This window comes from Schistocerca cancellata, chromosome 10 (assembly GCF_023864275.1).
Source record: "Schistocerca cancellata isolate TAMUIC-IGC-003103 chromosome 10, iqSchCanc2.1, whole genome shotgun sequence".
Classification (NCBI taxonomy): Eukaryota; Metazoa; Arthropoda; class Insecta; order Orthoptera; family Acrididae; genus Schistocerca; species Schistocerca cancellata.
Window position 1 is genome coordinate 219,654,064 of NC_064635.1, and position 72,089 is coordinate 219,726,152.

Genomic DNA, 72,089 nt, shown 5'->3' on the forward strand with positions numbered 1-72,089 from the left:
CGACAACGATAGTTCAGGTATACATGCCGACGTCGCAAGCTGAAGATGAACAGATAGAGAAAGTGTATGAGGATATTGAAAGGCTAATGCAGTATGTAAAGGGGGACGAAAATCTAATAGTCGTGGGCGACTGGAATGCAGTTGTAGGGGAAGGAGTAGAAGAAAAGGTTACAAGAGAATATGGGCTTGGGACAAGGAATGAAAGAAGAGAAAGACTAATTGAGTTCTGTAACAAGTTTCAGCTAGTAATAGCGAATACGCTGTTCAAGACTCAAAAGAGGAGGAGGTATACTTGGAAAAGGCCGGGAGATGCGGGAAGATTTCAATTAGATTACATCATGGTCAGACAGAGATTCCGAAATCAGATACTGGATTGTAAGGCGTACCCAGGAGCAGATATAGACTCAGATCACAATATAGTAGTGATGAAGAGTAGGCTGAAGTTCAAGACATTAGTCAGGAAGAATCAATACGCAAAGAAGTTGGATACGGAAGTACTAAGGAATGACGAGATACGTTTGAAGTTCTCTAACGCTATAGATACAGCAATAAGGAATAGCTCAGTAGGCAGTACAGGTGAAGAGGAATGGATATCTCTAAAAAGCGCCATCACAGAAGTTAGGAAGGAAAACATAGGTACAAAGAAGGTAGCTGCGAAGAAACCATGGGTAACAGAAGAAATACTTCAGTTGATTGTTGAAAGGAGGAAGTACAAACATGTTCCGGGAAAATCAGGAATACAGAAATACAAGTCGCTGAGGAATGAAATAAATAGGAAGTGCAGGGAAGCTAAGACGAAATGGCTGCAGGAAAAATGTGAAGACATCGAAAAAGATATGATTGTCGGAAGGACAGACTCAGCATACGGAGAGTCAAAACAACATTTGGTGACATTAAAAGCTACAGTGGTAACATTAAGAGTGCAACGGGAATTCCACTGTTAAATGCGGAGGAGAGAGCAGATAGGTGGAAAGAATACATTGAAAGCCTCTATGAGGGTGAAGATTTGTCTGATGTGATAGAAGAAGAAACATGAGTCGATTTAGAAGTGGTAGGGGATCCAGTATTAGAATTGGAATTTAAAAGTGCTTTGGAGGACTTACGGTCAAATAAGGCACAAGGGATAGATAACATTCCATCAGAATTTCTAAAATAATTGGGAGAAGTGGCAACAAAACGACTATTCACGTTGCTGTGTAGAATATATGAGTCGGGCGATATACCATCTGACTTTCGGAAAAGCATCATCCACACAATACCGAAGACGGCAAGAGCTGACAAGTGCGAGAATTATCGCACAATCAGCTTAACAGCTCATGCATCGAAGCTGCTTACAAGAATAATATACAGAAGAATGGAAAAGAAAATTGAGAATGCGCTAGGTGAAGATCAGTTTGGCTTTAGGAAAAGTAAAGGGACGAGAGAGGCAATTCTGACGTTACGGCTAATAATGGAAGCAAGGCTAAAGAAAAATCAAGACAATATAAAATGGTGCAAGCTGTTCGAGATTCTGAAAAGAGTAGGGGTAATCTATAGGGAGAGACGGGTCATATACAATATGTACAACAACCAAGAGGGAATAATAAGAGTGGACGATTAAGAACGAAGTGCTCGTATTAAGAAGGGTGTAAGACAAGGTTGTAGCCTTTCGCCCCTACTCTTCAATCTGTACATCGAGGAAGCAATGATGGAAATAAAAGAAAGGTTCAGGAGTGGAATTAAAATACAAGGTGAAAGGATATCAATGATACGATTCGCTGATGACATTGCTATCCTGAGTGAAAGTGAAGAAGAATTAAATGATCTGCTGAACGGAATGAACAGTCTAATGAGAACACAGTATGGTTTGAGAGTAAATCGGAGAAAGACGAAGGTAATGAGAAGTAGTAGAAATGAGAACAGCGAGAAACTTAACATCAGCATTGATGGTCACGAAGTCAATGAAGTTAAGGAATTCTGCTACCTAGGCAGTAAAATAACAAATGACGGACGGAGCAAAGAGGACATCAAAAGCAGACTCGCTATGGCAAAAAAGGAATTTCTGGCCAAGAGAAGTCTACTAATATCAAACACCGGCCTTAATTTGAGGAAGAAATTTCTGAGGATGTACGTCTGGAGTACAGCATTGTATGGTAGTGAAACATGGACTGTGGGAAAACCGGAACAGAAGAGAATCGAAGCATTTGAGATGTGGTGCTATAGACGAATGTTGAAAATTAGGTGGACTGATAAGGTAAGGAATGAGGAGGTTCTACGCAGAATCGGAGAGGAAAGGAACATGTGGAAAACACTGATAAGGAGAAGGGACAGGATGATAGGACATCTGCTAAGACATGTGGGAATGACTTCCATGGAACTAGAGGGAGCTGTAGAGGGCAACAACTGTAGAGGAAGACAGAGATTGGAATACGTCAAGCAAATAATTGAGGACGTAGGTTGCAAGTGCTACTCTGAGATGAAGAGGTTAGCACAGGAAAGGAATTCGTGGCGGGCCGCATCAAACCAGTCAGTAGACTGATGACAAAAAAAAAAAAAAAAAAAAAAAAAAAGAATTGAAATGTAGTAAATGTTGAAACTGTTGTGAGATGTTTAAAATTGTAACTGTGCGTCTGGTCCATACATAGGCAATGTATTAGGATATGTAGAATGCAAATCCTCGGGTGAATACCTGGTCTGTCAGGGAGCGGTAAAAGGTGGACGGCAGGCGAGCGCCGGAAAATGCGCGCGGGCAGTGCACGGCACAACGGGCACAGTTGTTGGAGTTTGGCATTGGTTTGAGCAACACCTTCTAGAGCGAGGAGGCTCTCCTGGAATACATAGGTTCACTGAGCCTCGGGTATGCCGTTCCAACGCCCACACAACATGGAAAAATTCCATAGGCACTAAATGGAAAAGTATTGCGACGCTTAGAAGAATTAAAGTGCCGATAAGTCAAGAGCCATAGCTGTGGTTGTATGTGTGCTCTGTGCCTCGCCATCTCATACCCGCCAACCGCCGCATCGACACTAGCAGGTTGAAAAATGGTTCAAATGGCTCTGAGCACTATGGGACTCAACATCTTAGGTCATAAGTCCCCTAGAACTTAGTACTACTTAAACCTAAATAACCTAAGGACATCACACACACCCATGCCCGAGGCAGGATTCGAACCTGCGACCGTAGCAGTCCCGCGGTTCCGGACTGCAGCGCCAGAACCTAGCAGGTTGAAACTTTTAGTACTGTATTCGTGTGGATCAGAGGGTGAACTGTGTTTGTTTCGTGCAATAATAACCTAAATTTTACAAGAACTTTTCCATCATTTAATTATCCTCACAACTAACCTAGACAGGGTCCTTTCCAAACGTTGTGCAATGCGAGTGTCCCGAAATGAAAATTAAAAATTGTGTTAATAATAATTATGTGTGGACCTAGCTATATTAGAATGGTGTTTAAAGAAATGTTTTGTTAATGAACCAGTAAATCAATAGCGAAGGTCTAGCGAAGTCGAAAGATAACTTTAGTATTGATATAGTAATGAAGTTTATTATTTCGAGACAGATTTAAAGGCATTTAAATGTGCAGATGAAAAGAGTAGTAACTTATATACTGGAAATCTTGAACGAATAATAAATTCCGTAATCATTTTTTAAATACAGCGATCATAACAGTTTCAGGGTCCCCCCCTAATTCACTTGAATTTTGAAGTGGTTTAAATTGGTTTGACCAGCAAAAGTAAAAGGGAATATAAAAGTCAAAATTTATCAGTGTTTATCAAAACTGACATTTTGTGTGTGGCATGAAAGTACAATTTCTAGGGTAACCTATGTCCGATTTTAATCGGATTGATAGACAGTATAAAGTTTTATAGTAAACATTACAGTGTAGTGTTATGTATTCATGGTTTTCCATATCAGTACAGATCGTGAAACTATCAGTTACATAGATTTTCTGGTTCTAAAATTCTACTATATTCTGCAGTGTCACAAAAATGGCTCTGAGCACTATGCGACTCAACTTCTGAGGTCATTAGTCGCCTAGAACTTAGAACTAATTAAACCTGACTAACCTAAGGACATCACACACATCCATGCCCGACGCAGGATTCGAACCTGCGACCGTAGCGGCCACGCGGTTCCAGACTGAAGCGCCTTTAACCGCACGGCCACACCGGCCGGCTATGCAGTGTTACAACTTGTTGTTTCGCATGAATATATACCAACTTGTACAGGGAAGAAACTCAGTTAATGCCTAATTAGGCTGGCGACAGTATTATTGTCACACCGGTAGCATCTTCTGGGTTGCTTTTGATCCAATCTGACGTGTAATTGCATTTCGAACTTATTTGACGGATCATTGTTATTACAGAGTGGATGCAAGTCTGATTTGCCACCATTCAGGCACACGCGGTCGATATCTATGAGAAAATCCTTTCTCATAAGGTGAATCCCGCTCGCTCACGATAGCAGAGGCTTTAACGAGTACTACAATGTTTCAGCCATGTTTAAAATCTTGAGATAAGAATATTAATAAATTAAAATGAAGCTAGTGTACTATAATTGATGAATGTCTCTGATAGGCTCGACAATGCGGATCGCTGACTGTGAGCGAGCACACAGCCAAAGATGCTGTACTGCTAGTGTGGGAGTGAGACAGCGCTTGGTGCGCAGTTGTGAGGGAGAGACGATGGAGCAGGCAGCTTCTGTGTGGAGCCACCAACACTTAGGTTAATGTAGGTATGTCAATATTGTCGAACATGGAAGCACACGTCTTCATGGAAATAAGGTAAAAAATATTAAATACTTATGATTTCTGTTTTTCCCAGCACGTTAGTATAGATGCATTAGCTGATAATTTGTGGTTTTTGCTGTTTAAATCTCAGTTGTGAGTAATGTAACTTGAACTGTCAGTTGTTTATGGAGAGACAAACTTAAGTTGTAATATAAATTTGCCAAGAAAACTCGTGTTAGTAATTCACAATAATCAGTACTGCCTGCTAGTCCAGGTCATATGTTTTTTTAAAGAAGTTGAATTTTCTTAAATGTTCTCATTTATGAGCCAAACGAATTTCATGTCCATTTCAAGTATTATGGCCAGCCTGTAGCTAGCATTCATATTTTTGTGAGAGACCAGAATATATTGCCTTCCACCCTTTAAGCTTTAGAGGTAAGACAATTTAATTTATTTGTTATGTGAACAGGACCTTAGGATTCAGTGCTTAAGAGGCTGAATGTATTTTGCAGCGACTGTATTGCTTTAGTGGTATTGGCATTGCCCAATCCATTCGTGTAAAGTTTTGCTAACAATAACACAGAGTAGGCACACCACCTGCAGTTACAACGCGCCACACGGCAGTTCGAGTTCTGTAGCCATTCCACAGGTCAGAGTCCGCTCCTGTCAGCTGAGTGGTCAGCGCGGCGGAGTGCGACGGCAAGGCGCCCGGGTTCGATCCCCGGCTGGGACAGGAGATTTTCCCCGCTCAGGGACTGGGTGTTGTGTTGTCCTCGATGGTGAGTATTCATCGGAGGTGAGGGTAGGTCCGCTGTTGTTTTCTATCTGGATATATGATCTTTTGGGTAGGGTGGATAGCAATGTGCGGCTGTTTGCTGATGATGCTGTGGTGTTCGGGAAGGTGTCATCATTGAGTGACTGTAGGAGGATACAAGATCACTTGGACAGGATTTGTCATTGGTGTAAAGAATGGCAGCTAGCTCTAAACATAGATAAATGTAAATTAATGCAGAAGAATAGGAAAAAGAATCCTGTAATGTTTGAATAGTCAATTAGTAGTGTAGCGCTTGACACAGTCACGTCGATTAAATATTTGGGCGTAACATTGGAGACCGATATGAAGTGGGACGAGCATGTAATGGCAGTTGTAGGGGAGGCGGATAGTCGTCTTCGGTTCAATGGTAGAATTTTGGGAAGATGTGGTTCATCTGTAAAGAAAACCGCTTATAAAACGATAATACGACCTATTCTCGAGTACTGCTCGAGCGTTTGGGATCCCTATCAGATCGGATTGAGGGAGGACATAGAAGCAATTCAGAGGCGGGCTGCTAGATTTCTTACTGGTAGGTTTGATCATCACGCGAGTGTTACGGAAATGTTTCAGGAACTCGGGTGGGAGTCTCTAGAGGAAAGGAGGCGTTCTTTTCGTGAATCGCCACTGAGGAAATTTAGAGAACCAGCATTTGAGGCTGACTGCAGTACAGTTTTAATGCCGCCAACTTACATTTCGCGGAAAGACCACGAAGATAAGATAAGAGAGATTAGGGTTCGTACAGAGGCATATAGGCAGTCCTTTTCCCCTCGTTGTGTTTGGGAGTGGAAGAGGGAGAGAAGCTGCTAGTTATGGTACGAGGTACCCTCCGCCACGCACCGTACGTTGGATTGCGGAGTATGTATGTAGATGTAGATGTAGATCCTTTCATCCCCATTTGCGAAGCGCGTGTCGCCCAGTGTGGCGTCGAGTGCAGCGAGTACTCGTCCTCGGCGGTCGAGTTTCGCCGAATGGGGAACTTCTGGCCCACAGTGCTGTATGCTCTATTTCCCCTTTTCACAGATCAGACTTCATTTAACGCAATCGTAAAGTTTATTATTTCATTTATTCAAAAGAAGTCCGCCCGTGGTGGCTGAGTGGTCAGCGCGACGCAATGTCACACCTAACGGCCCCGGTTCGATTCCCGGCTGGGTCTGGGTCGGAGATTTTCTCCGCTCAGGGACTGGGTGTTGTCTTGTCCTAATCAGCATCACTTCATCCCCGTCAACACGGAAGTCGAAGTGGCGTCTTCTCGAAATACTTGCACCACGCGAACGGTGTACCCGTCGGGAGGCCCCAGCCACACGGCATTTGCGTTTAGTATTTAAAAGAACGTTACGAGTGGACGCCCAGTTGCGGCACCGCCGTGGTAATCCTAGCCTTCGTTGCCGATGAACAGTCGTTAGCGTATGTGCCCGAACTGTGCGGCTGCGGCGGAGGCCCCTGTGCAGGAACGTTCGCTGAGCGACCGCTGAGGATGCGCTGTCGGCAGCTCTGTGGTTCATCTGGGCGGTCACTGCTCAACAGGTGCACGCGTGTTCGCAGCAAAGACCTTGTAAAAAATAACTACACTCAGCGATGGCGCTGCAGTCGCGGCATAGTTTGAACCTTCGGCTGGACGCCATTATAGTGGTTGTAGTCTGATGTGTTGTGTAGTATTGTTGTGTATGAAGACCCTGATTCAACGTTGTATGTTTGTTGGGCCGTACATACAGTATTTGTTACTCGTAATTCTACTGTCTGTATGTTCCAATCAAAAGAAGTACAATGGTGAAGAGTTGTGCAGCGATTAATTGTACAAATATATTCGAGAAAGGAACGAATATTACGTTTCACAGGTATGTCGATATTTTAAGTTGTTTTCTATGTCAGTGCACTTGCTTAATAAATATTTTTGTAACACGATATTAGCATAATGTCTTTGCATCTATTTGCAGGTTTCCTTTCTCAAAACCACAGCTGTTACAAAAATGGTTACACGTTGTGAGAAGGCAAGATTTCCGACCGACAGAATACAATTTTATATGTTCTGATCATTTTGAAGAAAGTTGGCTGATCGGTGGTGTTTTCATGGTCTAGGTTAGGTTGAAACTTGATAATTTGGTCGTGAGTTGCCAAAGCACTATGCCATATATAACGCACTTCTCGTCATAAAATCTAAAGCGAGGCAGAGTCAGAAAATATCTATTGATATAGTGGGCAAATCTTCGAGTATTTTGATGCATTTTGCTTACATCTATTGTAAATGAACTACGAAAAATGCTAGGGGTCCAGTACATAACTTTTTGCTACGGCAGATTCCATGTAGTACGTAAGATAAATTCATAAACAGTAACTAGTTGCTGTTTGTTCATAAATTAAAAAAGTGTATTGTAGTAACGTATTTAAATGAGGCATTATGTTTGTGACCTAACTCGAGGGCAGGCATTTTATAATCAAAAGCGATGTATAAACATTCGAACTCCGCGCGCCACTTTACCACTCTAATGGCCGTCACTTTGTCCGCTTTTCATAGTCGACCACTCGTGCGGTTGTGGGGGCCTGGTTCGCAGCCGTCCTTCAGCCCTGTCTCTTGTGGCCCGTGCTGCACCACAGTCGCCTCTGCGCTGGTTTTGGGAACTGCCGTTTCACCATGCGTGGCGTTCTTTAACCACAGCGGCAAGTAAAGAGTTTACAAATTTAACCCTTTCGGGAATGCGATGGTCCGAAAGGCTGCAGTCTGGAACCGCACGACCAATACGGTCGCAGCTTCGAATCCTGCCTTGGGCATGGGTTTGTGTGATGTCCTTAGTTAGGTTTAAGTAGTTGTAAGTTCTAGGGGACTGATGACCTGAGATGTCAAGTCCCATAGTGCTCAGAGCCATTTGAACAATTTTTGATGGACCGAAAGTCATTCATCATGCCCTTCTGGAGGGCATGTAAATCGCCCATTCATCATTGTTTTCTTCGTTCCCCGACATGTTTTGTATACTCTCCACTGGTAGTGCCGCCAGCTGCCGGATCTGACTTGTTGCTGCGTGCTGACGTCGGACATGGGCTGTGGCCACGTGACTGGACAGTGTAGATGCTACAAGTACGAAATGAGTGTAGAAATGATACTGTGACAACTCTACTTTCGTCAGGTGAGGGATAGACTTCTTCCCGTTGGCAAAAATAGGAAATTGAAGGCGTGGCAGAACTCATGTACCTCTGGCGGTTAGTACTTCACCGCCTCACCCGTTCCTGCGGCCACGCGGCAGGGCCGTGTACACAAGATTAGTATAGTTTGCGTCAGGGGAGTGTCTGACCCCAGCTGTTACAGTGTGCGCGGAATGATGCAATCGCGTCCTCAAACTCTGGCGAGTGCTCAGAGAGACTCTGCTCGCCAGCTATCTCGGCGACAGCGCAACACGTGATGTTCTGCTGATAAACGAGATAGCGTTTTCGCAACGACCGTCTCGGTAATTATGAGGCAGATATGCACCATCTGATAGCAGACACACTAATCAAAATCTTTATCGGCCATAAAGAGCGATACGACCGCGACTTATGTAAAAAGAATCAAGGTTAGCTCTCTACTTTAACATCAGTGCTTTCCACAATGAGTGGTAGCCGCAACAACACGTGGGTAGAAATTTCTGCTATTGTTTTCTTGATCAGTGCCTAACGACAGGAAAGTCTACGGCCCATCCTGTTGTCATTGATTCCATCACTTAGCACACATAACTGGTGGTATATACACACATGAAGAAAGTTTTGCATCACCTCGGTTCCGAGAGTTCCGGAAACTGTACAGAAAATTGGAATAGAGGTCAACATAAACATCATTAACCCCCTTTTTATTGCCCGTGAAAACCACACGTTGCATGTTCTACCACCACACAGCGAGACCTTCAGAGGTGGTGGTCCAGATTTCTGTACACACCGGTACCTCTAATACCCACTAGCACGTCCTCTTGCATTGATGCATGCCTGTATTCGTCGTGGCATACTACCCACAAGTTCATCAAGGCACTGTTGGCACAGATTGTCCCCCTCCTCAACGGCGATTCGGCGTAGATTCCTCAGAGTGGTTGGTAGGACACGTCGCTCATAAACAGCCCTTTTCAATGCATCCCAGGCATGTTTCATAGGGTTCAAGTCTGGAGAACATGCTGCCCACTCTAGTCGAGCCAGTTCGTTATCCTGCAGGAAGTCATTCACAAGATGTGTACGATGCGGGCGCAAATTGTCGTCCATGAAGACGAATGCCTCGCTAATATGCTGCCGATATGGTTGCACTATCGGTCGGAGGATGGCATTCACGTATGGTACAGTCGTTACGGCGCCTCCCATGACAACCAGCGGCGTACGTCGGCCCCACATAATGCCAACCCAAAACAGCAGCGGAACTCCACCTTGCTGCACTCGCTGGTCAGTGTGTCTAAGGCGTTCAGCCTGACGGGGTTGCCTCCAAACATGTCTCCCACAATTGTGTGGTTGAAGGCATATGCGACACTCACCGGTGAAGAGAACGTGATGCCAGTCTTGAGCGGTCCATTCGGAATGTTGTTGGGCCCATCTATACCGCGCTGAATGCTGTCGTGATTCCAATGATGGACTTCGCCATGGACGTCAGTGAAGTTGCGCATCATGCAGCCTATTTCGCACAGTTTGAGTCGTAACACGACGTCCTGTGGCTGCACGAAAACGATTATTCAGCATGGTGGCGTTGCTGTCAGGGTTCCTCCTAGCCATAATTCGTAGGTAGCGGTCATCCACTGCAGTAGTAGCCCTTGGGCGGCCTGAGCGAGGCATGTCATCGATAGTTCCTGTCTCTCTGTATCTCCTCCATGTCCGAACAACATCGCTTTGGTTCACTCCGAGACTCCTGGACACTTCCCTTGTTGAGAGCCCTTCCTGGCACAAAGTAACAATGCGGACGCGATCGAACCGCGGTATTCACCATCTAGGCATGGTTGGACTACAGACAGCACGAGCCGTGTACCTCCTTCCTGGTGGAATGACTGGAACTGATCAGCTGTCGGAACCCCTCCGTCTAACAGGCGCTGCTCATGCAAGGTTGTTTACATCTTTGAGCGGGTTCAGTGACATCTCTGAACGGTCAAAAAGGCTGTGTCTGTGATACAATATCCACAGCCAACGTCTGCCTTTAGGACTTCTGGGAACCGATGTGACGCAATTTTTTTTAAATATGTGTACAAAGAGTGCTAGCAGCAACCGCACGTGGATAGAAATGTCTGTCATTGTTTTCTTGATCAGTGCCTAACGACAGGAGAGTCTACGCACCATCCACAATGGACATATTTCGTGTTACTGTTGTCACTGCTCCTATCACTTAGAAGGGAACCTCCCACAATTGTCTGGTTGAAGGCATATGCGACACTCATCGGTGAAGAGAACGTGATGCCAGTCCTGAGCGGTCCATTATCCATTTAGTTATAAGTTGGCACAGTGGATAGGCCTTGAAAAACTGATCAATCCAGAAAACAGGAAGAAGTTGTGTGGAACTATGAAAAAATAAGCAAAATATACAAACTGAATAGTCCATGCGCAACATAGGCAACATAAGGGACTATCTGAGTCAAGGAGCGCCGTGGTCCCGTGGTTAGCGTGAGCAGCTGCGGAGCGAGAGTTTCATGGTTCAAATCTTCCTCGAGTGAAAAGTTCATTTTCGCAAAGTTATGATCTGTCCGTTCGTTCATAGACGTCTCTGTTCACTGTAATAAGTTTAGTGTCTGTGTTTTGCGATGGGAACCTTGTTATTGAAGTCGCGAGCTATATTTGCTGGATTCATATTGCCCACGGAATACATCTCACGTATTTAATGCAGTCTCGTCCAAACTGCCAGCCAGCCAGCCAGGGAGCCTCGTTAGCAGGAATACTCTCTCTTCCGTGCGCTGTAGTCGACTGACGTGTGTTTCGATGTTTGTTTAGGTGTAGCGTCCCCATACTACGGCGCAGTTACCTCGCATTGGACGGACGGACGGACAGGTCTGAAAATAAAAAACTAAAATTTTCACTCGAGGGAAGAGTTGAACCAAAAACCTCTCGTTCCGCAGCGGCACACGCTAACCACGGGACCACGGCGCTCCCTAGCTCACCTCCTCCTTGATACTGCCTATGTTGCGCATAGTTTGTATATTTTGCTTATTTTTTTATAGTTCCACACAACTTCTTCCTGTTTTCTCGATTGATCTGTGTTCAGTTTTTCAAGGCCTATCCACTGTGCCAACTTATAACTAAATCTGAGGGGGGGGGGGGTGCGATGGAGAGGTTTCCTTGTTAGTACAGATATATGGTGGTATATATGTGATGTTAGTTCTTTTGCACATGTCCGAAGGGATACACACCATACATATACAAGGTGTTAGGATATAAGTGCAGGTATTTCTATTGGTGATTCAGGACAATATACCGAACAACATTACCTAAGTGTTCAGTTCATTTGCAGACTAATAATTATAACTATTAAGAGTAGCATGATTTTATACGCTGATGAGCCAAAGAAACTGGTACGCCTGCCTAATATCGTGTAGAAGCCCCGCAAGTACGCAGGAGTGCCGCAACACGACGTGGCACGGACTCGACAAATGTCTGAAATAGTGGGGGGGGGGGGGGGGGGGGGATGATACCATGAATCCTGCAGCGCTGCCCATAAATCCGCAAATACGAGGGGGTGGAGATCTCTCGTGAACAGCTCGTTGCAAGGCATCCCGGATATGCTCAATAACGTTCATGTCTGGAGAGTTTGATGGCCATCGGAAGTGTTTATACTCAAGAGAGTGTTTCTGGAGCCCACTCTGTAGCATTTCTGGACGTGCAGGGTGTCGCATTGTCGTGCTGGGAGTACCCACGTCCGTCGGAATGCGCAGTGGACACGAATGGATGCAGGTGATGAGACAGGATGCTTACGTACGTGTCATCTGTACGTATCAGGTGTCCCATATCACTCCAACTGGACACGCCCCACACCATTACAGAGCCTCCACCAGCTTGAACAGTCCCCTGCTGATGTGCAGGGACGGAGCATTCATGAGGTTTTCTCGATACCCGTGCACGTCCATCCGCTCGATACAATTTGAAGCGAGACTCGTCCGACCAGGCGACATGCTTCCAGTCATCAACAGTCCAATGTCGGTGTTGGCGGACCCAGGCGAGGCGTACAGCCTTGTGTCGTGCAGTCAGCCAAGGGCAGGCGAGTGGACCTTCGGGCCTGAAAGCCCGCGTCGATCATGTTTCGTTGAATGATTGGCACGCTGACACTTGTCGTTGGCCCAGCATTAAAATCTGCAGCAATTTTCGGAAGCGTTGCAGTTGTTCAAAATGGTTCAAATGGCTCTGAGCACTAGGCGACTTAACTTCTGAGGTCATCAGTCGCCTAGAACTTTGAACGAATTAAACCTAACTAACCTAAGGACATCACACACATCCATGCCCGCGGCAGGATTCGAACCTGCGACCGTAGCGGTCGCTCGGTTCCAGACTGTAGCGCCTAGAACCGCACGGCCACTCCAGCCGGCGGTTGCAGTTGTGTCACGTTGAATGATTGTCTTCACTCGTCGTTTGTCCTGTTCTTGCAGGATCTTTCTCCGGCCGCAGCGATGTCGGAGATTTGATGTTTTACGGGATTTCTGATGTTCGCGGTACATTCGTGAAATGTTCTTACGAGGAAATCACCACCTCAGCGCTGCCTCGGAGACGCTGTATCGCGTCGCCATGCACCGACTTAACACCACATTCAAACTCATTTAAAAGCTGAGAGTCCGTCTTTGTAGCAGCAGTAACCGATCCAACAACTGCGCCAGACACTTGTCTTATATGGCACTGCCGACGGCAACGCCGTATTCTGCGTGTTTACGTATCTGTATTTGAATATGCTTGCCTGTACCAGTTTCTTTGGCGCTTCAGTGTATTATACAACACTCATGCAACGTCCACAAGTTTTTAGTATGCAAAATCCAAAACGTAACTGCAAGAGGAATACTAGAGCTCCAGACAGAAAGAAGAAAATGATAAATGATATTTACACTCGTACTGCCGCGATCTCTTAGTGTGTATATTGCTGCCATAATCTGTACATTATGGAGTAGAATCTTAGATTTATGGTTTAACACGACAGCCAACTATTAAAGTTAGAAACTGACTATTTGTTGTGATGCAGTCTAACTTGGAGGTGCAAATTACCCACACTACACAAGTTGTCCCAGGAAGGCGGCCAGAATTCAGGGACGTGACAGGACCGATCAATTGAAGCAGAAAAGTCCACTAAACGTGGGATCTAAAACACGTACGTTAGGAGCTATGAGCATTTATTCAGTAGTGTTGCACACTACTGAAGATGGACAAGTGCTCGCAACTCTTACGGTATGCACTTTAGGGCCTATGTTTATTGTTTTTGTCTATACTATCACCTCTCAAAATGTGGAAAGCGAAGCACTTGCAGTAGATTCGTTTCACAGTATCGAAGTTGAAGAAGTGCTTATATATCTTAAGGCCACAGCTTTCAGCTGTTTCGAGGTCGTGGCTGCCCTGATGATCTACGTTGATTCTGAGGCTGCCCATAGGACACATTGTAGAAACTGAAATAACTGATAAGTTGTTACACAACTTGTCAAATCTTGCCACCAAGTGAGATACAGCGAGGTTCACTTCCTTCTCCACATAACGTCTCGCTCTGTACTTGGTTTTAATGACAACCACTATCAAAAACACACTCTCACAAATATAGGAACTTGCAAAAGGAGCTGATGTCTTCAGTGCTTTCTTGTCACCTTCGGAGGGCTACTGGAAGGGTTGCCCACACTCAGGTGCTACAAGATCAGCGGAGCGGCAGTCAGGTGAGTGGGTGTGGAAGTCTCTGTACAGGTGGTTTTTTAAGTGCTCGACGAATGTGGGAGGAAGCCCGCCCGGCTAGCCGCGCGGTCCAACGCGCCGCTTCCCGAGCGAGAAGGCGTGCCCCGGTGTCCGGCACGGATCCGCCCGGCGGATTAGTGTCGAGGTCCGGCGTGCCGCCCAGCCTGTGGATGGTTTCTCAGGCGGTTTTCCACCTGCCTGGGCGAATGCGGGCTGGTTCCCCTTATTCCGCCTCAGTTACACTGTGTCGGCGATGGCTGCGCAAATTTGCGGTCGCGCTAACCTACGAAGTTGTCTGATCACGTTCAATGAGGTTATTGGCCACCAACGTCGTTAGAGAAGGGTTAAAGCGTCTGGGAGGTGGGTGTTGGGGGGGGGGGGGGATCTACAATGTCAAATGTCATCAAGAACTTCGTCATGGTGCTCACTCCACTGAGAACTGTCGATCTTACCCGCGAAATGTGTGGGAGTCGACGCACCAAAAATGGGGTGGTTTTGAAACGTCCCCTTAGAAAAATTTATTAATTACTCTGCTGATAAACCTCTTACATTATTTGTTTTTCAAACAGCTGAGCAAAACTGAACGTACTCAGACATTTCACTCTTTACCTATTCTGATCAACACTAAACTGACACACAATATTTGTAGCGCAACGCAATCTGACTTTCAATAAACCCTACAAAAGAATGGCCTTGACTAACAATAATCTATACCTTTCATGAATCACTTACCTCACAAAAATCTTCGTTACTCGAACTACTGCAATACAGGGAGCGCCAATACTGCCAGCTAAATAAAAGATTCTAACTAGGGAAGGCACTAACTACTGATAGGCATAGTTAGCAAATGAAAGATTTTGATAGAGAACAAACAATGTATTTACCTTAATAATGTTCAAAAGTCATCATAGATATATATCAGTTCATGACATCTAGTCTTACAAATTTACTCTTGCTGATGGACACACGTCCAGATCATCCGCTCTCAGAACTCCGCCATCTCACTCCCCACATCCACCACTACTGGCGGCTCACCTCCAACTGCGCAACGCTACGCGCTGTTAACATCCAGCTGCCTAACACTAGAATGGCGAATATTCCAACAATGCCAACCACCCACAGACTGTACACAGCACAGCCAGTGATTCTCATACGGAGCGCTAGGTGACGTTACCAACATAAAAACCTAAACAACCTACTTACAGTTTCATTGGCGCACTTTTTGCCACCGCAAATAAAACTGCGTGATTTGAACACCTGGCGTCGCGGTCCTGACCTCCATCGCAGAGGCGTCGAAGGAAGGGCTGAGCTGTGGGCAAGAGCGGGCGGGTGTTGCGATATTGCACGGTGGCATCGGACAGAAATGTGGTGGAATTTGGTGTCGTACTGACAGCATAAAGCCTCCTTACACCTCGCATGAACTTCAGAGCTCTGACCTTTTTTCTGGCATTCGTCGACACTTTTCTGTTTAAATCGTCGCCGAACCCAAGGGTGACGTCACAGTGGCCACGCTTTTGCAAAATTACAGAAGAAGGTTGAAGGCACCCCTGAGCCCAATTTCAAACTTACACGCTGCAGTGGGACAAAATTACAGGCCTTTGCAACAGCGTTCCCTTAATTGTATTGTGTAGTCTATAAAAAGTGAAACTGATCTGGGTTATATCGCACCATTTCATCTGACACTTAATCTTCTGTCAGGGCACGCGTTAAATGAAAGCGCTATATCTTATCTTAAAATGGCTAAGATACTTTAGGTGCCAAATAAAGCAGAAATACTGATACAGCAGAGCTAGTTAAGGGAGTAGCTGATACAGCACAGGTAGTTAACGAGGTACCTGATTTTTTACGTTCGAGAGAAAAGGGCAGATGTGGAGCACTGACGCCTCTTTGGCTTTGGTTATTTTGAAAGTTCCCTTCCAAAAAATCGGGGTAAGAGATGCTTATCCCAACAACGAAATAGCTTTGAGGATATTTGTAGTGTCAAGAGTGTGCCGAGAGTTGCAAATTTGCACAGAGTTGTCAGTGCTAACAGACAAGCAACACTACGTGAAGCAACCGCAGTAATCAATGTGGGACGTATGACAAACGTATCCGTTATGGAAGTGCGACGAAATCTGGCGTTAATAGGCTATGGCAGCAGACGATCAGCGCGTGTGCTTTGCTAACATCGTGACATCACCCGGAGCGCCTCTTCTGGGCTCGTAACCATATCGGTTGTACCCTAGGTGACTGGAAAACCGTGGCCTTGGCCAGTTGGTAAGAGCAGATGTTAGGGTTCGAGAGTGGCGTAGATCCTACGAAGCCATGGATCCAAGTCGTCAAGAAGCCATTGTCCAAACTGATGGTTGCTCCATAATGGTGTGTGCTCTGTTTAAATGGAGCAGGTTGGGTCCGGTCCAACTGAGCTACTTCAGACCATTTCAGTCATTCATGGACTTCATATTCCCCAACAATGATGGAATTGTTGTGGGTGACAGCATGCCATATCACCGGGCCACAATTATTGTTCGCGATTGGTTTCGAGAACGTTTTGGACACTTGGTGTGAATGGTTTGGCCACCTAGATCGCTCGACATGAATCCTGTTGAACATTTATTGCCGGCCGGAGTGGCCGAGTGGTTCTAGGCGCTTCAGTCTGGAACCGCGCGACCGCACAGAGCCATTTTTTTTTTGAACATTTATGTAACATAATCGAAAGGTGATTTCTGGCACTTTCAGGGGTAAAGTACCTGAAGATTTTCGTCATGTGGCTGTAGGGGAGCATCAACCCATTTTAGGAGAAACCTACTGGACGTGCCGTCATTGTAGTACCAATGCTGCGAAAAAGAGCACTCGCTGTGTTTGTACATATTGTCAAATACCACTTTGCATAGACCCGTGTATCAGAAAATTTCATGACAAGTAATTGTGAACAATCATTGTAACAAGTACATTTATCAAATAAAAATGACATATATTCAAAAAGTTGTCTTTGTCTTTTAACTCCAAGGAAGGGCAGTGGGAAGAATACAGCCCACCTTGTTGTGTGACCTCACTTTCACAGTTGGAGCAAATTTGATATTCTGTATGATAAATATACCTATCTGTTAACTACTACCTGCTCTCCATTCATTAAAAAAAACTGCTCAATAATTTTGCCCACGAAAGGGTTAAGCACTATGGGACTTAACATCTGAGGTCATCAGTCCCCTAGAACTTAGAACTACTTAAACCTAACTAACCTAAGGACATCACACACATCCATGCCCGAGGCAGGATTCGAACCTGCGACCGTAGCAGCAGCGCGGTTGCGGACTGAAGCGCCTAGAACCGCTCGGGCACAAAGGCCGGCGACTCCTTGTGGATTTGGTATCGAAGAGGGAGGGATGTTCGTGGCATTCAGTGGATGTCGACTGTAGAAGGCGGCCTGAGCAGTTCGGCCGAGGTATGCTTGGCAAATTGGTGGAGAGACGCCACAGCCGACAGCCCTAGTTTTCTCGGCGCGCCAGCCGTGATTCTCTGTACATCTCGGCGCGAAGATACGACGGTCGTGGTCTTTACAGCTGCACGCCTACGGCCAACCTCCACATCACCCTTTCAGCAGTTCAGTGACGAGCGTATTGGGAGCTCAGGGCTATTAGCAATCTCTGTCTGGTCGTGCGGTAGCGTTCTCGCTTCCCACGCCCGGGTTCCCGGGTTCGATTCCTGGCGGGGTCAGGGATTTTCTCTGCCTCGTGATGGCTGGGTGTTGTGTGATGTCCTTAGGTTAGTGAGGTTTAAGTAGTTCTAAGTTCTAGGGGACTGATGACCATAGATGTTAAGTCCCATAGTGCTCAGAGCCAATCTTTGTCTGAGCAGTTAACCTTCACTGCAGCCGGTCCATCTACCTGCAGTCCTATGTTTCAACCGACCTATTTCGTATTGACGTTAAGCTAGCGGTGCACAATCTCGGTCAGTACCTCACATGTAGTCAGAAAGCGTGGTTGCTGTTACATTGAGGGAGGCTTGACCCCCTTCCCTTTTAATAACTTTACCAAGCATCAACATCATCTGTCACCGTGTATTTTGTTTTGTGTTCACTTTTTTGTTATTTTATCTGGGAGTTCACGTGTTGGCTTTGTAATAAACTAAGACTAAAGAGAACAATATTCCATTTCAGTTTAGTACTCACCTAAACAAGAAAAATATGTCCAATAAACATGTGAGCTCTGCAACATCCATGTACTAAATTTTATTTACATGACAAACCCTATTGACAGGGCTATATTTTAATTTGGACTAATGGATTTATGCAGACATTTGTAAAAATGACGATACATCATCCCATATTAATGTAATACTGCCGCCTTCTGAAGAAGATAGATTTAAATCTATCGAAACCTAGGTAAAGATTACTTTATCCATTGCAACTGGTCGGCTGTTTTTAGTGTTATTACGTGGAACCGTTGCTGTTGCGCAGCTATGTTTAAAATACTTTACTTGTTCACCTTGCCTACTGGATCGGGTCGTTGGCTCTGGCTGAAGACCTGTTATGAGACCCAACCTGTTAATTAAAACTGACCCTTCACTAATTTTGATTAATATTGAATAACTAAATAGTGTACAGGGAACTGATCAGTACTAAACAAACAAGGATAGCATTGAACACATTTATTGAACACTAATCTTCCTAACATCAAACTGAACAATGACATACGTTTATAAGTGATAAAATTAAGCTAGTAATGGCAATGGCCCTTAAATTTCAAAACTAACTCTAAAGGTCGGATAACGCATCTGTACTTGTTATTTTCTACTCTCTCCCCTTGTCAGACGGCATAAAATACGTCAGACAAACCTACTGCAATTTACAAATTCTCAGTAAGAGCGTGGCTGGAAAAATGAGCTCGGGTAATCACAGGCGTGCGTAATATCGGATTAAATGCCGAAACTGAGCACCACGTTACCAAATGCAGCGTCGTGGACAGGTCTGCAAGCTGCCGATGGTGTCTGCGTCGTCGAGGAGTCTCAATTGCAACAAAATGAATTTATTTTCGTGAACAGACTTCCTGTTCGTGAACTCCTATTCAAAAGCTAATTCTGCTTTCTTTCCAATCGTGTCGCACTCGTTAAGACGGGACTCACCAGCCCAAAGGCGGAATCCAGTAACGTCTTTAATAAAGTGTGGCGTCTTTGCAACAATTATTATATTACAGTAAGGTGCAAAATACTGCCACCTTACAAGTTCACGAAACTGGTGTACGAAGAACGTTTGCGTTCTGTAATTCTTCCGTACGCGGGCCAGAAATTTTTTTTGTACATTATCGATTCACTGGGAGGGCAAACCGATTCAGCTTCATACGTTCATCTATTCACTGGTGAAAGGGAAGAGAGCGACTGCGCCCTAAAAGTGGCCCCACCGAAGTGCACTCCTTATTGCCAGCCCTGCGATGTTTACTTTTACCGACAGGAGAAAATCTTCACGAAAATTATTCAGAATGCTCCCGACTTGATGAAAGACACTAGAGATCGCTTCTAGGGAAGATTCGATAACATTACATTCGCAAATCCTACATCCATTCAGCGCACCTAATTTTGAAAGCATGATTATATACGCATGGTTCGCATCGAAATTAGCGGATGAAAGAGGAATCTTTTTGAATGCAAAAGAACTATGTTTCCCGGTATCGCTCATGAAGAAAACGTGCGCCTGCGAGGCGGTTGCTTTCATAAAATGCGCGTGGTGCTGCGAAAATTTGTGCTCGCTCGTTTCTATGGTAAGTATCACGCACAATATTGTTCCGGCACTTCAAGCAATGTGGACGATGAAAAATAAGATTTTGTAATATTGTGTGACAGAAAAAATTAATAACTGAATATATCTTCATAATTTCGCACGCCTTACCCTGTTTGTTGATTTTCTTTGAAATAAAATTTAAAAATTCGGTCGATTTTGAAAAACAAAACTACAAGAGCAGGTTTCGAACACGGTACCTCCAGCGCAGCAGTCATGAACCTTTACCGCTGCGGTACGCTGACTAGCTCTAAATATACGTAATGTTACGGGTATACAAAGCGCGCAATGAACTTCAAAATCGATTTTGTCAAAAACCGAGGCCCGTCGCTAAAAAAGTCGATAGCCAGGTATTCAGGCTAAGTGCCTGTATAACATACTGGAAGCGCATCAAAATCCGTGATTTACAGTATGGAGGGTCCCCTTGTGAGGCAAGTCCAATAAACGTGTGTGTTTACTGGAGGCGTTCAACGTGGCGCCCATTCACAGCAGTGCACCCCTCTGCCCTCTGGCGTAAGGAACGCGCCATTTGAAGTACACTCAGTTGCTGCAGTACCCGCTGGCGTGCACTGAAGACGCGATCCTTCAGTGTCCGCGCATCGTCGATTGGCGAGGCGCAGACCAAATCCTTCAAGAATAAATGATAATTAATTGAAACCCTCAGCTGCCGACAGGTGTTGTTGATATACCTCGATGGGGACAGTTGAAAATGTGTGTCCCGAACGGGACCCGAAACAGGGGTCTCCTGCTTACATTTTAGATGATCTATCCATCCGATCCACTGAGGACACAGGTGAATAGCACGTCTACAGGGCCTTATCCCTTGCACACCTCCCGTGAGAGCCACATTCCCAACTGTCCACAATCTACATACGTAATAATGGTCATCAATGGTATCTGTTCTTTCGAGAACAGTTCCTATCTTCATATCTATAGTAAAGCTACCCAGCCATTGACCTTCGTCTGTGCGAATGCGCACAGGTTGCCCGAACTCTTACGGGAATCGGCACCTTAGTGTGCCCGAGTAATGAGTGGATGGGCAAATATCTATTAGGTACATTAAGTATCTAGATTGTGGACAGTTGCGAATGTGGGTCTCATGGGAGGCGTGCAAGGGATAAGTCCCTGCAGTCGCGCTATTCATCTGTGTCCTCGGTGGCTCAGGTGGATAGAGCATCTGCCATGTAAGCAGCAGATCCCAGGTTCGGGTCCCGGTCGGGGCACACATTTTCAGCTGTCCCCATCGAGGTATATGAACAACACCTGTCGGCAGTTGAGGGTTTCAATTAATTATCATTTCTTCTAGAGAAGCTGCACGGTCATCAATGGTATCTGTTACCATCTTCATATATAATTCCTTCAAGTGTCCCCATCACCAAAAGTCTAGGGGATTGAGGTCTGGAAACGAGCAGGCCAATCCAGCGATCCTGAAACGACTGCCTCAGATGTTCGCGCAGGTCGTGACATAAGTGTGCTGGTGCGCCATCATGCATGAACCACATCTGTATATGTTGCTGCAATGGCACAGCCTCCAGCAAGGTAGACAGTACTTTGCTCAGAAAGTCCAGACAATGGAAGCGCATATCGCCCTATTAATCTGTCGCCACGTACGAGTGCCCACACGTTGATTGAGAATCGGTGCTAATGCCCTCTTTCCTGAATTTGTTGGGTATTTACATCTGTCCACACCTGCTGATTATGGAAGTTCACTGGATCTGTGACACACTTCTTAAATGGCCACTGACAGAACCGGTGTCTGCCACGATGATCATGCGGCCTTAGGGTCTGAACGCGCTGTAAATGATATGGGGATAACAACTGTTCTCTAAGTACCGCCAGATAAGAGAGTGAGACACGACTTGTGCTGCTGCTAATCGTCGCACACTTGTCCCAGGGTTTTTTCCGACCGAGCGCAGCACACGCTCTTCCACGTCGGGTGTGCGGAATGTGCTGGGCCTTCCGTCTTCAGCCTTCTGAGGTGCGAGGGTGCCTGTGTCCCACAGACGCTGAAAAAGCTGTCGAACAGCTTTTCGACGGCACACTGTGCTGTGGATATTTTACTGCATAGAGGGCACAGGCATGCTGGCTATGTCCATTACTATAACAAAATATCTTATCCACCATTTCACTTGTCGATTAGTAGGCTTCCGCAGCTCACAAGTGGTGGAAGAGAGAAAATGTAAATCTTCTTCATCATTTGTACGTACAAACAGCACAATAACAGTAAGCACATAAGTGAATCCTCATTTGGAAGAGGTTAAAACACCATGATACGTACCCAGCGTTGATAGCACTGTACACTAAGACACACAAACACGCCAAAAACTAAACGCAACTCGAACCGTGCAACTAACTGCGGACAGCCTAATGGCAAGTAGAGTACCGCGAGCAAGACATAGTAATATCGTGCCAACACGTCTGACCGAGCACCAATGCGAGGAGTGTGCTAACATCCGCAACCAAGCGCCGCACTTCCCTTCCCATAAATACGTATTTACCTCGGAAAGTATGCGTTTCCGGACCCACGTTTACTGGACTTATTTTTGTTCCTTCGATGAATAGTACTACCTCTCAAAGTAGTCGACAATTGTTTTTGAACATCCCGTAATAAATTTTTGTGAGCTGAGGGTTCGTAATAAGGGTAGGAAACCTGATAGTGTGGGTCATCATAGTGTTGTGTTTCACTGTCCTCGTCTGAGTGGTTGTAGCCGGCCATTGTGGCCGAGCGGTTCTAGGCGCTTCAGTACGGAACCACGCGGCTGCTATGGTCACAGTTTCGAATCCTGCCTCATGCATGGGTGTGTGTGATGTCCTTAGGTTAGTTACGTTTAAGTAGTTCTAAGTTCTAGGGAACTGATGACGTCAGATTTTAAGTCCCATAGTGCACAGAGCCGTTTTATCTTTTTGAGTGGTTGTAGTCTGCAGGACACTGCTGGTGGCGACGATGCCAGCCACGGCAGCGCGATGACCTGCTGCACCAGCCAGTTGAGGTTGTACTGCCCGTGTCCAACATTAGCAGAACCAGATAGCTGGTTCCGTGCACTGTAAAGAAACTGTACTGTAAATAGTAGAATGGAGACCTGCAATACTGAGGGATGGAGGCCTACTATGTACGAGGGAAATGGCTGACACAGTGTTCTATTATTGGTCAGCCAATGGAAATTATCGCCATCCCATGAAATGAATGCCGAACGACATCTACAAAGCGCCATTCCATCTGCAATACTGTTCCACAGCCTATTCCACTGACTTGCAGGCACTCGATCATTCAGAGCAAGGACAATGGGCCACTATAGACCTTGTACATTTCACATGCTGGAGATGGAGGAGCTGGTATTGCGAGACATACGAGGGAAAGTAAGGAACAATCGGTCGCGAAATGGAAAATACAGTGAGAATCTGATGAAGCTTTGCACAGGTGCGTTGGGTACTGTGTGTAGTACGCCCGTCGACCGCATCGTGTCGCTCCTTTCAGTTCTGAGCTCACAGTGACAACGTAAAGATGGCTAGAAGTTAGCGCCTCCCGCCAAGTATGAGCGCCTGGCGAAAGATTTCGCCTGAAGCTATGCAGTCCACATGACATAACAGTCATGCGGTTCGTTCTGCACGACAATTCTGGGCCGCGCTCTGCAGGGGCGATGACAATACTTCTGCAGCGTTTTCGATGGGAAGTGTTTGATCACCCACAATACAACCTGTAATTAGTTACCTCCGAGGTTCATCTCCACTCAAATGAAGTGCTGGCTATGAACACAATATTTTGACACAGACAACGAGCTGCAGTCCAGAGTAGAAATCTGTGAAAAGCACTGGCGGCTATCTTCTATAACGAGGGAATTGAGAAGTTGGTACAATGCTACGACAGATGCCTACGTCTGAGCAGTGACTGTGTAGAGAACTAGCTCGAAGGTGTAGCTAACCGTTGCAAATAAAAGACTTTTGATTTTCACTGTGGTTTCCATTTCACGACCTATCGTTCCTTACTTTCCGAAGAGCCCTCGTAGAAGAATATTCTGAAACAAGAGTGCGAATAATTGTAGTATCAACGGCAGTCTCGCGTGGTCAGTTCTGCACGAGTAGTTATTTTACGTTCAAGGTCTTCAGCCGACAAACCACCATGCTCAATTCTAGTTGTGCCAATGTTCTACTGTTGACTGCTGAAGATCCGCAGTTCACAGACTGCATTTTATTTACAGATGAGACAGGGTCCACATGAGATGGCACAGTGAATTGCCACAATATGTACGTGTGGGCAGATGCAAATCTTTGAACAATCATGGAGGAGAGGCAGCAGGATCGCTTTAGTATCAGTATCTGGGCAAGAATTGCCGGTTGGTGAAACAAAGGGGCATATGCTTCACCAAACGGGTTATGAGGTGTATCACCGATTTCTGTGCAATGAATGACCAGTGCAACTGGTGAACGTTATCCTCGCAGAAAGGTAACGACTGTGGTTTATCCAAGGCAGAGCACCGCCCTATTTTCTATGGGTCGTGTGACAGAACCTAACTGCAACACCTCATGTGCGATGGATTGGTTGAAGTGGTCTGGTAGAATGGCCTCACCATTCAGCAGACCTGAGTCCACTTCGATTTCTAGATGTGGGAACATTTAAAGGCACTGGTGTACGTCGAACACATCGACAGTGTGCAGACATTACAGGAGAGGTTAACCAATACATGTGGAGCAATCCAAATGCGGGCAGTTGTATTGGAGAGTGCGTGATTGAGTGTGAAGAAGGTCTGGGCTGAAGAATGTGTGTGATAACCACATCCAGCGGTGCTTCTGGTATCTACGCCTATGTAACAGACAGATGTAAATGAGAGATTGAACCATGTTTCAACAGGAAAACGTCAAAATTGCCGCCTCGACTTGTTGATAAAATCTTTATCTAATCAACCAGTTTCGGTCAACTGACCATCATCAAGTTCTTAAGTTTATAGCATTGTATTAGGGGAATAGAAAATCACTGATGTCAGATGATAAAACCATGAAATTTTCTCTGTTGTTGAATCGTAATATAAATTACATCAGCAATATACAAGATGTAACTAGCATAAATGCAGATATTTCTGTGTTTGGCAGCTTAAATGTACAGCCTTCGCACAAAAACGTCACAAAGTTTACTAACTGATGCTTTCTGCATGGTAGTAACTGCACTGTTTGTTAAGTGGACTACGCCTGTCAGTATAGACTAACCGCTTTTATTCCTTGTGCCCACCACATTTAAACACATGTCCTTCTGCCCAGGGGAAAATAAACATTATGGCTTGCTCTTGGGTACGACCCAAATAATAGCCTATAATTATTAGTCTGTAGATGAAGTAAATACTGATGCAGTGTGGTCCAATACACCGTTGCCAGTAACCAATAGAGATATCCGCGCTCACACTCATCACACCCTGTATAAACTGTGCTGAGCAGTGAACGCCGAGTCGGCTCTATGTGGTACGCATCCGTTCAGTGCTAACGCTGATGGCTGATATAACATCAAAGCAAGCACTGACTAGCACATTTTATATACTGACGATTTAATTTGTATTACGATGTGACAACAGTGACAAAATCATGGTTTTATTATCTGATGTCAGTGATTTTTTGTTCTCCAAATATGATGCTGAATATGCTTTTAAGAACCTGATGATAGTCAGTCGACCGAAACTGCTTGTTTAGATAGATTTTATCAGCAGTTTAAGGTGGGGATCACGACATTTTTCAAATATGTACGACCTGTGGGACATCACCATTAGAAATCATATCTGAACAGCTTGTGGTTTAGGGTCATCTTATTATGGGAACCTTCCTTATAGTTTTGACTAATACTGCCTCCATTTTTTTTAAAAAAAAGGTATATATCATACTATACGAAGCTGACAAGGCAGAAAAACTCGGTGATACACCACAAGTTCTGCACTACTGCAAAATGATCCCCACGTCATTCTAATTTTTTCTCAACTTCTGCCTTAATCGGATTTTCGATAGTCCTGATGACCTAAGCTTTCATCTAGTCACGATAAATAAGGTCCTCTAGAAATTGGCTGGCTTTGACACAGGCAGTAATATGAAATGAACGTTGTTAGTAAATTTGAACGTTGTTAGTAAATCGTTCTTCAGGTGAAAGTGCGGGATGTGTGCTGGTGTTACCTGTGATGCACCCCTCCCGCCCCATTGGACTGGATAACAGCAGCTAGTTCTGTGCTCCTTTGGCTACCAGCAAGCAGCAGGTTTGCGGTGCTGTGATGAGGTGATGTGAGGTGGGAGCAGGGGACCGCTCCAGAAGGTAGTCAGCTGGAGCCTGCAGCAGACCTGTTTACTCACAGAGGCGACGTTGCAGTGGCTTCAAGGCCAGTCGCCGTGTAGTTAGGTGGGGCGCTGACCCAGCGCAGCTGGAGACAGCTGAAGACAGCAGGTGGCGTTCCCACGGCGGAGCCGTCCCAGGCCGCTGGACCACGAGGGCGCCCTCCAACCTGGAACTGGTAGTGCGACGGGGTGTGCATTAGGCGGCGCACGAGAACCACTGGGAAGGCTGAGGCTGGAAGAGGGCGAGGGGAAGCGGCCCTTCCGATCGCTTCCTCCAGCCCTGCGGCTGCCCACGGTTTGTATTATTTGAGTCATCAGTCTGCTGACTGGTTCGGTTTGGTCCACCACGAATTCCTGTCCTGAGCCAATCTCTTCATCTCAGAGCAGCGCTTGCACCCCGAGTCTCAGTTATTTGTCGTATGTATTCCAGTCTCTGTCTGCTACTACTATTTTCATCCCCTGCACTAGCTCCCCCTATTACCACGGAACTTATGCTCTGCTCCAAACACGTACTCTCAGAAGGCCGATCTTTGATACTAAAGACATCTTTTGGCTAGGAATACCCTCTGCCTGATCTAATCTACTTTTTCCGTTGTTGCTAATCTCAGTTTTCCCACTCCTCAGTACTGTCGTCCTTGACTGATTTACTATCAGTCTACTGTTTATTCTGATCAGGTCCGGTAATTTTTGTTCATATTCACAGAGGATGTCCTGTTCACTGTACTCCATGTGCTACACGGCAGCTCAAGTTCCAGTGGACGTTGTCCAGGAGAACACTGTGGAGTGTCGTTATGCCGTACTTGCGTTCAGGCATCGCGGGGATTGTGGTTATGAGGCGCTAGGTTGCTAGATGGACCGGATGTGTTGATTCAGATAACAAGTGCGTCCTCATGAATTGGCAGCTGTTGCTTGTTGCATATTTTCTTATATTCGTTCAAAGCACTAGCTCCCCCTATGCTTTCGTCTCAGTTTAGTTGGTGGAGTACAGTTCAGGGCAGGTAGCGAGAATAATGGAGTGTATTTGATTGGTCCAGTAAGATCCCGCATTGTTTAATGTAGTTGATCTAGATGTACTTACCAGCGTCGTGTGGCTGCTGTCTATCCAGACAAGGCTGCAATATTTGCCACCGAGGAGATAAGCCCGGGACATATGATCGTAAACTCAAAGTCGGAAAACCCTATGTTGTACCACATAATTTTTGCAGATTTTTATCTTTCGGCCTAATTTTAGCTCCATTCATTTTCAGACGCTGTTTAAATGACAGCATTCCGTCAAATATAACGACAAGATGCTGTTGGTATTTGTTATGAGCTAGGCGAGTACCCTCGAAAAATATATCCAGTTCACTTGTAAGGTGGCTATAATTTCGCACCTTACAAGCACTAATCCACGTACTTTACCGTGATCTACAAACACAATTAGGCATCATGTGATAGGTTGTACATCGTATGTATGATTTTATAAATGAGACTGACATTGTCACGTACGTCTTGTAAATAATTGTTAACGCCAATTGCATGAAAGGTGACGCAGTGTCTTTATTATTAGAACGGCGTAATGGATGACTGCCTACACTAGTAGAGGTCGGAACGGTAGTGGAGATGAAACGGCAGGCAGAACTCAAGCTCTGGTTGGAAGGCCCGCACAGGTGTTGGTCCTGCTTAAACACAGGAAGTAGCTAGACGGACGCGGTGGCACCTGAGTTCTGCAGCACAACAGGGCGTCGGCCGGCCGCTATTGTAGCAAGACCGGAAGGATAACCGGGAACTCTGCAAATCTTGGACGCAGGTGAGAGGAACGAAGAAGCGGCACCTCGGAAACCACGCAGGCTGGGTTATTTCCAAGGATTTTTACTCAGAAGTGCACCATTGTACGAGTATAGGTTTTTCGTCGCAAACTTTCCGCGCTGGACGGCAAAAGACATAAATATGGTTGGCCGGCGTTCGGAAGAATCTGTAGAGAGGGAGAATATTCCGTGGTTTCTGGAATGTGATTCGTTTTCGGAATTACGATGGTGGGGAGCCGAGCCTTGCTGGGAGGCCGGCAGTGGAGAGACGGGGTCTCCCGTTGTGAGCGGCCGCGTGTGACGGTCGCCCGGTATCAGCTTTGCAGGTACGGACGGACTTACTGTCTTTGCTCTCAGGAGAGTTTACAGTTAGAACAGTTAGGCACAGTTGCGAATCTATACGTTCTGGACTTCACCTCCGGTTTGGAAGTCGTCGTTGAGTACGCAGCATTCAGTAATTGAGAGCACTTCTTCTGCCTATACTTGAGACGTTATCTGAACTGTGTCCTTGTGGCTGGGAGTTCGCGTTTCTCGTCTGTAGAACACAGGGAGGAGAAGACAGTATTAGAGTATAGTAGTCAGAGGACCGCCTTCAGCCGTCCTGGTGTTTGAAAGAGTTTATTTGTGGCTGGAGTTCTTCCATCGTCGCAGACGAGTAGGAGAACCATCACTTCGACGCAGCGTATGCAGTACATGGAGTGATATCGCAAATTGCTTCGGCTTATTGGGGCTATAAAGCTCAACAGCTGTGATCACGTTTGTTTATTTCCACTGTGGTTCCACACAATCGTAGATCATCTTTCAAAGTAGTGTCTTTTAATGTTTGCTACGTAGATGATGTCAGTTGTTTCGCATTATTCATATTTGATCGCGCAATTATAATAAGGGGCAGTCGGGCAACTGATTAACAATTTTGGTTAGGAAATATAGACAATTGTACTAAAGGGTTGATTTTAATCTATAATAAATATATATTGAACAACAAAGATTGTCATTTAGAAGTATTAGTTCCCTTAATCTTACATTTATGTTTAGATTGTAATTTATATATAAAAAGAGAATGAAGAGATCCTAAGATATGTTTCAGGGGGTAGTCAGACGGCGAAATCATCATTTTATCGTTTATTATTTTTTCGTTGCGCACATTGGTTAAAATGGCTCTGAGCACTATGGGACTCAACATCTGAGGTCATCAGTCCCCTAGACTTAGAACTACTTAAACCTAAGGACACCACACACATCCATGCCCGAGGCAGGATTCGAACCTGCGACCGCAGCGCTGGAGTAGCATCTTGGACACAGTTATCTAAGATATTATTCAGATGAAAGGAAGAGGATGCAGTTACTTTGCGGTTCAGCTCAAGTCCTCATCTAGAAAAATATTAACCCTTTATTTTAAGAACTATTTTTCAGTGACCACTATTTGTTCGCGCTGTGTTGCTGTCACCCAGTCACCAGCATAACTGGACTCCCTGGACTGAGAGGCTGGCATATCTGCTGTACACAACCCAAGCAGTAGCGGAGCTGGAACTGAGCCTCTAGGTAGGTCACTGTTAAGGGTCTTCTGGTCACTAAGGGCTCCGCCCATGGTGATCTGTTGCTTCACGTCCGTAGGTAATAAACACCCTGGGTGGTGCTAAGCAATCACAAAGATTACCTGCTACGTAATCCTCGTCGTCTCCTGGCACAACGCATGACTATGACGAGACCAAACTAGAGTTTCTTCCAAAGATTCCCACTCACTTTCCATGAGCATTTCTGTTACGCTCTTATGAGAGCTGTGCAGAACTGTTACAATCTTAGGCGACACACTTTTTTTCTCTTGACATATGATGTCATGTCTGCTTGATAAGGACTCCAATAGTCCAGAATTCATCGCAATAACGTCTCGCGATCGATTACTTTTACAGCTTCACCGACTTTTCCAGAATCGTTTGGACACTTCTCAGTCTTCCATTCACCCCTCCTAATACTAATTTTACATGTCCGCCCCACTTCATATCTCTTCTTAGTGGTGGTGTTGTTGTTGTGGTCTCGAAACTGAAGACTGATTTAATGCATTGTTCACGTTAGACTATGCTGTCCCAATCTCTTCACCTCTGCATAACTACTGCAATTTAAGTGTCAGCTTGCTTACTTGGTCTCCCTGCTAGATATCCATCAGGATCACTAACCACATCACAGAGCGCGAATCCTGCTGCAGAGGTTTGAGGAATGCGATAGCGAACTCACACTGCTTTTGTGGTCGCCAGAGTCATCTTGTCTGCACCCAACTTTGCACATACCCCATCTTACTGGGTGGCAGCTGCACACGGACAAACCAGCAGGGAACTGCGTGACCCGTGCACAGATGTGGGGCGCCATTTGCCTCTGGAAACGTACCACACCAGTCCAATGTGTGCCACACAGAACCGCTGCAGTATTGCTCTACAAAAGTGGAACAACCTGCTGTTAGCCCAGCGCTCACAATATCTTGCCTCTTCAGTGTATCTACAGTCTCAAACATGAAACCTGACTTCCGCAGAGACTAAATATGAGTCGTTCACTTAAGGTGGCCAATAAAACTGGATGCTCCTCATAATTCCAAGTCTGGCCATATGCATGATTTGGCAACATTATAGAATGCAGGAGTGTCTGGAACAGGTGTTGTCTTCTTCTCGAACTGTTACAGTACCATGTGAGTTTGTGGTACAAAGAAGGTAATTGTGAAGACATCATAGGTTTAAAGATAGTTCAAATGGCTCTAAGCACTATGATATTTAACATCTGAAGTCATCAGTCCCCTAGACTTAGAACTTCTTAAACCTAACTAACCTAAGGACATCACACACATCCATGCCCGAGGCAGGATTCGAACCTGCGGCCGTAGCAGCGTCTGAAGCGTCTAGAACTGCTCGGCCACTGCGTCAGGTGAAATCTTCGGTAACGGAAGAAGTACTTCAGTTGATCGATGAAAGAAGGAGGTACGAAAACGTTCAGGGAAATTCAGAAATGCAGAAATAAAAGTCACTTAGGAATGAAATGAATAGAAAGTGCAAGGTAGTTAAGGAGAAATTACTGCATGAAAAATGTGAATAGTCGTAAAAGAAATGATCGATGGAAGGACTGACTCAGCGTATAGAAAGGTCAAAACAACCTTCACTGAAATTAAAAGTAAGGGTGGTAACATTAGGAATGCAGTTGGAATCCTGCTGTTAAATGAAGAGCAGAGAGCGCTTAGTTGGAAAGAGTACATTGAGAACCTCTAAGAGGGGGACGACTTATTGATGACGTGATAGCAGAAGAAACAGGAGCTGATGAGGAAGAGATAGGGGATCCAGTATTAGAATCAGAATTTAGAAAAGCTTTGGAAGCGATAGATAACATTTCATCGGAATTTCTAAACTCATAGAGGGCAGTGGTAACAAAACGATTACTCACGTTGGTGTGTAGAATATATGAGTCTGGCGACATATCATTTGACTTTGGGAAAAACATCATCCACACAATTCCCAAAATTGGAACAGTCAACAAGTCCGAGAATTGTCGCACAATCATCTTAACAGCTCATGCATCCAAGTTGCTGACAAGAATAACACAAAGAAAACTGGAAAAGAAAATTGAAGATATGTTAGACGACGTTCAGTTTTGCGTTAGAAAAGGTAAAGGCACCAGAGAGGTAATTCTGACGTTGCGGTCGATAATGGAAGCAGGACTAAAGAAAAATCAGGAGACGTTCATAGCATCTGTCGACCTGGAAAAAGTGTTGGACAGTTGCAAACGATGCAAGATGTTAAAAATTCTCAGAAAAATAGGAGTAAGTTATAGGGAAAGACAGGTAACATACAATTACAAGAGCCAAGGGGGAAAAATAAGAGTGGAAGACCAAGAATGAAGTACTCGGATTAAAAAGGGAGTAAGACAGGGAAGTAGTCTTCCTCTCCAATCTATACATCGAAGAAGCGATGACGGAGTTAAAAAAGAAAGGATCATGAACGGGATTAAAATTCAAGGTGAAAGGATATCAGTGATAAGATTTGCTCATGACATTGCTGTCGTGAGTGAAAGTGAAGAAGAATTACAGGATATGTTGAATAAAATGAGCAATCTAATGAATACAGAATGTGGATTGAGGGTAAATCTAAGAAAGACGAGCGTAATGAGAAGTAGCAGAAATGAGAACAGCGAGAAACTTAACATCTGGATTGGTGATCACGACGTAGATGAAGTTAAGGAATTCTGCTACCTAGGCAGTATAATAACCAATGACGGACGGAGCAAGGAGGACATCAGATGCAAACTGGCACTGCCAAGAAGGGCATTCCTGGTCAAGAGAAGTCTACTAATATCAAACATAGGCCTTAATTAGAGGAAGAAATTTCGGAGAATATGGTTCGGAAGACAGCATTGTATGGTAATGAAACATGGACTATGGGAAAACCGGAACAGAAGAGGATCGAAGCATTCGAGATGTGGTGCAACAGAAGAATGCTGAAAATTAGGTGGACTGATGAGGTAAGGATTGAGGAATTTCTCCTCAGAATCGCCGAGGAAAGGAATATATGGGAAACGCCGACGAGAAGAAGGGACAGTACAGTAGAACGTCATGGAATAGTTTCCATGTAGCTGCAGTGGGTAAAAACTATACTGGAAGACAGAGATTGAAATACACCCAGCAAATAAGTGAGGACGTAGGTCGCAAGTGCTACGCTGAGATAAGGTCGTGGTGGGCCGCATCAAACCAGTCAGAAGACTGGTGAAATAATAAAAATAATAATAATAATAATAAAAAAAAGACGTGGGTCTAGTTGTGTCGGTTACGGAGAAGATACAAGGTGCGGTAGTGGAACATGAACGGAGTTCCCTTAACCCGCTTCAGAAAGTTCGGATCCTAGATACCTACGTCTAGTGCAAAGTATATTACATGGCTCAGATCTTTCCACTTCCCACAATGATAGCTATGTAGTCGTTTTCTGTGGAAGCATCACATTTTTCGACCACGGTACGACGTGGTTGTGTGTGCACATTCCCTCGATTGTTTGGGGTTTTTCTATAGTCAAAAGAAAGAGACTGTGATATTTGTGTGACTATCTGTCACGGAATCCGTACATTCTCGTCTGCATTATTTTATTGTCTGCAGCCGGGCAGTCTTGATCTGGCTGACGATGCTGGTCGATTAAGGGGACCACACTGTGGTTCAGGTCGAAAAAAATCGATTTTCGGTTTTCATCATATTCCGATAGATTAAGATTTTATTTAAGTACTCTGAAAAGGATTTAGCTACAATTTTTTTTTTCGGGTATTTAAAAAGCATTTTCCTTCCACGTGTGTTTATGTGCCACGCCCACTTTTCTGTCACCCACTTTTCTGTATATATTTTATATCTTTATATCCTCAACATTGCACGTTAGGGATTATTTTTGAGTCCCGAGTGTCTTGGCTATCCTTGGAATGCAACGGTCGGTATTCTTTTGTTTCTTCTGTTTGTAAACAACACGCTTTCAAACACGCGTTCAGTTTTGTTCAAGTGTGATTGCGAGTTGTTGTTATACTTATTTTTGCAGTGCTTGTTTACCTGTGTTTTGTTCTGTTTATTGAAGATGACGAAACGTAAAGTCATTTTCAAGAAACGACAATTTAGAAGAAACAAGTTTAGAAAGCTTTCTGTACAAGAGGTTATGTCGCCTGACAAAGATGTTTCTAATTGTAATTCTTCAACAGGTGCATCATCATAGAAGCTCTCACCATTTCAAGAGAGTTACAATGAATTTACTGTAAGTGACAAGGAGTGTAGTAACATTATTATAAATTTGAGAATATTATCAGATGTAATTTCTAAATTTGTACAATGTAGACAGTGTGGTGAGTCACAGAGTGTGAAAATTTGTGAGAGTGTCAGTGGGAGGAAAAGCCTAGCAATTGCTTTGGATTTAATTTGCACTAAATGCTCAGCTGTGATTTCATTTATGAGTTCTTCAAAACCAGATGCAAGTGGCCCTTATGAAATCAATACTAGATTAATTTATGCCTTACGGTCCATTGGCAAGGGCATGGCTGCACGGAGAACATTTTGTTCAGTGATGAACCTACATCAACCACCAAATAAATTTGAAAAACTGACTGCTATATTAGAGGAAGTTGTATGTGAGGTCAGTGAGGAAATCATGAAACTGGCTGCAAGGGAAGAAAATGATGGATGTTCGGATATTACAGTTGCACTTGATGGAAGTTGGCAGAAAAGAGGACATACTGCCACGAGTGTACACACCGGTAAAGTGTTAGATGTGGAGATAATGCCTAAATATTGCAAATGTTGTAAAGTCAATGAACATAAAGAACACAACTGTGTGGCTAATTTTAGAAGAACAAGTGGTGGTATGGAAGTTCATGGCGCACAACAAATATTTCATCGCTCCACAGAAACAAGAGGCGTACGGTACATTAGATATTTGGGCGATGGTGACATTAAGGCATACACCAATGTGGTGAACTCTAAGCCATATGGAGATACCATTATTAGCAAAATAGAATGTGTAGGCCATGTTCAAAAACGTTTGGGAACAAGGATGAGAAAACTACCTGTTGATATGAAAGGAAAAAAATTAGAAGATGGAAAATTGTTTGACCAGACAGGGTCGGTTAACTAAAACTGAAATAGAAAACTTGCAGGTATACTATGGGCAGGCAATTAGGAGAAATAAAGAAAATCTGGAGGCAATGAAGAGAGATGTTGGGCCATATTCTTCCGTAAGTTCTCTACTGATGATAAGCCATGTATGTCATGGATTGTGTCTGTCGCGAGAAAATTCGTGGTGCAAATACAATGGGGGTCAGGCAACTGGAGAACCTTATTCTCACCAGCATTCTCTTCCAGCGGCTGTTATTACAGCAATTAAGCCTATTTTCAGAGACTTGGCTCATCCTGGCCTTCTAAGGAAATGTCTGCATGGGCAGACACAGAACCCAAATGAATGTTTCAACAGCAGAATTTGGAACCGCCTTCCTAAAACTGTATTTGTAGGCATGCATACAATGAAACTAGGAGTTGATGATGCTATTATTACATTCAATTGTGGTAATATTGGAAAGTTTTGGGTACTGAAAAAGCTGGGAATTAATCCTGGTGAAAATATGATCACTGGGCTGCAACATTGCGATAAAATGAGGATAGCCGATGCAGGCAGGTCTGCATCTAATATGGCCAAGAAAGCAAGACAAACATCCAGGAAGGTGAAAAAGAAGCTGGAAGACCTGCTAGAGGGCAAAGAAGGGCCATCATATGCAGCAGGACAGTTTTAATTAACTGTAAGTAACAAATTTCAAAAGTTTTTTCTTTAAAGTCAATTTCCCGCAAACTAAAATTTTCAGTACATATGCCCCATTATATCAGAAACTACCATAGATAAATGGATGAAAGTTTCAGAGACTCTGCATAACATAAAAAGCCACTTCTGGCACTACATTCATTAATATTCCCCTTTCATTAAGTTCACAAAAAATATTTTCTGCAGAAAAAGTTTATATTTTTTGTAAATAAATTAAAAAAACTTTCTTAAAAACTGTAAAATGGATAAAGTAGACTTTAGTACAGTTGACTGTATTAGCATCATGTAAGATACAGGAAAAATATTAAGGTCCTGCATCAAATAGTTTTTTCATAAATGGGTCAAATACTTGCCTAAATTAACATGGGTTAGATAGGCAGGGTGAGGTCCCCTTGAATGTCCAGCTGAAATATGTTGAATTTTATATTGCTGTCAGTTGTTTGGGGACTGATATTCTACAGGGGCAGCATCTCACTACCACATTTTTGTTAGTGCGTGGGGGCATGACTGTACAGAGCCTGTTGAATGGGAGTCGTCGCAAAGTTCGTGGAAGACGGCGTAGCTTCATTTGAACCTTCCTGTTCTACCAATGGCAGTGACGTCCTCGTGGTGTCAAGTGATACGGAACCACTGGACCCACTGGACTTAGTGTCATGAATCAGTGCAGTCCCTGTCCCGACGTAGACACGTTAGATGCTCACGTAGCAATTGCCACTGGCTTAAAAAACAATTAGCGTTTCTAACTCGACGTGGCGAGACTGCGTTTTCGGGTGATATCCTGTTGCGTCAAGACTCCTCCTACTTTCCGAGGGCGGAGTCAAGCACAGTAGCATGGCTGATGGGCCACTACGTTCATTAGACTGTAGACGGAGGGACCGACGTGGACTCATTCGCCTTCCACCAATATACTGGAAGTGTATGCGCCTGCCATGGTATCGCGACTTACTCGCCAATGCGTTGATCCCTGTATTTCGTCGCCAAGGTATCGGTTCAGTTAGCTGGCCCTTGCGATATTCTTTTCATGGCGCCTTCTCAGGTATTTTATTACACACTTCATTTAATTTTTGCGGCTGTGAGGCTGTGTTGTCTTGTTTTTTTTTCATTAACAAAAAAATAAAAAAAAACTGCAGGCAACGACTGGAAAGGGGATTTTTTTAAAAGTGTAAAAGTGGCGGTGCCATGTAGGATTAACTCTTTTTGAATAGCAAATTGCAAGGTTTAAAAAAGAAGTGGACATCGCATTAGACTGCCAAGCTGCTTGTCTGTTTTCGATTCTTGGTTATGGCTTCTTTTCGTTCTTCATTTTTTTCGTTTATTCTGACAGTGGGATGATAGTACAGTAGCCTTTACGAGGAAAGAGAACCACTTGTATGACTATAAAGAGCTCAGATGGAAACCCAGATCTAAGAGAAGAAGGGAAAGCAGAAAGGTCGAAGGAGTATATAGAGGGTCTATACAAGGGCGATGTAGTTAAGGACAATATTATGGAAATGGAAGAGGATGTAGATGAAGATGAAATGGGAGATACAATACTGCGTGAAGAGCTTGACAGAGCACTGAAAGACCTGAGTCGAGGGGAGTAGACAACATTCCAGTGCCAGCCCTGACAAAACTCTACCATCTGGTGTCCAAGATGTATGAAACAGGCGAAATAGCAAGAAGAATGTAATAAGTCCAGTCCCAAAGAAAGCAGGTGTTGACAGATGTGAAAATTACCGAACTATCAGTTTAATAAGTCACGGCTGCAAACTACTAACCGAATTCTTTACAGACGAATGGAAAAACAGGTAGAAGCCGACCTCGAGGAAGATGAGTCTGGATTCCGTAGAAATGTTGGAAGACGTGCGGCAATACTAATCCTACGACTTATCTTAGAAGATGGATTAAGGAAAGGCAAACCTACGTTTATAGCATTTGTGGATTTAGAGAAAGCTTTTGACAATGTTGACTGGAATAACTGTTTCAAATACTGAAGGTGGCACGGGTAAAATACAAGGAGCGAAAGGCTATTTACAATTTGTACAGAAACCAGATGGCAGTTATAAGAGGCGAGGGGCATCAAAGGGAAGCAGTGGTTGGGAAGGTAGTGAGACAGGGTTGTAGCCTATCCCCGATATTATTCAATCTCTACATTGAGCAAGCAGTAAAGGAAACAAAAGAAAAATTCGGAGTAGGAATTAAAATCCATGGAGAAGAAATAAAAACTGTAGGGTTCGCGGATGACATTGTAATTCTGTCAGAGACAGCAAAGAACCTGGAAGAGCAGTTGAACGGAATGGACAGTGTCTTGAAAGGAGGATATAAGATGAACATCAACAAAAGCAAAACGAGGATAATGGAATGTAGTCGCATCAAATAGGGTGATGCTGAGGGAATTAGATTAGGAAATGAGACACTTGAAGTAGTAAATGAGTTTTGCTATTTGGGGAGCAAAATAACTGACGATGGTCGAAGTACACAAAATGTAGGCTGGCAACGGCAAGGAAAGCGTTTCTGAAGAAGAGAAATTTGTTAATATCGAGCATAGATTTAAGTGTCAGGAAGTCGTTTCTGAAAGTATTTGTATGGAGTGTAGCCATGTACGGAAGTGAAACGTGCACGATAAATATTTTAGACAAGAAGAGAATAGAAGCTTTCGAGATGTGGTGTTACAGAAGAATGCTGAAGATTAGATGGGTAGATCACATAACTAATGAGGAGGCATTGAATAGAATTGGGGAGAAGAGAAATTTGTGGCACAACTTGACTAGAAGAAGGGGTCGGTTGGTAGGACATGTTCCGAGGCATTAAGTGATCACAAATTTAGCATTGGAGGGCAGCGTGGAGGGTAAAAATCGTAGGGGGAGAGCAAGAGAGAGATACACTAAGCAGATTCAGAAGGATATATGTTGCATTAGGTACTGGGAGATGAAGAATCTTGCACAGGATAGAGTAGCATGGAGAGCTGCATCAAACCGGTCTCTGGACAGAAGACTACAACAACAGTACAGTAGAAACAGTGTAAAGAATACAGAACGTAAACAATTGCAACATGCATAACGGTAGACAAAAATGTTCTTCATTTTTTCAACTTAACATTTTTGCACACACATTCTGACAACTGGTTAACGTGCTCAGTTATGGGGTGTGACCACCCCTGAAAGCAATAGAGGCCTGACAGCGACAGGCCATGCTGTGAATAATATCGTCAATCTGATGCTGAGGCAGTAACGCCCATTCTTCCTGCGGAGGTGCTCGCGAGTCTTGGAGGATGGCTGGCGGGTGCTGACGTGATACGTGCCGCCTCCCCAGTGCGTCCCAGATATGCCCTGTGGGATTCAAATCGGGAGAGCGAGCAGGCCACGTCGTGCGAGCAGTGTCTTCCCTTTTCAAGAGAACACCAACCACCCGCGCTGTATGAGGTTGAGCGGTATCGCCCGTTATACGAAGTTTGAGCGCACAGCACCCCGCAACAACCGCTCATGGGAACCCAAGATCTCGTCACGATATCTGACAGCAGTTAAACCTTGCCCGAAAGTTTCATGCGTAAGTGTTCGAGTGATAAACACGATCTCCGCCCACACCACTAGGAATCCTCCTCGATATCGGTCTCTTACCATACTATTTTGGTCCCGAAGTCGTTGAAACGTCTCTGTGAAGTCGTTTCATAAGACGCTTGTAGAATTCGGTACAACTTATTAACTTTACTACCAGATTTTAGCTCTGTTCATGAACTCTTCCAGAAAGACTGAGCACTCAAATAAGGCCTATTGATTATTATATATGTGTTTTAATGTGGGGTTTCGGTTTTGTTTTGTGGGAAATGCTGAGTTGGTCATCGTCTGCTGGGAGGAGATGATGTTGCTTCTCGTTCGAAGGAGAGCACAGGATGACCAACTTAGGTTTCCAGTACCTGAACAGAGAGGTTTACCCGTCTTAGTCGAAGGCTGTTTTTGTGTGTGAGGTTGGTGACGGAGGGCTACCCCTCTGGTAGCTTCCGCTGTGCGGGGAGCTGGGTAAGAGAAAGGGGCACTGTTCGGAGAACGCTTGGTGAGTACGGATCGTAGCTCTTGAGGGGGGGTTTCAGGTGTTAGGAAGCGGGCTGAGTTAGGACTTCGTTATGTTTAAGTGTTGATTTACTTAAGAACTTTAGCTTATCTGAAGCGTGTGAAGCGATTTATTTTTTTAATGATTTTTAATCTTATACTTTGTGGAAATTGCTTTCGTCTTTGTGTGTCGATTTTGTGCCACGTGCTTGGTAATCAATGACCCTTCTGGTTCACCACGGCACCGCAATAGGCTTTATGTTAACAGTTTGATTGTTTAATGAGCTACAATTTCAGCGAGAATATCTGTTCTTTCGTGCGCTTTTTACAACGCAGCACAACAGTTTGATTCAGAATGCACCACTTGCTCTAGTTCGGCCGTTTGCAAGCTGCAGACGCAGTTAGTATGTTAAATAATTATCGCACAGCCTTGTGTATTGGTTAAACCTCGGTCCAGAATAGTGCATGCGTAGAATCGCAATGCAAACTTCACTGAGATATTTTCATGGTATTAATGCAAAGGAGATAAATTCTTTGGTGTCGATCTTACCCCCTTAGTCTGATTTCCATTCCTGAATTAATCAAGTTGCTTCATGCACGACATGGACGCTATTTATCTGGCTGCTTAAAGAAATATGCGTACTTGTAATTAATTATTAATGTAATTAAACTAATAATTTTCCAGCTCCGTTTTTTCTAAATGGGTAGGAAGGGCTTGGGCTGGTGGCGACCCTGAATTTCTGAATTTTCATCATTATTTGTGTGAGAGAAGCAGCTAGAAATGCGAGCTAACGTATATGGCTCGATGAGCAACGTCGTAAAGATAGTAATACGTTACATCGTGTTCGACGGGCCCTCCAGATGAAATGGAAATGCCATGTGGCTGGAGCCTCCCGTCGAGCAGACCTTTCCCCTGGTGCAGGTCTTTCGAGTTGACGCCACTTCGGCGGCTTGCGTGTCGATGGGGATGAAATGACGATGATAACAACAACACGACACCTAGTCCCTGAGCGGAGAAACTCTCCGACCCAGCCGGGAATCGAACCCGGGCCGTTAGGTGTGACATCCCGTCGCGCTGACCACTCAGCTACCAGGGCCTCTCCAGATCCGGATACATCACTCTCCAGACCAAATCGGCAACAATCTGCGAAAGGAACACTGGCCCACTGTTCGACCGTGCAGGTGGCATGTTGACGACTCCACTCTAGACGTCCCCTTCTGTGAAAAAAGACGCGTCAGAGGTACACATACAGCATGTCTCCGACAACAAAGGCCACTCAACCAAACTTTTCTGCACACCGTTTGCCTCGGAATATGCTGCGACGTCAGATGCCAGTTACCGAGCAGTACTAAGGCGGTACTGTCGTGCCCTTACAGCCAAATAACAGTCCTCTCATTCTGATGTCACACATTGTTGGCCTTGCCCTGGTTTCGGTCTATATAAACTGTCGCCACGTCCGGAAACAACGGAAGGATTCACATCGAGCCATCGGGCCTCACCAGTCCTGCGTCCATTGTGCCTATGGTTCTCCACGGCAGAGAGTTGGTAGGAGTTTTTCTTCTCTGTGCCTATCTGCGTCGGCTGTGGCTGTGTAGAGGGCGATCCCGTTTCATAGGTCCCCTGACGTCATCGTTGGCGTGGATGTCCGTCGACCGGAATGCCACCTTCCGTGCGATCGTACGGACATCTGTTGACAGTTTGGATGATTATATCGTGAAAGTGGCAAACGTCCCGAAAAGTAGACACGAAATCGTCAATGTGAGTTCACAGAGTCCCTTATTTTTTTAAAGCGCATTTTGGCTGTCTATTAAAGCTATCAGTGTGATGGAATCTCAACGAGAACTCACTTCACTTTCTAACCCACCAGTAACAGCAAAAACCTCAGGAAACAGTTCCGCAAAACAAGTTGTGGCAGCGTCGATGTCAGGACACTACACGCTCGAGAGCTACCGCGCCCCACCCTCTGCCTCTGGCTTCTCGCCAGTAGCCGGACGTGGGTCACCAGCCGCCCCACGTCATATACCGCCCGATACGAGACCGCGGCACTACGAGTGTATTTATCATTTATCATTTTTTGTCTGAAGCTATAGTATCCCTCTTGCAGCTACGATTTGGATTTTACATGCTTGAAACTTATTAACGTTGTATGACAGTTGTAAAACAAGAGTCACAAGTGGAAACATACCTAGCATACGTGACGTATTGTTCGCTTTGGATATGTTGGTTCCACAACGAAACATTGTCTCGAAATTTGGTAGAAAATCCGAAGAAATTCAGGTCGTATGTAAAGTACACAAGCGGCAAGACGCAGTCAATACCTTCGCTGCGCAGTGCCGGTGGTACTGTTACCGACTACTGTGGCGCTAAAGCGGGGTTATTGAACGCAGTTTTCCGAAATTCCTTCGCCAGGGAAGAGACTCGCGGAACACGGCTGTTAGAAGGGGGACAAGTTCTTTCGCGTACTCTTTGTAGAATCGAATTGGTATCCCGTCAGGTCCCTTAGACCTTCCTCTGTTGAGTGATTCCAGTTGCTTTTCTATTCCTTGGACACTTATTTCGATGTCAGCCATTTTTTCGTCCGTGCGAGGATTTCGAGAAGGAACTATGTTTAACTAGTTCTAAGTCTAGGGTAGTGACGACGTCAGATTAAGTCGCACAGTGCTTAGAGCCATTTTTGTCTGTCCCTCTCTCCTCTGACGCCAGATGCGACGGCGATAAGGCCCCAAGCGAGTTCGCGGCGGTCGACGGCGTCGTCATCAGCGCCTGCTGTGCGCCTATCTGGCCACCGCGGGCCCAGATAAGACCGGGGTGCCCTGCCGCGCCGCGCCGCGCCGCAGCTTATCAGCAGAGGAGCGGCCCGGGGCTTGTCGCTCGCCGGATCACGCACAGCCCACGCCCCCGAAACTTTTCCACGAGAGCTGAGCGGCCGGTGGGGCGAGATAAGGCGGCCGCCTCGGCCACAGGTGGCCACGCGCCGCCGTGGGGGTCGAGGAAGGTGGTCCAGGCGACGGGTGGGCACTACATGATGATGATGATGATGTTTGGTTTGTGGGGCGCTCAACTGCGTGGTTATCAGCGCCCGTACAATTACCCAATCTTTGCTCAGTCCAATTTCGCCACTTTCCTGGATGATGATGAAATGATGAGGACAACACAAACACCCAGTCATCTCGAGGCAGGTGAAAATTCCTGACCCCGCCGGGAATCGAACCCGGGACCCCGTGCTCGGGAAGCGAGAACGCTACCGCGAGACCACGAGCGGCGGACAGGTGGGCACTACAGGCTTCTGCTGGAGGTGACGGAAAGGAGGCAGCGAAAACAGGAATCTGTGTCAGTTCCTAAGGGACCAAACTACTGAGGTCATCGCTCCCTAGACTTACACACTACCTATACTAACTAAGGACAACACACACACACACACACACACACACACACACACACACACACCCGTGCCCGAGGGAGGACTCGAACCTCCGGCGGGAGGGGCCGCGCAATCCGTCAAATTAGCGCGGCGGAGGTAGCAGTTGATGTCGCACGAGTAAAGAGTTTTGACGTGTTGCGTCTTCGCTTTCAATTCGGCATCTTCGGACGAGATTTGCTTAACGATCTTATTGACGTTTCACCAGCACAACTCTCAGGGTATCTGTGACCAAAATGGTACTGAAACAGAGGATGACAGACGAAAGGCCGAAATACTAAATGTCATTTTCCAAAGCTGTTTCACACAGGAAGACTGCACAGTAGTTCCTTCTCTAGATTGTCGCACAGATCACAAAATGGTAGATACCGAAATAGACGACATGGGGATAGAGAAACAATTAAAATCGCTCAAAAGAGGAAAGACCGCTGTACCTGGTGGGATACCAGTTCCATTTTACACACAGTACGCGAAGGAACTTGCCCCCGTTCTTGCAGCAGTGTACCGTAGGTATCTAGAAGAGCGTAGCGTTCCAAGGAATTGGAAAAGGGCACAGGTCGTCCCCGTTTTCAAGAAGGGACGTCGAACAGATGTGCAGAACTATAGACCTATATCTCTAACATTGATCAGTTGTAGAGTTTTGGAACGCGTATTGTGTTCGAGTATAATGACTTTTCTGGAGACTATAAATCTACTCTGTACGAATCAGCATTGGTTTCGAAAAAGACGATCGTGTGAAACCCAGCTCGCGCTATTCGTCCACGAGACTCAGATGGCCATAGACACTGGTTCCCAGGTAGATACCGTGTTTCTTGACTTCCCCAAGGCGTTCGATACAGTTCCCCACAGTCGTTTAATGAACAAAGTAAGAGCATATGGACTATCAGACCAATTGTGTGGTTGGGCTGAATAGTTCCTAGACAACAGAACGCAGTATGTCATTCTCAATGGAGAGAAGTCTTCAGAAGTAAGAGTGATTTCAGGTGTGCCACAGGCGAGTGTCGTAAGACCGTTGCTATTCACAATATACATAAATGACCTTGTGGATGACATTGGAAGTTCACTGAGGCTTTTTGCGGATGATGTTGTGGTATATCGAGAGGTTGTATCAATGGAAAATTGTACTGAAATGCAGGAGTATCTGCAGCGAATTGACGCATGGTGCAGGGAATGCCAATTGAATCTCAATGTAGACAAGTGTAATGTGCTGCGAATACATAGAAAGAAAGATCCCTTATCATTTATCTACAATAGAGCCGGTCAGCAACTGGAAGCACTTAATTCCATAAATTATCTGGGAGTACGCATTACGAATGATTTAAAATGGAATGATCATGTAAAGTTGATCGTCGGTAAAGCAGATGCCAGACTGAGATTCATGGGTAGAATCCTAAGGAAATGCAATCCGAAAACAAAGGAAGTAGGTTACAGTACGTTTGTTCGCCCACTGCTTGAATACTGCTCAGCAGTGTGGGATCCGTACCAGACAGGGTTGATAGAAGAGATAGAGAAGATCCAACGGAGAGCAGCGCGCTTCGTTACAGGATCATTTAGTGCTCGCGAAAGCGTTACGGAGATGATAGATAAACTCCAGTGGAAGACTCTGCAGGAGAGTCGCTCAGTAGCTCGGTACGGGCTTTTGTTGAAGTTTCGAGAACATACCTTCACCGAAGAGTCAAGCAGTATATTGCTCCCTCCTACGTATATCTCGCGAAGAGGCCAGTCAGTCAGAGAGATTAGAGCCCACACAGAAGCATACCGATAATCCTTCTTTCTACGAACAATCTGAGACTGGAATAGAAGGGAGAACCGATAGAGTTACTCAAGGTACCCTCCGCCACACACCGTGAGGTGGCATGCGGAGTATGAATGTAGATGTAGATGTATTCACCGTCTGTCCAAAAAGTTCGGATACTGACATAAGGCCAGATTTAAAAGATAAATGGAGCATGTTTAACCGCATCGCTGATGAAATATCAAGAGCGCTACACAAAAGTTACAAGTAGTAACGACCAAATACAAGATCACGACCGGACGCACACCCTATGCCACTACATGATACTGGGGCAATAGAGATTCGAACACTGATATGGAAACATAGAGATACAAATGATGACACGAGCACACCAGTATCGCCAGATAAAGATACATACACGGCATAGTAGCAGATCACACGACTGCAACAACACTGAAAGTAATGTAAACATGTAATTTGGAAATAGTAATAAGAAACAAAACAACGAATTTTACTGTTCGTACAATGTAAAACAAGAAATTCTTTAGTATTTTGGATCGTTATTTTCAAGCATGTAGTTCTGTAATATGCAAACTGTATAAGGTGCAAACTGTGAGACATTTGAACTTTATAATATTGTGCATAAAAATACATATGCAGTATAATAAACACACACACTGACGCACAACACAGATAAGAAGTGTCCTTTAGTGAGACGAATCTCGAGGTGTCGTTTCCGAGGCTTTCAGCCTCCCCCCCCCCTTTCCCTCGCTAATGGCGCGGGCATATGGAGAAAGTAACTGTAGTGACGAATACTAATGCCACACCTCATACACAAACCACGTAGAGGTAATCTCGTGACATTCATATATATAGTGGTAACTACAGTACAACAGAATATGTTAATTCAGGTGAGACAGGCGAGAAGTTATTATCGAACACCTCTCACTTGAAACAGCCAGGTAAAGCGACCTCTTTATCTATCTACGTCTTTCCCATCGTCTATTATATTCTTCTTAAGAACATAGAAATATTCATTTTCTTTTTCCAAAATTTATTTTAAATACGACACGTGCTTTTTTTTCACAGTACAATAATTTAAAAAAGAGGATAAACAACAGCGCTGAGAAAAGCTGCAGGAAAAGATGAAGAGACGATTTCTGCGGCTTTGTTACCAGTTTTTAGTAGCAAACGACGCTCCATAGTTACCATGGCGGTGACTCACTCTATAATACACTACTGGCCATTACAATTGCTACACCAAGAAGAAATGCAGACGATAAATGGGTATTCATTGGACAAATATATTATACTAGAACTGACATGTGATTACATTTCCACGCAATTTGGATGCATAGATCCTGAGAAATCAGTACCCAGAACAACCACCTCTGGCTGTAATAACGGCCTTGATACGCCTGGGCACTGAGTCAAACAGAGCTTGGAAGTTGCAGCTTCAACGCGATACCACAGTTCGTCAAGAGTAGTGACTGGCGTATTGTGACGAGCCACTTGCTCGGCCACCATTGACCAGACGTTTTCAATTGGTGAGAGATCTGGAGAACGTGCTGGCCAGGGCAGCAGTCAAACATTTTGTGTATCCAGAAAGGCCTGCACAGGACCTGCAACATGCGGTCGTGCATTATCCTGCTGAAATGTAGGGTTTCGCAGGGACCGAATGAAGGGTAGAGCCACGGGTCGTAACACATCTGAAATGTAACGACCACTGTTCAAAGTGCCGTCAATGCAAACATGACATGAGCGAGACGTGTAACCAACGGCACCCCATACCATTACGCCGGATGATACGCCAGTATGGCCATGACGAATAGAGGCTTCCAATGTGCGTTCACCGTGATGTCGTCAAACACGGATGCGACAATCATGATGCTGTAAACAGAACCTGGATTCATCCGAAAAAATGACGTTTTGCCGTTCGTGCACCCAGGTTCGTCGTTGAGTACACCATCGCAGGCGCTCCTGTCTGTGATGCGGCGTCAAGGGTAACCACAGTCACAGTCTCCGAGCTGATACTCCATGCTGCTGCAAACGTCGTCTAACTGTTCTTGCAGATGGTTGTTGTCTTGCAAACGTCCCATCTGTTGACTCAGGGATCGAGACGTGGCTGGACGATCCATTACAGCCATGCGGATAAGATGCCTGTCATCTCGACTGCTAGTGATACGAAGCCATTGGGATCCAACACGGCGTTCCGTATTACCCTCCTGAACCCACCGATTCCATATTCTGCTAACAGTCACTGGATCTCGACCAACGCGAGCAGCAAGGTCGCGATACGATAAACCGCAAACGCGATAGGCTACAATCCGACCTTTATCAAAGTCGGGAACGTGATGGTACGCATTTCTCCTCCTCACACGAGGCATCACAACAACGTTTTACCAGGCAACGCCTGTCAACTGCTGTTTGTGTATGAGAAATCGGTTTGAAACTTTCCTCATGTCAGCACGTTGTAAGTGTCGCCAGTGGTGCCAACCTTGTGTGAATGCTCTGAAAAGCTAATGATTTGCATATCACAGCATCTTCTTCCTGTCGGTTAAATTTTGCGTCTGTAGCACGTCATCTTCGTGGTGTAGTAGTTTTAATGGCCAGTAGTGTATTAATGAGTAAATAAATAAATAATGTTTATTCCTGGTGTATAAGCGATGTCAGCACAGTAACTACGACGACAGTATGAGCTAACAACAGTAAACAACAGCTGTATAGTCGTTTATTTTATTTTATTTTATTTTATTTCATTTTTTTACATTTATGTGCCACACACCGACGACCACAATTGAAAAGACCGTCATAAACATTAAAATATACATCTGTTCCAAACTCATCCTGTACATTTAGGAATTTGCCATCTCCCTTGCGTTTCGTAATGTAAATGTCCAGTTTACTTTTCTCAACCTTATCTAGAACTAGCTCAGTACCCCGTGTCGCCGGTGTAGGTACTTATTCCAGTTCTGTAGGTCCATCTCCTTAGCCTTCCCTCTGACCTTCTCCTCTGCTCCCCTCTCTCTCCCCCTCCTTCTCGCCTCTCTCTGTCCGGCTTTTCCATCCCTCAATCACTGTTAATCTCCTCCTGCCCCTCCCTCTATCTATGTGCTCCTCCCCCTCTTCCTCTGTCCATCTGTCCCTCCCCACTCTCTCGTCCATGTGTCTGCTCCTCTTTCCATTCTTTGATCATTTCCCCATAACTGTGTCCGTGTACTCCTTCCCCTTCCCTGTTCATCTGTTCCTCGCCCTTCTCTCTCCATGTTATCACGTCCACTCCAGTAGGAGGTTACTCGTCCTTACCCCCACAGTTTCACTTTCTAGATAGCAAGAAATATGTGTACCACGTTTGGCTGAAATCGATCCAGGGGATTAATAGGAGGTTTTTACCTGCAGGTTTGCCCACATACGCACATTCCACATAAATTTTACGAATTGTTTAATACATGTCACACATATCTGCATTCGCATTTCAAGTGCATCCCTAGCGAATTTCCCCCTGGAGTTCCGTTTTCATTCAGCTCAACATTCATCACGTCATATCTCCTGAGCTACCAGCCATACAAGATATAAAATTTCGAGGATCATTCAATAATTAAAGAGACAAATTGGTATGGACAACATAGCGTGTATTTTTACAAAACAATACTTTTTCTACTTTTCAACATTATCCCCTTCAACATTTATGCACTCGTTCCAACAGGCTACAAGCTTTTTTATCCCAGCTGCAAAGAACTCTTTATCTTGATGTTTGAACCAATTTCCCACGAATTTTTTCACGTCCTCGTTGTCCTGGAACCCCTTCCCACGTAATGCCTCCTTCAGTGCACCAAACAAATGGAAATCACTGGGTGCTAAATCAGGACCGTAAGGGGGATGAGGCAATACTTCCCAGCCCATTTTGTCGATGGTTTCACGGGTTAGTTGAGCAATATGAGGACGTGCGTTGTCTTGCTGGAGAATCACACCTCTCCTCTGAGATCCACGGCGTCTCTCTCTCATGGCTGGCTTCACCTTGTTTAAAAACAAATCCGATATGTATTGGCTGTTCATTGTACTCCGCTCTACGGGATAATCACAAAAAACTGTACCTTCAGCATCCCAAAACACTGTCAACATGACTTTTCCTGCTGGTAGCTGGGTTTTGAATTGTTTCTTGACAGATGAGTTGCTGTGCTTCCACTCCACGCTTTGTCTTTCTGACGGTGGCTCATAATAGTGAACCCAAGTTTCATCACAAGTTAAAATTTTGTTGAGCAAGTGCTCACCTTCTCTTTCATAACGTTCATTTAGCTCTCTGCACACTCTCTACCTTGTTTCCTTGTGTAGCCGTTTCAAATCCTTTGGGACCCATCTTGCTCATGTTTTGCTGTACAGATAAAGTTATGAACTATACCAGTACTAACTTGAACGTTCTCTCTCTCTCTCTCTCTATTCGTTTAGTCGGTTCCGACTCTTCGTGACCCCATGAACCAAGTCACGCCTCTTTTTCCTGTCTTGCACTTTCTCCCGTAGACCTTCCAGGTTGGAACACATTGCTTCTGTGATGCCATCGATCCATCTCATCCTCTGAGTCCTCTTCTTCTAGTTCCTTCAATCTTCCCCAGCATTAATGTTTTTTCCAGCGAGGCATGCCTTCGCATTGTGTGTCCAAAGTAGGTCAGCTTTTGTTTTAACATTAGACCTTCCAGGAGAAATCTGGTTTTATTTGCTCCAATATTGATCTGTTGGTTCTCTTTGCAGTCCACGGAACTCTAAGAAGTTTCCTCCAACACCACAATTCGAAGGAGTCAATTCTTAGCCGTCCAGCCTTTCTAATGGTCCAGGTCTCACATCCGTACATCACAACTGGAAAGACCATGGCCCTCACAATACTGATCTTTGTTGCTAGTGTTATATCTCTGGACCTTATAACCTTGTCAAGGTTCAAATGGCGCTGAGCACTATGGGACTCAACTTCTGAGGTCATTAGTCCCCAAGAACTAAGAACTAGTTAAACCTAACTAACCTAAGAACATCACAAACATCCATGCCCGAGGCAGGATTCGAACCTGCGACCGTAGCGGTCTTGCGGTTCCAGACTGCAGCGCCCTTAATCGCACGGCCACTTCGGCCGGCCCTTGTCAAGGTTTGACATCGCCTGTCTACCGAGCAACAGGCGTCTCCGGATTTGATTGAACATTATCAACTCTCATTTCCACAATCACAACGCGGTCGGCACGAGTAATGTCATCAATTCGACTTTCAAGTGAGGGAGTTGAAACTGGTCGGCCAGAACGGTGTTCGTCAGTCACTGAGTCGCGACCATTTTTGAACTGCTCTACCCACTTGTAAAAATTTGCACGATTCATTCAACCTTCACCATAAACTTTAGACATTCTGCAGTATATATTTAGTGGTTTCTCGCCTTCAGAAAGTAAAAAAACGAATAACAGAACGTTGTTCAACTAATTTGAACGTTTCAGGTGAATTTGCCATCTTGAAATTTATTTTTGAGGTTATAAAGAAAAGAATGTTGATACATCAGCTGAACAGGGCTCGTTCCAGTGATGCCAACTTAAAGCCATAAAAGTACCAAACTTGCCCTGCTAACAGTTTTTTTCCCAGACCAATTTGTCTGTTTAATTATTGAATGACCCTCGTACAATGATACAATTTTGTACATATATTCAGCGGCATATATGAACAGTGTCTGTGAAATGTGTTGCGAATAGAGTAAGTAACAAAGAAGTAATAAATGTAAACGTCACGCATGATGCGGCAATTTGTCAGGCATCTCAGTGTTTATGTCATATCTCCTAAATCCTTGTTGTACAATGATTAGTTTTGCAAGCGCATTGAGTGGTATATGTGAATACTGTCTCCGAGATGTATCGTGAGTACAGTTAGTAGTAAAGAAGTAATAAATTAGAACCTCATGCCTGATCGGCAGTTTTCAGGATGAACAGCGAAAATGCAGTAAGCGACAAACTTTTTTTTCACTTTCATCATTTTGTGGGAGTTGTCAGTGAGAAGAAGTTTCCTGAGTATTTGAAAGTATATGTATGGTCCGATACAAGTGACTAAGTGCTCTCGTGCTCAAATGCTGGATGAGCAAAATTTGGGTATACGTGCGCTGTGGGCTACACCTCTATTTCATCCCCACTCCTTTGAGCATCTCGTGGTCTAGCAGCTAACGTTGCTGCCTCTGGATCACGTGGTCCCGCGGTTGATTCCCGTCTACGTTGGGGCTTTTCTCTGCCCGGGGACTGGGTGTTTGCGTTGTCCTCATCATTTCTTCTTCATTATTCGTTACCGTGGCTAGATTGGACTGTGCAAAAAAACTGGACTTTGTAAGGGTGTTGATGACCTCGCAATTGAGCGACCCGACAAATCGAACATCATCACCCCCACTCCCAGGCTGTTTATCCTTATCCCCGCAGTGATTCTTTGCAGACAGTAACGGTTGTTGAAATCTGTGCATTGATTTACAGGAGACGTACCATATAATATGTGTAGATTTGTAGTTGCTCAGGAATGTTGTCAATATTATGTACTTCTTTTCGCATAAAACGTAAAGCCATCATGGATCTGTTTTGAACACCGCAGTGCTTTAGTAGGCATGGTGCCGTTGGAGATGGTGCGCCGCTTCTTTCCCCCAACCTTTGAACTGACTCACGCAACCAGTGACAGTTTAGAACGAAGTGGCCCAGTGGTCAGCACACTGGATTCGCATCCGGGGGGACTGTGTATGTATGGTTCAAACCAGCATCCGGCCATCCTGATCAAGATTTTTCGTGATTCCCCTAAATCGCTTCAGGCAAACCGATGACCTCACTGTTTGGTTTGGAATGCTACAGAAATTTATTGACATAATTTACAAAATCGGTAGCTGTGTCATTTTGTAGAAAACAACCTCAGACTTGATTCACATAGTGTGCACATTCCGCCACCAGGAGCGCCACCGTAGTGCACAGAGAAAATGGCAGCTTTCACTGGTGCGGAGTGTGCTCGCACTGTGTTTTGGTTTCATGAAACGAAATCTGCAACAACTGTTTGGCGTAAATTTTGCAACGAATACGCTACGGGACACAGAAATCGAGGCGACGTGCGGCTGTCGTGACTGTCATTCCACAAAAGACTTTCTTGCGAGTACTGCATAGACGTTTACACTTGAAACACTGCTGTCGCAAAAATTACGCTGATTTGCTGCAACGAGTGTGAGTGAGAAATTGATTGCCGGTGGAACATTTGCCGCATTAGAAGTAGTAGTCACATCGGACGGAAATGACACTTGACGCTTTTATGTGAAACTGGAGACTGTTACAAAATGATGTATGTACCGATTCTTTAAGTTACCTCAATAACTTTCTATATCTGTGAGCCCTTTTCGACTCAGCCTGTATAAGCCTAATGCCGTCTTATTGCTCGATTAGGTGTGCTCCTTAAATCTCTCATCTCTGCCTGTCTGGCCAAATGGTCGTACGGGAAGGTCCAAACTTCATCGCTACTTCGGAGATGCAGCGTCCCATCGCTCGTGCGCCGACTGTAACACCACTTTCAAACTCACTGAAATCTTGATAACCTGCCATTGTAAGCAGCAGTAACCGATCTAACAACTGCGCCAGGCACTTTTTGTCTTATATAGGCGTTGCGACCGTAGCGCCTTATTCTGTCTGTTTACATATCTCTGCGTTTGAAAAGGCATCCGTGCACCAGTTTCTTTGGCGCTTCAGTGTACGATTGCTTTGCTTTCCGTCTCGCAGCCCGTCTTTCTGTCTGTCCGTCCGACTGTTAACCCTTTTCCTCTGGAACAGGTTGGCGTATCAACTTCACACTTATGTCACACAATAAAGTCTATGATCTCTCATCATCATCATCATCATCATCATTTAAGACTGATTATGCCTTTCAGCGTTCAGTCTGGAGCATAGCCCCCCCCCCCCCCCCCTTATACAGTTCCTCCATGATCCCCTATTCAGTGCTAACATTGGTGCCTCTTCTGATAATAAACCTATTACTTCAAAATCATTCTTAACCGAATCCAGGTACCTTCTCCTCGGTCTGCCCCGACTCCTCCTACCCTCTACTGCTGAACCCATCAGTCTCTTGGGTAACCTTGCTTCTCCCATGCGTGTGACATGACCCCACCATCTAAGCCTGTTCGCCCTGACTGCTACATCTATAGAGTTCATTCCCAGTTTTTCTTCGATTTCCTCATTGTGCACACCCTCCTGCCATTGTTCCCATCTACTAGTACCTGCAATCATCCTAGCTACTTTCATATCCGTAACCTCAACTTTATTGATAAGGCAACCTGAATCCACCCAGCTTTCGCTCCCATACAACAAAGTTGGTCGAAAGATTGAACGGTGCACAGATAACTTAGTCTTGGTACTGACTTCCTTCTTGCAGAAGAGAGTAGATCGTAGCTGAGCGCTCACTGCATTAGCTTTGCTACACCTCGCTTCCAGTTCTTTCACTATGTTGCCATCCTGTGAGAATATGAATCCTAAGTACTTGAAACCGTCCACCTGTTCTAACTTTGCTCCTCCTATTTGGCACTCAATCCGTTTATATCTCTTTCCCACTGACATTACTTTTGTTTTGGAGATGCTAATCTTCATACCATAGTCCTTACATTTCTGATCTAGCTCTGAAATATTACTTTGCAAACTTTCAATAGAATCTCCCATCACAACTAAGTCATCCGCATACGCGAGACCGCTTATTTTGTGTTCACCTATCTTAATCTCACCCAGCCAGTCTATTGTTTTCAACATACGATCCATAAATAATACGAACAACAGTGGAGACAGGTTGCAGCCTTGTCTTACCCCTGAAAGTACTCTGAACCATGAACTCAATTTACCATCAACTCTAACTGCTGCCTGACTATCTATGTAAAGACCTTTAATTGCTTGCAAAAGTTTGCCCCCTATTCCATAATCACGTAGAACAGACAATAACTTCCTCCTAGGAACCCGGTCATATGCCTTTTATAGGTCTATAAAACATAGATACAATTCCCTGTTCCACTCGTAACACTTCTCCATTATTTGCCGTAAGCTAAAGATCTGGTCCTGACACCCTCTAAGAGGCCTAAACCCACACTGATTTTCATCCAATTTGTCCTCAACTAATACTCGCACTTTCCTTTCAACAATGCCTGAGAAGATTTTACCCACAACGCTGATCAAAGATATACCTCTGTAGTCGTTACAATCTTTTCTGTTTCCATGTTTAAAGATTGGTGTGATTACTGCTTTCGTCCAGTCTGATGGAACCTGTCCCGACTCCCAGGCCATTTCAATTATCCTGTGTAGCCATTTAAGACCTGACATTCCACTGTATTTGATGAGTTCAGACTTAATTTCATCCACCCCAGCCGCTTTATTGCACTGCAATCTACTGACCATTTTCTCCATTTCCTCAAATGTGATCCTATATCCATCATCATTCCTATCCCATTCTACCTCGAATGATCTCTTGGCGGTGAAAAAAATTGAAGCGTCTACCTCAGTGCCATCAAAAGATTCCATCATTTATGTCACATGTATTGATACTTGCAATCTCTCATCAAAACATACAAGGTAGTTGGCGTTGACCTAAAATAATGAAATTCGGCAAGAAGCAAGATTTCACGGTACAAGTAAAGGAAAAAATCTGGACATTGTTATTTTGTGAATATATCACATATAAATATATTTTGCCATATGAACATTTAAAGGCAAGGCCTCCGGTCCAGACTGTATACCAGTCAAGTTCCTCTCAGAGTATGCTGATAAAATAGCTCCATATTTAGCAATTATATAAAACCACTCGCTCACAGAAAGATCGGTACCTAAAGACTGGAAAATTGCTCAAGTCACACCAATACCCAAAAAGGGAGGTAGGAGTAATTCACTGAATTACAGGCCTATATCACTAACGTCGATTTGCAGTAGGGTTTTAGAACATATACTGTATTCGAACGTTATGAAGTACCACGAAGAAAACGACATATAGTCAGCACGGATTCAGAAAATATCGTTCTTGTGAAACAGAACTAGCTCTTTATACTCATGAAGTAATAAGTGCTATCGACAGGGGATGTCAAATTGGTTCCATATTTTTAGATTTCCAGAAGGCTTTCGACACCGTTCCTCACAAGCGTCTTCTAATCAAACTGCGTGCGTACGGTGTATCGCCTCGGTTGTGCGACTGGATTCGTGATTTCCTGTCAGAAAGGTCACAGTTCGTAGTAATAGACGGAAAGTCATCGAGTAAAACAGAAGTAATATCCGGCGTTACCCAAGGAAGTGTTATAGGCCCTCTATTGTTCCTGATCTATATTAACGACATAGGAGACAATCTGAGTAGCCGTCTTAGATTGTTTGCAGATGATGGTGTCATTTACCGTCTTCTAAAGTCAACAGATGATCAAAACGACTTGCAAAATGATTTAGATAAGATATCTGTATGGTGCGAAAAGTGGCAATTGGCCCTGAATAAAGAAAAGTGTGAAGTTATTCACATGAGTACTAAAAGAAATCAGCTAAATTTCGATTACGTGATAAGTCACACAAAGATCACATAGACAATGTTGTGGGTAGAGCAAATTCATTGGCAGAACACTTAGAAGATGCTACAGGTCTACTAAAGAGACCGCTTACAACACGCTTGTCCGCCCTATTCTGGAGTACTGCTGTCCGCATTACTTGGGACTGACGGATGACGTCGAAAGAGTACAAAGAAGGGCAGCTCGTTTCGTATTATCACGAAATAGGGGAGGTAGTGTCACAGACATGATACCTGAATTTGATTGGCAATCATTAAAACAAAGGCGTTTTTCGTTGCGACTGGATCTTCTCATGAAATTTCAATCACCAGTTTTCTCCTCCGATTGCGAAAACATTCTGTTGGCACCCACCTACATAGGGAGTATTATTATCAGGATAAAATAGGAGAAATCAGGGCTCGCGCAGAAAAATTTAAGTGCTCGTTTTTCCCGCGTGCTTGTTCGAGAGTGGAAGGGTAGAGAGACAGCTTGAAGGTGGTTCATTGAACCCTCTGCCAGGCATTTTATTGTGAATAGCAGAGTAATCCCGTAGATGTAGACGTAGATGTTGCATTCAACATCCGTCAAAACGACAGATGAATATTACTGCATGAATACGTGAAAACTAAGTTGTAGTGATGTTTTAGTAAATACATTAAAAATGTTTTATTAAACCTTCTCTATCTATATACACAAACCGAAGTCCCCCGTTAACTTCTTTTTGTATTCCTGGTCTAGCCTGAGGAAGTACTGTAGGGATTTTGATATGGTGTTGGGATTTCCGGGAGCAATATCTTGGCAATATCAGTATCGATAACGAGCAAAAATTCATCGAGATTCTCGATGCCGAGGATGTATGAGATACACACACACACACACACACACACACACACACTTTCCCAATTTTTTCTGTTTGACTACGCTATTTTTTTCCTAATATTCCATATGTGTGGGACTCTGTTGGGTTCTGTTAGTTTTCTTGTGGTCCGTTAGTGCAGAGACGTACACACTATGTTCTGTGTACTTTTCGTCATTCTCGCTCTAAACTGTGGGCAAAACATTGCATGTTACGCTTAATATGTGTTTGACTCTGCAAACATGGGCCACAAGAAAACTTAAGACAATTGAACACTGCAGAACCTCACACAGCAAAAACATTTCGAAAAAATGGCATAGTACACGGAAAGAGACGCCCTTTAAAGTGGAAATCACTTCCCGAAACGCGTCACGAAAAATGTAAATAAAATAAAATCGTGACTGGTAGTAGAAAAGTTATTTGTAAGCAAACATTTGTTAATTATCGGACATTATTGTGAAAATTTTTAGTGCTAGCATCAACAACCGTTATACCATTGTGCTCGTGTTTTTAGGAGCTTTCGAATGCCGTTAAAAAGTATGTTGTTCCATTTAATAATAGGCCTATGTGCTTGCTTCAGCGTCTCGGTTGATACACAGAACAAAACAATGCGCCCCTCGGTTGATGAGAATGTTCAAATGTGAACAGTTGGGACCAGCTGGGAATGTTTAGATGTTGTATTACGAGATTATTTCATTAATCACATGATAGTGACTCATGTTTGAAAATGAACAAAAACTTTTCAAACTAGACATCAATAACTCAAAAGTGGACGCAGCTGATTACAGAAATAGTAAGATTATACAAAGCTGCTGGTGCTTATGCTGACGCAATGTGGGACTTGCACAAATGGAGTTGTATTCATGTGAGTTGGAGAAACCGAGCGCAGTATTCGTGGTACAGGGCAGTTCGAAAGAAAATGGGTTGAAAGAATCCAAACTGCGTGCGTTGCGTCAGCGAGCGGCTTTGCGTGAGATAAGGAGGTGCTCGAGAAGATAAGCGGTTTAATTACGGGAAAGGTTATAAGGGACATCGGCCGCGTTATCTCCGCCACAGACGCAACTTGCTGGGCGATAGTGCTCAGTCAAGGTGACTGAGTACAGCGGCGTTTCGCAAACAGCTTCCCGACAACGATCTGGACGCCTTTTCATCGAGTAGGCGCAAGAGGCCATTCGTATCTGTCCGCTTGTCGTAGATAGGCTATCAGCCGTCTGTGGTCACACCGTGGCCAGTTCTGGGCCGCGTCACAAGTGCAAAGCCGGCGCGCGTGTCGCTGGCAGAAGAACGCGTGTAGCCCCGACAACTCCTGGGGCACGAGTTTCATCCATCAGTTCCTCAGGAGTGGCGACGGCATCGCGGTACACCGAAGAGCACAATCAGAGCTGATTCGTCAACGTTATAAGCCAAGCCTTCACTACTCACGATACGATTCAATTACCTATTAGATATCAGCGTAAGCTGAGCAAGTTCATGGGTGATACAACTCCATACAGGAAAGTATGGACAGGAAAGTATGGACAAAAATTTTCATAAGGAGATCCACAATGTTTAAGTACTGAGAGAAGTAGACACAGGCTCAGACCATTATGTAGTTAAAATTAAAATCAAATTCACTCCGTTAAAGAAGAGGACCGGAAAAACTAATAAAATAAAAAGGAGGTTTGACGCACATCGGCTAATTAAAAATAGTAGATACCAACAAATAACACAAACCATCAAATTAACAGATGATCTAGAACAACTAGTGCCTAATCTTAAAAAAGAAGCAGAGAATCTAGCTCCCTTGAACCCGCGAAGGAAACATGCATGGTGTACATCAGAATGTGACAAATTTCATGAAGATAAACACCAATCATGGTTAAAGTTTCAAACACATAAAACTGAAGAAAATGCCATCAACCTAAAAAATGAAAGAAAAAAAATCACACGAAATATTAGAAGAATCAAGAGAGGATTCCATAAAGATATTATAAACTCTATAGAAGGTAATTATCATAAAACCAACTCCAGGAACTACTATAAAATCTTTCGGAAACAACTACAACAACATGAGGCACCTACACTAATACTGAAAGATGAAGATGGAAGAATGACACACAGTAACAAGGAAAATGCAGAAGTCATGACAAAAGCATTTAACAAACTTCTGAATTGCGAGGAACCCAAAGAACCCTTACAAATCGACATAAATACCCCAATAAAAACCAAACCTATCAAACTAGACCCTCCAACTTTCCAAGAAGTAGAAAAAATTCTTAAAGAACAAAAAGAGAAGATTAGGTTTTTGTTGAAATGTAGAAATATGCAAGTGGCACAGTCAAGACCTCCTTACACATGGCTCTAACAAAAATTTGGGTAACAGAACGATTCCCCAAACATTGGACCACAGCTATCATCCACCCACTACACAAAAAGGGAGATAAGAGCAACCCAGACAACTACAGAGGAATCTCTCTCCTAGATCGCACATACAAAATTCTATCAAAGATCCTATATGAAAGAATGAAGGAGCAATTAGAACAGGAGTTAGGAGAATATCAGGGAGGTTTCAGACCATGGAGAAGCTGTGCAGAGCAGATAATTAGTTTAAAATTGATTATGGCATACTACATGAAACGGAACAAACTTCTGGCAACAACATTTGTAGATTTTAAGAAGGCATATGACTGTCTCCACAGACCTTCAGCATTAAAAATTTTAAGGAATCTAGGACTTCATCCAAAACTAATTAAAATAATACAACTTACTGTTACCAACACCAAATCAAAAGTGAAGTTTAGAGGAGAAATTTCGGAACCATTCCTCATAAAAACAGGCTTAACTCACAAGGTGACTGCCTATCACCATTACTGTTCAACTGTGCACTGGAATACATAATGAGAGAGTAGTACAAGGACAATCCAAAGATGATAAGAATTGGAAGTGCAAAAGATGATATTAGCTTAAACTGCTTGGGATTCGCTGATGATCTTGCTCTCCCAGCCAACACCGTTCAAGAAGCCAGGCAACAAGTGAAATCACTACAAGAAATAGCAGAGAAAGTAGGCCTTAGAATATCATTTGAAAAAACGGAGATTATGCTGACTCATCCACCACTTGCAAACAAAATTGCAATAGGAGAACAGGAAATCAAAATTGTTAATAAATTTAAATATTTAGGCGAAATAATAACATACAATCTAAATGAGAACCCATCATGGCAGAATAGAATAAAAACTGAACTACGCAAATTACGTTACCAAAACTACATACAACAAAAATAGCCTGTCTATAGATGCAAAATTAAAACACTGTAAAACAGTTACACAACCAGAAATAACGTATGCAGCTGAAACTATCTTCAAAACAACTAATACAGCAGAAATTGATAGAATACTAAAAATAGAAAAAGAATAATTAGGACATGTATAAATAAACAGTATAAAATAAATGGGCATTGGAAAATAGCATCAAATGAAACAGTATATAAGAAAATAGAAACAGTCATGAGCACGATCAGGGAGAAACGCATCTCATTCTTTGGACATCTGATGAGAACTCCAGAAAACAGAATTAGTAAGAAAATAATACAAAAATTGTGGAATAGCAAGAGCGACATTAAATGGATCACAGAAATTAAGGAAGATATAAAAGAACTCCAAATTACAGTAGATGACCGAAAAAGAAAACAGGGAAAACCAGAATACTGCAAGACCCGCAAGCCAGACTACAAATGAAAATCAATAAAAGGAGTACAGGAAGAGTGGTCTCAGATGAAGAAAGAAAATATCTGAAAGAATGAAGAAATATTGGGCAGAGAGAAGAGCAAAACACCTTTCGTATAAGAATAGACTCTAATAATTATATTACCTAAATATCATATTAAGTTATTGTTGAGCCATATTGTTTCCCTGTGTAACAACTTGTTTACAACTTTGTATTTTTGACTAGAGCGGTCCAATGGAGGCCATAAAATAAATAATAATAAAAACAGGAAAGCAGCAACGGCACAAAACTGCAGAAATTCGCAATGTAACGTATTGCGAAAACATACATCTGCTCTACGATTATACGAATGCGTGGTGTGTATTCTCTCGGACATTCTAATAACAGTTTCACCTAGATGGGCAATGCATCCACCTTCTTTAGTGCAGACGCACAAGTAGGTCCAAACTCCTGTGGGAGTCTCGGAGTAGCGAGCGTGCAGGGCGGCGGGCAGACGGCTGTGGGTAGGAATGTGGGTCAGGCCGGAGGCGACGCACAGTGTGCGGCGGGTGGCACAGCGGCTGGCGCGCAAAAGCAGCCAGGTTCTGACCCCGGTCCGGGACACATTCTAATTTGTCGACGCTGATGCCGCGTAATGTCTTGATGCAGCTGACATCGGTGGTACCTTCCTTTTCCTTTCCTTTCTCTCCCTTCCGCCTTCAATTTACACATACTGCTGGGAAATCCGCCATTGCCCAGTAATTCATTTTGCAAATTTCCTCTTACAAACGAAAACAAAAAAAAAGAATGTTTATTCTGAAGTATAGAAAAAATATCTCTTTCATCGATTCCTGAAAACGCCTTGGAAATTATGAACCAGTCGTACATATGCATAACACAAACATCATAAAAATTTTGCATCACCTCGGTTACGAGAATTCCGGAAACTGCACAGAAAATAGGGAATAGAGATCAACATAAAATCATTTCTGCCGTTTTTATTCCTCATGAAAACAACACATTGCATGTTTTACCACCATACAGCGAGACCTTCAGAGGTGGTGGTCCAAATTGCTCTACACATCGGTACCTATAATACACAGTAGCACGTCCTCTTGCATTGATGCATGGCTGTATTCGTCGTGGCATACTGTCCACAAATAAAACAAGGCGCTGTTGGTCCAGATTGTCCACTCCTCAACGGCGATTCTTCGTAGATCCCACTGTGTGGTCGGTGGGTCACCGTAAACAGCCCTTTTCAGTGTATCCCAGGCATGTTCGATAGGGTTCATGTCCGGACAACATGCTGGCCACTCTAGTCGGGCGATGTCGTTATCCTGAAGGAAGTCATTCAGGAGATGCGCACGATGGAGGCGCGAATTGTCGTCCATGAAGACGAATGCCTCGCTAATATGCTGCCGATATGGTTGCACTATCGGTCGGAGGATGGGATTCACGTATCGTACAGTCGTTACGGCGTGTTCCATGACGACCAGCGGCGTACGTCGGCCCCACATAATGCCAACCCAAAAAGCAGGGAACATCCACCTTGCTGCACTCGCTGGACTGTGCGTCTAAGGCATTCATCCTGACCGGGTTGCCTCCAAACACGTCTCCGACGATTATCTGGTTGAAGGCATATGCGACACTCATCGCTGAAGAGAACGTGATGCCAATCCTGAGCGGTCCATTCGGCATGTTGCTGGCCCCACCTGTACCGCGTAGCATTGTGTCTCGGTTGCAAAGATGGACGTCACCATGGACGTCGGGAGTGAAGTTGCGCATCGTGCAGCCTACTGCGCACAGTTTCAGTCGTAACACAGGACGTCCTGTGGCTGCACGGAGAGCATCACTCAACATGGTGGCGTTGCTGTCACGGTTACCCCGAGCCATAATCCGTAGGTAGCCGTCATCCACTGCAGTAGTATCCTTGGGCGGCCTGAGCGAGGCATGCCATCGACAATTCCTCTCTGTATCTCCTCCATGTCCGAACAACATCACTGTGGTTCACTCCGAGACGTCTGGACACTTCCCTTGTTGAGAGCCCTTCCTGGCACAAAGTAACATTGCGGACGCTACCAAACCGCGGTATTGACCGTCTAGGCTTGGTTCCTACAGACAACACGAGCCCTGTACCTCCTGCCTGGTGGAATGACTGGAACTGGTCGGCTGTCGGACGCCCTCCGTCTAATAGGCGCTGCTCATGAATGGTTCTTTGCCGGCCGCTGTGGTCGAGCGGTTCTAGGCGCTTCAGTTCAGAACCACGCGGCTGTTACGGTCGTAGGTTCGAATCCTGCCTCGGCTATGGATGTGTGTGATGTCTTTAGGTTAGTTAGGTTTAAGTAGTTCTAAGTTCGAGGGGACTGATGACCGCAAATGTGCTTAGGACCATTTGAACCATTTTTTTTAACCCCATCTCTTGGTTCAATAAAGGACGCACTCTGAACTAGTACATGGATGATTGGGAGGTTATTGATGCAGCAACAGATTGGCTCCGACGTCGAATAGTAGTCATGCCATGTGGACATGCGGGCCGTCCCTGTAAGGTGGCATTGAACGGAGATCGTTGAAAAATAGGGTTTTGTAGCCAAAAGAGTAGGTAGTAATGTGGTGTATTGGAATCCGAAATAAAACACACCTGCTTTCAGAAAAAAATGCGTTGCATTATTTATTGAGTGCACCTCGTACTTCTGTAGACGCACACAGTGGTGTCAGTGTGTACTGCCTGCGAAATTAATTGCGAATAGAGTTAGTAGCACACAAGTAATACGTTTTAAATGTTATGGATGGTGCGGCAGTTTTTCAGGCATCTCATTATTTATGACGTCACAAGTACTTAACTATGATAGGCAGCTGGTTGTTACCCCCACAGCGATTGTTACCTGACAGTATAGGATATGTGTAATGGTTCCAGAGGTTTAGGAGGAGATATGAATGCTAGGGTTGTCCAGACAGTAAGTTCGGATCGGTCGCGAAATGGAAACCACTGGGAAAATCCGGTAAAACTTTGCACAGATGTGCTGGGAAGTGTCTATAGTATGCCCGTCGATCGTGTCGCGTCGCTCTTTTCAGTTTTCAGTGAACAGTGAGCAGAGATTTCGCCTGTGTCATGCAGCCCACACAACACAACGATGAGTTCCTTCTTCATGCCAATTCTCGGCCGCTCAATTCAGGGGCAATGAAGACACTCCTGAAGCGTTTCTGATGATAAGCTCCGATGATTGGCTCCCCTTCAGTCTCATCTCTGCTCACAAGAACCGCTGGCTATGAAGAAAAAATTTTTCCACAGACAACGAGCTGCAGACCAGTGCAGGTAACTGGCCGAAAGCACAGGCGGCTGCTTTCTGTGACGAGGATATTGGAAGGCTGGAACAACACCACGACAAAACTCGAAAATGGAAGGTGTACCTAACTGTTGCAAATAAAGTGTTTCTGGTTTTCACTGTGGTTTCCATTTCGCAACCGATGGGAACTTACTTTCTGGACAACCCTCGTATGTATGGCTTGCACTGTAGTCGAACAGTTAGTGGAAGCAGCTACTTCCACAAAGTACCTAGGAATGTGTGTACGAAGCGATGTCAGCTGGAACAACCGTGAGAGAGAACACGTCACTCTCTCACTACTGTCCATATTCAAGGGTACAACTTAATACTGATTTTACACCTAAGATATCGCTTTTGTGAGATGACAGGAAGTTATCAAGATGAGCAAGCCTTGATGGGAGTATTTACGTTGTTAATACACGCAGGATGTTTACAGCGGCTCTCCTTCAAAATGTTTTTTTCCCGGAGTTGTAAAGAAGCACGCAGTTTGGTCGTTTAAAATTTAATCTTGCAAAGGACATTTGGGGCTCGAAAGCCACATGCACTTATTAGCGAAAGGAACGTCTCGAAGCACTTACTGGGGACAGAATGCTGGGCTCAAGAATTTCTCATACCGGTGTGCAGACAATACGAAAAAATGGCTACCTAGACCTACCTGTTAGGCGCCTCTTGCCGCAGCAGGGAGAGGGAAGCCAAAGTGTTACCCTTTGTGAACAGGGATGGCAACCATAAAAATTCGCGGGTTTCCACTTTGAGCGCACCCGACACTGTTGTGGGAGCCGTCAGACGGTGCCGTCTCTCCGCCTGCAGAGCTTTCGGGAAGCCTCAAAACAATTTTAGAAGGAACGTAACGTGTATGGCCGTTCTGAAGTGATCTATGTCACAAGAACACTTCTCTTAGTCTGAGACACGGTCATATTCAAGCCGACCAACATAAATAGGTTGTTCACTTCAGAGCTGTGTGGAAACTCAAAACAAGACGTGGCCCAAAGTGGCCGTGGGGAGAAAAAAAAAAAATCCGGCTGGTCCCGGCGGAGGTTCGTGTCCTCCCTCGGGCATGGGTGTGTGTCTGTTTGTCAGTCCTTAGGATAATGTAGGGTAAGTAGTGTGTAAACTTAGGGACTGATGACCTTAGCAGTTAAGTCCCATAAGATTTCACACACACACATTTTTTTAAAAAAACAAGCCAGGAGCACAATGTCTGCTCTTGCCTGTGTGGGAATCTGCGAGTCAGGAATTGGCTGCTCCTCCTGAAAAGAGAAGAAGATTGTTAACTTTGATTAGAGCCGGCCGAAGAGTAGAGTAGACGAGTTGGATGGGAAACATGGAGCTCACGGAATCTTGTGGCTGGAACAAAACCCCTGAGGGGGGCGGTTGCGGCAGTTACCGAGGTCAGATGGGGAGAGGAGAAGCGCGGCCTTCCGGTTCACACTCCGGTCTGGAGTGGGTCTTCTGATTCAGACTCTGGTCTGGAGACTATTCTGGACTTTAGTTATGAGTGGGTTGCATTTGTCCTGAGCACGACTTTGCACTCGCACTGGTATTGACTGGAAGCCTGTGGAGAGAACTTAGCTGTATGGACAGTTTGTTATTTGTGACAGGTCGGGCCGTCTTGACGTTGGATCTCCTTGTGCGCACTACAGTATAAGTGAGTCCAATTGGTCCGTGGTATGAGTGGCGAACGGGAGTAGCGTCACATGCTTGAATCTGCTGAAATTTCAGGGCTCCAATAGGGAGTAATTGCAACCCGTGTAACTGACCACCAGTCGCGATTTTGCACGTTTGGTGGGAATCACCGGTGCCGCACATCGCTGCCCTCCAGATGCGTGAACCACGGCCGTCACCTGAGGCATCGTACAGCTGATTCGGATTGTTGGGACAAACAAGGTCACAGTCCTGCCACTTTTTCTCACCTGCAGCAACGTAGTATAACTTCTGTGTAGAATAAATCCATTAAAATCTATTCAGTGTTAGCTACAACGAAGGCGATCATGCTGATTGATGTCCCCCTGACGGCTACAGAATACTGGATTGAAACAATTTGTAATTTGCTTCTGGACAAACAGTTATTTAGGGTGGTCACCATCAAGATAAATGGGACATTATATATATATATATATATATATATATATATATATATATATATATATATATATATATATATATATATCAAATAGTCATTTAAAAATACGGGGTGTAACATAAATAATAATCCGATTTGTCACGTCTATACTTCTGAAACTAATAAATATACACAATGAATTTTGCTTTTTTCATGAATGGGAAACTCAGAAAGTTTCTTTTTTTTTTTACACCTTTTCATAGGTGTTCAGTATGCCCCACTTGAGATGCACGGCATTTGTCAATGCGGTATTCATATTGTTACCACACTGCAAGGAGCATGTCTTCGGTTGCACCTTCCACAGCTGCTGTTATGCGATGTCCGAGTTCATTCATTGCTGTTGGTAACGGAGGCACGTAAACCGATTCTTTTACAAGCCCCCACACGAAATAACGCCCGGTGACCTTGGGGGCCAGCAATGTAAGGCTGAATCATTGCGTCCAGTGCGACCGACCCATCGTTCAGTAAGCCTTTGATTTAAAAATTCCCGCACTTCCAGGTGCCAGTGTGGCGCTGTCCCATCCTGAAGTCGTTCGGATCAATCTCCAACTGTGGGAAAAGAAAGTTTTCGTGCATCTCCAGATATGTGTTTCCTGTAACAGTGTTCCTGACAAAGGAAAATGCACCAAACACCTTTTCCTGTGAAACTGCACAAAACACATTACGTTTTGGAGAGTCCCTCTCATCTTGTACAAGTTCATGTGGTTGTCCTTTGCCTCATATCCTCACATTATGACGGTTCATCCTTCATTTAAACGAAATGTTGTCTTGTCAGTAAACACTAAGAGTGGAAGAAAACTGTCGTCCTCTTTCTTGCCAAGAACGAAATTACGGAACTCCACACGTTGTTGTTTGTCCTTTTCACGAAGAGCCTGCAGTAGCTGAATTTTGTACGGTTTCGTGTGTAAACGTCGGCGCAACGCACGCGAGACAGACATCGGGGGCATGTCGAACTGTCCAGCTGCACGGCGAACGGATTTCTGCGGACTCCTTGTGAAACTATGGCGGATGCGTTCGACGTCTGTGTCAGACACTCAATTATTCTGAAAATAAAAAGGATTTATGCTGCCATCTGTGCTATAAAACTGTTACAGTCGTTCATTTTGTAATATGTTACGGCAGCCCACATCAGTGATGTGACAGCAAGACATGCAGAAGACACTTCCGCTGGCAACACCAGGATCGACATATCGATAGTGAAATCGAAAGTAGCCTTCTTTCGACCGCCATCTTGTCTTCTGCACTGCTTATTTGTTTTGTGTACCGTGCTTTATAGACACAGTTGTGGAGTTTGTGAACAATGGTGAAAAAGTCCAAAACAGCCAAGGAAATAGAGACGCCTCAACACTTCACAAGAAAATTGCCAAGCCACAAGACGTCCGCCCCCGACAGCTGAGTTGTCCAGCAGCGTCTGTTGTCGGGTACAAGAAGACTCGCCCGCCTCGCTGAGAAAAGGAGGACAAATGTAGCCGGGCACTCGCGGTATTCCCTCAGTGTATGCAAGCGTTCTGAAACAAATTACTGCCATTACTCTGTAAATTACTATCCATGTGTATCACGCAGTCATGATTTCTGGTTTATAGCCATACTCGAGAGCAAATTGAAATGACACAATATGTTCAACCTGCCTAAATGACAGTAGCAAGTTGTATACCTGTATAACGACTGATCGGTTGGCAATGAATATTGTTCTGTTTATACGTACGTTTATATAAGTAGATAAAACGTTTTCGAAGAATGCTGTAAGCTTGTTTTACTCTGTCTGTTCAGATAATCTCTAACAATTACGTTGACATACACACACTTTTAAGGAATTACCAAGTCTGAAACGACAGTACCAGAAAACATGACATCAGGATGAAATGCAATCCGTAAATGGTGATTAATTATTAAAATAAATTATAGGAAAGCCAGCACGGTAGCTCAACGTGTTCGCTGCCATCTGTAAAAAAAAAAAAAAACAAAAAAAAAGGCACGATCAACTTGAACGGGTGCCATGTGACGTCCATCCAGACCAAACTCGACGAACAATCCCGAACAAAATGAATTTAAAAAAAAAAAACTGGTGAGCGTGAACGATTGTCAATCCTCTGTGCCCGGATTCAATTCCCGGCTGGGTCGGGGAATTTTCTCCGCCCAGTGACTGAGTTTGAGAGGTGGCATGAGCCCCCTCTCATATTTCTATCTTACGATTTTCCTCTCTAATTGCGTGCGGTGAAAAGTTGCTATTCCTTCACACGCGGACTTCCCACGCAGTGTCTCTCGTCACCCGGGTGGCCCGGTGACAGGCGGGATCTGCTGATCTTGAAAGGGGTAAGCCGACGGGTGTGAGGGAGTCGAGTGAATGCTTTCCAGACGCCGACATTGTAGAATAGCGGCAGACGAGCTCGCAGGGGCCTGAAGCAGCGGCTGGGCTAGAGGTTCCGTTACTTCGCAGAAACACTTTCTGGTGGGCTACCAGCGAGGCCTAGGAATGACTTGTGTACCCAGTCAGTTGTGGCGGGCAAATTCCCGCGCTTGGCTTGCTCAGGGCGTAGCTCCGTGACGTAGCAAAATCAGCGCAGAAATTGGCGCCAAGAATCTCCATTGGTGGAATGGTAGTGCTCCGGCAATAGAGTGGAATTTTCCGCCGGTTTTCGAGTTGCTGATTGGAACGGTTAACCACGGCCACTGTCGTGGGGGCAGGAATGTCCTGTGTTCGGTTTTGTACGGGTGCTGTTATGGAGTAGTCGGCTCTCGCCTTTCGGTCGGAGTACGTTACAAGACTGAGCTCTCGCTGCTCTGGACAGCCTGCCTTCCGTTGGCTGTCTAATATACTTTTATTGGATTGTAACTGTTTAACGAAGTTGCTGAAGTTTGGACTTCAACGTAATTTTCCGAGTACAGTTGGCAATTGAGCGTTCTGCGTACAAGCGGCCTATGTTGTCTGTTTTGAGCAATTTTGGCTAAAGTAGACTGTATCAGAGTTACTGTGAGACTTCGCTTGTTAAAATCAATCACTGAACCGTCAGTGATTGTGTGGCGAGCCTTCTTCGTCTCCCTCAGAGGTGCATTTGTATTGGTAGGAAGTCTTTAGTCTGGAACAACCAGACCAGGATAATTTGTTTAGGACTATACTCGCGACATTATCATCACCACGACGGGACGTCGAAGCAACCAGCCATCGCCTCCAGTACGCCAGATCGTGTCCGTGCAGTTAAGAAGACAGCTTGGTAATGTACGTCCGCACCACCGGCAAAGCAGGCAATTTTGCTACGTGATAATCAGAGCTCAGCAGGGCGCGCCTGTTCGTCTTTTCTAACTTTGTTCTGTCTTGGGTGTTCAATGTCTGAGTTGTCACTAATGTAGCAGCAATTAATGTTGGGTTAGCTGTGTGTCTCTCTTAAGATTTAAGTTGCAAGGAATTGGCTCCACATACCACTTCGTCATAAACATCACAATCTAGTTTAGGGACAACTTCACCTTCATAGCATTTATTTGAGTATCCAATTTGAGCCAATTTGATGTATTGTAAATGTTTCATGTGTTTTTGTTTATTATTTTGTGTTTAGTCTTAATAAATCATATTGTTATTTTGGACAGAACTTTCATTCTGTTAATGGGTAGAGCAACCCTATCATTTCTCAGTACGTTAATGAAACCTTCCTTTATTTAACTTATTTATCAAATTAAATTATTGCAGGTGCCAAAGTCTTTTCTACTCCACTTGCAGGGTTGATTACAGTCAGTTCGCGTATCTTTTTAATCCATGTGCAACAGCAAAAGTCGGAGTTAGAATAGGGGGGGGGGGGGCTAGAGCATCATTTACATATGTAGATTCTAGAAGAATTTAGTGTTAAATACACTGCTAGCACCGGCACCTCGTATAAAATGGCGACCCTTAGCCTCGGATCTTTCCTGTGAATCACTGATTAACAAACAGTATTCTTAGTAGGAACATTCAAATTTTTTTTCTCTACTTTTTTTTAATGATTAGTACCCAAGTTCTTTTTCTTGTAATTCTGAGATTAGTTTTTATTAGCGGCGGATGATTTCAGTTTTTGTTTTCAGTGTATATATTGTTTGTTTGTTCATTGTTTTATGTGTTTCTTTGATGGTGTGTCCATACCACATCACACTTTGTCAGGTTTGCGTGCAGTTTGTGTACCACAACAAATCGTGTATGTAATTATAGCGTTGGAACGACGTTGTTGAAATTTTATGTTTATGTGTAAAAATATTGGGAGTAGATTATTTTTATTGTGGATTTTTAAATTTGTTTTTCATGAATGATCACGAGAAGTAAGGCACGACTATTATCGATCGAAGCTAAAACGAAAGAGGATAGCATAATGGATAAGGGGCAGTTTACTCACGGGGATAGGTTCGGAGATGAGATGGGTACATTTTTAGCAGGACAGGACACCAGGGTCATTGATGAGAAAGGTGATTTGGACGCGATCTTAGAGCAGCGTCGCGGCCGTGATTATGATAGTGAGGTAGAGGATGAAACAGAGACAGGCACACAGGTCGAGACGGTAGCAGAAGTTAATAATCAAACGAACGAGAGCAGGCAGGGGCCAGCTCGGCCACGTCAGAGCTCTAGCGCCCAGGTGTCCAGAGTTACATCGCCCATGTTTGAAGAGGATCAAAAAGATGACGTAAACCCAATACTGAGCTTCCTACGATCAATGAAAGAAGAACCTGACGAACAGCGTAAGATGAGAAACATCGTAAGAAGGAGAAGGAAGAAGCTGACGAACAGCGTAAGAAGGAGTAGGAAGAAGATGAGAAACAACGTAAGAAGGCGAAGGAAGAAGATGAGAAACAGCGTAAGAAGGACACAGAGGCAATAATTTCGCATATAGGGGAAATTCGTGGGGAATTACTAACAATAAAGAAAGAATGTGGAGAAGCAAAACAAATGTCAATGGTAGCACAAAAAGTAGCAGGCCTAGCCAAAACGGCAGCAACAGGAGCAATGAAAATCGTAAAAGTAACTTCTCAAGTTGCAGGTCGCTTGCGACGTGCGTCACAAGCCCACTCCAAATCCCTAGCGTTCTTAAAAACCCAAGGCAATATTGCGGTTACGAACATCACAAAACGAATGAAAGAAGTAGAGAGTCGGATAGCAAAACTAGAGCGAAACGGGCACACGAGCGCTGCGCGTTCGGATACCAATGATGGAGTACACAGGATTGTGTCTCCGAGGAAAAGCCCGCCGTGCTCTAGCCCAGTGACAGAATGCGGAACTAACAATGCACACGCAGAAACACTTAGTAATAGCTCCAATAATTGTAGCCCACTTAGGAGAGTGAATTCTGAGTGCCACTCCCACTGTGATACAGAGGTAGCACATCACAGTTATCAGCAAGATAGATCAGGACACTCAGCAGACGTGCAAGTATCGGAAACGAGTGACAACACCAGTGCGAGGATCGGACACGATTTTGATCACAATCACTTCCTGTCGATACTAAAACTCCAGAAATTCAAAGATAATGGGGGGGTCGATGCATCCGAAGAGCTGGGTGATGCACTTTACAAATTCATTACCGTCGTCATGGCCAACCCAGGCCAAATTAGAATTCATGTGTGGACACATCGAAGGCCAAGCCGTGGAAAAGATGCGGGGTGTGGCAGCGACGTGTCGGACTTATGAGGAATTTGTTGGTGCATTCCTGCGGACCTACTGGTCAAAGGAAACGCAAGACAGGATTAAAGAGGAAATAATATTTTGTCCTGAACTGGAAGTGTCCGGGCGTAGGAGCGCAACCAAATTATTTGATGATTTACTCAAGAAGAATCAGTTTTTAGATAGTCCATATAGCAAAGGAGAAATCATCAAATTTTACTTTTCCAAATTGCCAGTGAGGTATCAACAGACACTTGTCGGGAAGTGTGGATCTGACATAGATGCATTCAAGAGTCTACTGCGCGAACTCGAAGTAGTCTTTGATAAACAAGACGCAAAGGACAGGAAGAAGGCGCAAAATAACAAATACCACTGGCCAGCAAGGGAAGACGACAACAGATCGCATAATCGCACTTGTCAGTTAGGAAACCAGGGTTACGGAAATCAAGGTTACGCTATTCAAAGTTATGGAAACCAGAGACACGGAAACCAGAACGTCAGAGAACAGGGCCAATCTAGACAAGGAATCTGGGACAGGAGGAATAACGAACGGCAAAGCGACCGTAAATGGAGAGAGCGAAACCAAGGACAATAGGAGAACCAGGAGATTCAAATTAGACCTGCAAATCCTAATGCACGTCAGAGGAGGGGGAGTCTAACAAGGGATTGGCGCTAGTCCATAGGACTCCACCACATCTCCCACACAAAGAAGTTCATGGAATAATAGTAGTTTAAGTAATGTACTTAGTAGAATAGGCAAATATATGAACCTTTCTTCGGGGAACAATAATCGTTGCATTAATAGATTAAGATTGTTAAAGTATTAACACGCTGCGTTTTCTCGCATAAGAATTTACTGCTGCTAACTTTTTGTTTTGTTTATGTTCGCGACTTCCAGCGTCGATGGAGTAGGAGGCACTACCTTTCCATGAGCTGTGTTTGTCCTTTCCTATCTGGTGTCCATGTTAAGGGATAATGATGAGTGACGATATGTCGCACAAACGGGCGCATACAAGAACGTGCCCTTAGAAGTGTTCTGAGAAGTCGTGATACGGTCCATAGCGACCACAACCAGTTCGTGAGACGTTCATACCAATGCTTGCAGGCACGCGTCAGTGCACTGCAAGATTGTGGTATATTGCGTGATTTAGAGGATGAATATGGGCAGTATAGTTTTTACAGTGATGCGCCAGCATCGTTGTCTTGCAAGTCGGGGTGAACCTGTGAGCGTTTGACTCCAATGGTGCCCTAGACGGTAGAAAGGCGGGCATAAAGCCTACCATGCCAATGTGC